This window comes from Giraffa tippelskirchi, chromosome 13 (genome assembly GCF_054371585.1).
Source record: "Giraffa tippelskirchi isolate mGirTip1 chromosome 13, T2T-mGirTip1v1.2.pri, whole genome shotgun sequence".
In the NCBI taxonomy this organism is placed as follows: Eukaryota; Metazoa; Chordata; class Mammalia; order Artiodactyla; family Giraffidae; genus Giraffa; species Giraffa tippelskirchi.
In genome coordinates, this window is record NC_137287.1 from 19,780,563 (window position 1) to 19,852,651 (window position 72,089).

The window sequence follows — 72,089 nt, forward strand, 5'->3', positions numbered from 1 at the left end:
ATGATGCAGTGGAGACCAGACAATTCATAATAAGCACTTTGGAGAGTTATTAATACTATAGCATATTCAGTGATGCAATTGTGTCCTGAGGGTGTTACTTTGAGGTAGGCAGGCAACCCTGAGAACTCAAAACAATTAATTTAACTCTCAAACAATGGGTAGAACTTGTGAGACAGGTAGAGGAGGAAGGAAATTCCAGCCAGAAGAGTCAATTAAGATAGAACATGACCTTTTTGGAAACCAGCAAAGATAGGTGGGTTTCACATGTCCAACTCCAAATGGCAGGGGTTAAAGGTGGACTAGTTAGTCCGTGTTGGGCTGAACCTCGAATACAGTGCAGTTTCCTGCTCAAAGAAGCACTAAACATGAGTCATTAGAATTCTCAAGGGTCCAGGAAGGACTGTACCTAGCACAGTGCCTGGCAGTTATTTCTTCAATTCTTTCAAACCTTTTGTTAAGCAGCAGTTACCAGCACCTCTATCTAGTCTTGGGATTGAGCTGTTTAGATAAGCAAGATGGGTAAGGGTGACCAGGTTTGGGGAGTGTTAGCATGTGGTTGAAATGATGTGATGTGGGCAGCTATAGAAGGAAAGACAGTAAGAGTGACTAAGGAATGAGTTGAAACCTCAGGTCTAAATAAGACCAAGAGGGAAAGGAGCTGAAAAAGTAGGTTGCAGATGACACACTGGAGTTGAAGTTTTAAGACGGGAATGGTGACAGGGGGTGATTAACTCAAGATAATTGTCATAGAAATGGACTGCAATTAAAGTGAAGGCCAGTTGAGCTCAAAGTGAATTATTAACAATGCATCCAGGTAATGAAACTGACCTCACATGATAGAATGTATGATAGAGTGAGTTCTAGATGCCAAAATCCTCAGTGAATGTGGGAGATATAGTCAAGCTGTGGGGCCGAGATTAGTAGAATTGAGTGTGGTCTTGCTGGAGTACCTGAAAGCACAAGTGGAGCGTGCTGTGAGGTTGGAAAGGGGTGAGGCTAGCAGTGGGTGGAACTCCCCCGTGATGGAAATGTCTGGAAATTAAAAAAAAAAAGTGACTTAAGAATCACAGCAAAAGAAGAGCTCCTTAAAGTCAAGTTGGCTTCATTTAAAGGCAACATTTCCCAAACTTAACTCAGTCCTGAACGGCTTTCCTGATGTGAGTAGCATTTTTGTTATTACCTTTACATTGTTTAAATCACTTAATTAAATATTATATTTATTAAATTATTAAATAATATATTTATATATTAAATCACATATTAAATATTGCATTAGAAAACATTCTCAAGCATGTTTGTATACCACCTAAAACCGAGTACCAACAAGGGCATACAGGACTGCAAATATGGTGCACTTTGGAAATATCAAGGAAATGAACTGAGTTGCTGCTAATGTAAACCCGTTCTTCTCTACTAGTCCAGTACCCTGGACCAAAGTATTTCAGGATCATTACCTCACACTAGAACTAGTCTCTTTTCCTCCCTTAAGCCACTGTCTTCTTAATCTCTATTTACACAGCTGTGTTTCTTAAGTACCATTCTTACCCTAGCTGCCAACATCCTTTCAATAGCTTTTTATTGCCTACAATAAACTTCCTCAACCAGAGCCATTAAGGAAACCCATATTGTAGTCTCTCTCTAGTACTTCTGGACCTACTACCGCTCGCTGCTGGACAGACTGGGTAGACCACGTATGGTAAGTGCGTTTTAGAACTTTAAGACCCTTCTTAATTTATTCAACCAGAAATCAAATTAACGATTCCTTATTTCTGGCCACCTATTATCAGCCCACAAATGAAGTACATTTTCCATGTTTACTTCAGAATTTTATATATTCAGTTCAGTTTATACTAAAGACTCAAAGGATATTTTAAATAGGGAAGTGGAAGGGGGAAGCCAACAGTCATGACACACTTTCCTTCAAATAAGGCAAACATTCAACATTTGAAAAGTTTACTGAAAACTTTTATTGTAATCAAAAAGTGACATAACAGGGTTGTAATGAATTCAGCAAATCATTCTGCTGATATTTTAGAACGGATATCAGCTTTTGCCAGGCAATTAAAAAAATTCAAATGTGAAAATTTCACAGTACAGTAAACTCCACCCCAACTAATTAATGGTGGTTAAAAATAATAGGCCCTAGCAAAACCTCTCATGTTACATGGTCACAACTCACAATTCTGTACAAAAGTTCGTGTTATAAAGCTCTGATGTAAAAATCAAATAATCAAGCAGCAATATTTTAAGTGCAGCACAGGGTCTTCCGTATCATTATTTACAAGGCTTGAATCTCTTTACATTATAACAAAATTTAATACAGATGACTTAGGAATTAAGTCAATTTTTTAAAATCTGCCCTCTACACAGTGACAGATTTCACTTTTTGGTCGTCCTTCTCCTTCTCCTTTTCTTTATCTTTGCTCTTCTTTGACTTCTTTTTCTTATGTTTGTGTTTTTGGCTTTTTTCCAATTCTGCTTCAGTGCCTGCATGCTTCTTATGCTTCTTATGTTTTTTATGTTTCTTGTGCTTTTTCTTTTCCTTCTTTTTCTTCTTCTTCTTGCTGTCCTGACTTTCTGCAGAGCTGGCACTGCTGCTGTGGCTCCGGGTTTGGCTTCCAGAAGGGCTGTGACTTCTGCTCGGACTGACACTTGGGCTGCTCTGACTCTGGCTCCTGGTGACGCCTGCCTGGCTGACTGCTGCCGCGTCCAGGCTCTCCTTTGCTTTCTCGACTACTTTATCTTTCAGTTCCTTAGAAACCTTTCCTGCAGTTTCCTCCTCTTTTACAGACACATTGCTTTCACTGTCACTTTCATTATAGTCTGGTTCAAAAGCAGCTTCATCAGTTTCTCTAGTTAAGTCAGAGGACAGTCGAGAGGAGTGACTTAACTGGGGCTTAGGCTTGATGGTGTTCTTATCAATTTGCCCAGTAACTTGCTCTTTCTCAATCTGTGGGTCAGGTGGGTTAAGTATATAAAGTGATTTATTGCCACTTGACTCTTTATTGTTCTTTGCCTCTAACACATGTTTCTCACGATCTTTACAGGGATTTTTATCTACAGATTTTGTCTCTTCACTTAAGCGTTTAGTATCGTAAGTGGCTTTATGATCATGAGGTTTTTTGTCTCTCGTGGGACTAGAGTTACTTTTTTTGGACTCTCCTGTTCCTTTTTTAGGCAAATCTCTCTCCTCCCTTGGCTTAGTTTTTTGTCCAGATGCAGAGTCTTTACTCCGAGAAGGAGAGTCTTTTCTTCTTGTTACTTCATTCCTTTCATCTCTACGTTTGGAACTTGAATACTCTCTGTTGTCATAATCTGTTTTTTTGTCTCTGTTGGGAGTGAAGTCTTTATTTGAGGAACCTCGAGTGGAATCATGCTTATCTTCTTTTCCAGAAGTTCTAGTCTCTTTGGAAGACTGAGACAGACTTTTAAAATTTCCTTGCTCATTCAGACGGTCCAGATTACTATCTTTCTCTGGCTGAGTGCTGTTCTTCCTCTTTTCTGGGTTTTCCTTTTCCAATACTGAGTGATCTCGATCTTTGGTTTTCCCTTTTTCACTAGATGCAGAGTTTTTTGAACTTTTGACCTCATGCTGTGCAATTTCATGGCCCACCTCCTTGGTGAGTTTCTGAATTTTTTCTGATGATTCACTTTCTTTTTCAGTATACTTGATTGCATTTGGTGGTTTAGTGCCAACATTTTTTATAACACTGGCAGGTTTTCCTACACCTGATATAGGCTGTGAGGTGGATTTAACATCTTCTTCTTCAGATTCAAAGTCATCTTTATCCCATTTGGATTGGGGAACCTGGATCATAATAATAACATCTTCAGCAGGAGCTGTGTTGTCATTATTATATTCTTCCATTGTTTTAATGACAGTTCGCTTTGTATCTGTTTTTTCTTCAGATTTCCACACAGGACTGCCTCCAGTTGAACTGGTACTAAAAAGAATTAAAATATTTTTTAATCAATGAAGAACTTATAACTGTTAAACACTGGTGAGTATAAAAAGACTTAACTTAAATATGATAAATGCCCTTTCAAGTTTCAAAGGCCCACTTACTCTGCTCTAAGATATGTGTGTATGATTACATAAAAATAAATGTGGCTCACTCTCAAAATCTACTTAACATCTGTTATCTTTTAACAATTGTTATCTTCAAAGACAAGAGTAACCAGCTAACCCCCAACATCAATACATTCTTAAGGAACATATTCTCCTTTTCTCACCCCGGCCACTATCAGATACCTGGTATAATCCACAATGCAACCCCCCCCAACAATTATCAGATACCTGGTATAATCCACAATGCACACCCCCCCCCGATTATCAGATACCTGGTATAATCCACAATGCACACCCCCCCCCATTTATCAGATACCTGGTATAATCCACAACGCAACCCCCCCCCTCCCCCCAATTATCAGATACCTGGTATAATCCACAAGTGTTGAGCTGGATCCCTCAGTTCCAGTCATTTTTCGCCTGACTTTTCCTTTGATTTTTTCTTGTTTCACTTTGCCGGATGTTGATTCCAATTTTTCAGAGGGTTCTTTTGTGTTAGATACATTTTCTGTACTTCCAATTTTTTTACCAGTTTCTCTGTTAAGCTTGATTTTTTTGGCTGGAGCAGCTGATGATGAAATTTTGTCTTTTTCAGGTGTCCTATCCATCTTTTCAATATCAAGCTCCATTTTGCGCTTGGGTGATGGTTTCACTATTTCAGTTACTTCTAATTTAGAGATTTTCATTGAAGACGACTCAAAATCTTTATCTACACTTTTTTCTTCAGTTTTTCTCTTCCTTTTTTCTCCCTTGCTATCAGGTGGTTTACTTTTCTCATTAGGCTTCCTGGCCTTTTCTTCCTTACTAGTTACCTTCTCTGACTTGATGTCTTTGGAGTAGTCCTTCTTCACTTTTTCCTCTTTGACTGGTTTTGTCTCCTGGTGCTCCTTTACTGACTTTGAGTGAGCTTTTCTGGGGGTTCCAACCGTCTTTTCATCTTTTTGAGAGGAAGATGATGATTTCACATTGTCAGTCTTCGGGGTCTCCTCTTTGGCTTTTTTAAGTGGAGGTTCAGATCGAGGAGATTTTTCACGCTCTCCATCTAGCTTTTCTTGGGGTCCTTTAGCAGGTTTTACAACAGTTTCTTTTTTGGATACAGTAGATCCATCATTTTTCCGTTTGGTCTTGTCACCTTTTGCTTTAGGTTTATCTTTTTCTCTCTTGTCTTTTTCAGATACTGATTTAAAAGTAATGGATTCAGCATCCATTGGTTCATCTCTAACAGGTGTAGCATCATCTCTACTTGGGAGAACAAACAACGAGTCTGTTTTATTTTCTTCACCACTTGTAGGCTCTCTTGATTTCCTAGAAGAGTCTAGTAACTCGGGGTTTAGAAAGCCTTCGCTTTCTTCCCCCTTTCTTCTTTTTCTGTGTTTCTTATGTTTATTTCCTTTACCATCTCCTGGAGCATTTTCACCTTCCTTGTCTTTTGACTTTGTATTATCCTTCTGATTGTGACTGTCTCTTGATGAAAGCTTTTCTGGGTAGTTGCCACCTACGTTTCGACTTCTATGACTCTGTCCACCAGAGTAATCCTCTCTGCGGCCTCTTGTGAAGGGAGAATTCCTAAGGTTAAGCGGTAAAAATCTCTCTGGAGAAAAGTTCTCTCTATTTGCTGATGGTCTGGGCTGCGCTCCAGTAGCAAAGCCTTTGTAATATTTTTCATACCACTCTCGATATTTTCTCTCCCATTCTCGATAACGTTCTTTCTCAAATGGGTCTCTAAAGTCAACACTCCTCCCGTAATAAGCTTTCATGTCATAAGGTGGTGGAACTTCTCTGAATCTGTTAAAATATTCACGCTCTGTTTCTCCTTGAGGTACATTACGTTTATTAGGAGACTGTCCCCTAAATGCTTGAGGAGATCTTGATCGTGAATGATACCGTCTATATGGAGGTGACCTTGACCTAGATCGATGATACCCGTGCGATCTAGACCGTGAACGGTAATTTCGACTCTTTCCTCTGCCTCTTCTGGGGTATGGAGGTGATCGTGAATAGGAACGAGAATGTGAGCGGCTAAACGATCGAGAATAAGAACGTGACCGTGTTGAACCAGATCTTGATTTAGAATAAGTATATGAACTTCTTGAATAGGATGAACCACTATAGGGAGACTTGGACCTAAAAAAAAGCAAAACAAAACAATAATTGATAGTTGAGAAATATATACTAAATAAAATATAGATTCTTGCATTCAAATATGTTCTCCTCATGGTTCCATATTTCTTTATATTAAGTTTCATCTTAGATGATTAAAGAGGCACAGTGACCTCTACTGGAATGGAATAAAGTACACAAAGATCAGAGCAATCACTTGTTGCAAAACAAAAGTGAAGTCTTAATAATTGAGAGTGAAGTGCATTAATGTACTGTGAATTATATGAGCTAATCAACACTAAACAAATGCCAATTAAATTTAAATTTTACTTCCTATCTGATTATTTTAAGTAGCAGTGATTTTTTCTTTTTGTCCTTTATTGGCCAACAGTCTAGCTTTAAAAGGAACCATATTTCAAGCATAAGCTTAAAAAAGAAGTCTTCTAAACAAGCTTCTAGGGAATTTTTATAATTCAGTTTTTCTATCAATAAAGCAATTTGTAGTCTACTGTTATTTCATAATTACACAGGTTAATGTTCCAGCAGAAAGCTGTAGCCTTAAGTAAGAGGGTCCTCAGAAATGTATTTTTTGGCTACTCCCCTATTTCTTTCCTCCTATAAACATTTCCCAATTTTTTCATACTATAAAATAACTTCAAGGGACAAGGGTAATTTAATCCCCATAACTGCTAGTTCTACACAATAGAATTTACAGTGAGATATTATTTTAATAAACAGATACTGGGAAATAAGCTACATTTCCATTTCTATAAACCTAGACCGAATTAGAAAAATTCCGTAACTGTGATGTTATTTATATCCATAGCTAATCCCTGGATATTCAAAGTCCCATTTGCAATTCTGTTGTGAAGGCTTGCAAAACACTAACCTGGAAAATGAGCGCCTACGCTCCTTTTGAATCTTTTTGTATTCCATCAATTCCTTAGCAAAATCATTTGTAAACTCATCTAGCTTGGACTTTTTCTTTTCCCTAGTAAAATAAAGTTAAAGAGTGAAAGTTAACAAAAACCATTTAAGAAAACTAACAAGACAAATGTAATTAGATTATGAATGAAATGAATGAAATTGCCATTAGTTTTCCACTTTAAAACTATAAATAACTAGGAATCCCTGAGGAAGTTGCTTGTATGACTTGGTTTAATTTTTAGGTGATTTTTCTTACACTAACTGGAAACACTGGAAAATGCTTCCAAAGTACCTGTTCAATGTTACATCAGAAAATGAAAGTGTAGGGTAATTTCAAATTAGAATACTCACTCTTCTTTTAGTCGTCGTTGCTCTCTATAGAATTCTTCCCTGGACAAAGGTGGTGCTTGTGTTGTTGGGATGGTATTCGAATGAGCAGTCTGTACTCCAGACGACACCCAAGGTGCTGATAAATTGGTTGGAGCTGGAGGAAACCCTGGAGGGGGAACACTATACCCAGCAGGTGGTGGCTGGCCAGGAGGAAACTGAGGAGAAAACTGTGGAGGAGGAACCCCTGGAGGGAGAGGAAGTGTATGGGGAGGAGGAGGATACAAGGGAGGGGGTGGGACAGGCACAAAAACGGGAGTTGCTGGTAGTGACGGGCCTTGAGTTCTCTGTGATCTTTCGCTGTGATGTCGTCCACGGTTTATACTTCTGGAAAAATAATTCCAAGATATTAAAGCATCTGAGACAAGTAAGCTTACCTTTTCTATCCCCAAACTATTTAAATAAGCATCAGGACACTGATATAAATTGTATGTAAAGGTAACATCGTTCATGTGTTAAAAACAACTTTTCAGGCCAGTCAGGGACCGAGGGGATATATAAGTTTACAAGGCCTTCTTTATATGGAGACACTGTATTTAAAAGTTCTCTTGTGAAGTTCCAATTATCACTCCACAACAATCTCTTGTTACTTCCTAATCCATCATTTAAAGGAGCTGATAAGTTCAAGTCTCTGTGATCTGGTTCTCCCCAAAATGCCTTCCAAGATCAAGTTTAAATGAAGAAAAACCACTTCTTATAATCTTTTTGAGTAAGTATGTAAAGACCCTTCAAACTAGAATAAATATTAGTTTAACATCTGTAATCAGTAACTGAAAATCTGTTCTTTTCTGACACAGTTAAAGTAAGTGCTAAAATTCTGCCTCATCAAAGAAATAGTGGCTTAGAGAAAAAAAAGTGGGCTTATTTCTGTTAAGCTTTTTAAAAGGATCTTTAAATTACACGTAACTGGTATATAACAGCAGCAGTAGGGGTTTAGATTTTAAGCCTCTTTTCAGAGAGTCTGATTTAGTAAATATTCTATTAAATATGTGATTTAGCAACAAAACAGTAGTTATCTTTCCTAAGCTTAGCAATTTTCTTTGGTGCACTAGAAGATATCCTTAAGAATGACCTAGAGAGCAAAACTTAAATGGGTTACTTCTCAGACTGACACTGCTTGTGTATCTCCAGAGCAAGGGTCCCTAACAATCTCCTGTCTCTTCTTTTGGAAGAAAAGATGGCAGAAGACTGGGACAACTGAGTCTAGGGGAGAAATATGTGCAATTCTTCTTCACACTTAGAGAAGCTGAACTGGTTAACATTCACTTTAAATTAATGACAACACCTTAAACATTGTATAGGCTTTACTGACTTCCCTCTACACTCAGCAGAGATAAGCCAATATTCTGCTATGTGCTGACAAGGAGAAAGTAGTCCTTAAGAAGGAGTAGCATAGATGTAGCCTTAAAAACCAACATTTAAAATACTAAATGTAACCTATTCTTTTATAGGCCTCTCAAGTGCAACTCAAGATTTAAGTGAGGTATTTGCAAACCAAATGAACTCATTCCCCTTGCCACTGCTATGCTTTAATCTGTGTTATATTTTCCAGTGCGTCATGAGATTACTGTTTTTCATGATTTTTAGCAAGCCTACCTGTAGCAGCTTCTCTCTCCTCTTCTAATTTGCTGTGGCGGAGAAACCAAGTATCCAAGTTTGTTGGAACTGTGTGGAAAGATAAAAATAGTCTTGAGTATAATACATGACCTTTTTTAAAAAAATTATTTATTTTAGTTGGGGGCTAATTATTTTACAATATTGTAGTGGTTTTTGCCATACATTGACATGAATCAGACATGGGTTTACATGTGTTCCCCATCCTGAACCCCCCCCCCACCTCCCTCCCCATCCCATCCTTCTGGGTCATCCCATTGCCCCAGCCCTGAGCATTTGTCTCATGCATCGAACATGGAATGGTGTTCTGTTTCACATACGATAATATACATGTTTCAATGCTATTCTCCCTGACCGTCCCACCCCCACCTTCTCCTACAGAGTCCATAAAACTGTTCTATGCATCTGTGTCTCTTTTTCTGAATACATGACCTTTTTGTGCATAGACTTTAAGATATCTATTTTTTAACTATTCCAGAAACTTTTCCTTACTCCCTGACCCTGATTCTTGCTTGTTCCAGAGAAGATATGAGCAAGCATTACATGTACCTGAATATTTTTTCTGATTAACATATTATAAACAATGAAGCCTCAATATAAACTTCATGTAGTATAGTTTAATTAACATTATATAAGTTACTCTGTGAACTTTCTGTGTATTTTTTTTTTTGTAAAGATCCCATGTACTTAAAAAAAATTATGTATTTATTTATTGGCTGTGCTGGATTGCTGCTTGGGCTTTTCTCTACTTGTGGTGAGCAGGGGCTACTCTTTGTTGCAGTGCACAGGCTTCTCATTGGGGTGGCTCCTCTTGTTGCAGAGCATGGACTCTAGGGCACACGAGCTTCAGTAGTTGCAGACCCTGGGCTCAACAGTTGCGGTTCCTGGGCTCTAGAGAGCACAGGCTCAACAGCTGTGGTGTATGGGCTTGGTGGTCCTAGGCATGTGGGATGTTCCCAGACCAGGCATCAAAACCCTGCGTTGGCAGGTGGGTTCTTCACCAGTAAGCCACCAGGGAAGCCTTGAACTTATTGTTACAGAAAAGGAAGAGAGTCCTTTTATCTGCTGGGAACTATGTGGAGGTGTCTGACATGTGAGGTAAGAAGCACCATTCTAATTCTACAGATGAGGCAATGCAGGCTGAGAAGTACAATCACACACCCACTGTCAAACAGCTAGTAAATGCAGGAGCTGGGATTCAAACCCAGATCCGTCTTCAAATCCCATATTCTTTCTACTGATATATTTGTATCTGTGTGTGTTAGTCACTCAGTCATGTCTGACTCTGTGACTTCATGGACTGTAGCCTGCCAGGATCTTTTGTCCATGTTATTCTTCAGGCAGGAATACTGGAGTGGGTAGCCATTCCCTTCTCCAGGGGAATCGTCCCAATCCAGGGATTAAACCTGGGTCTCCCACATTGCAGGCAGATTCTTCACCATCTGAGCCACCAGGGAAGCCTTTTCTACCGATATATTCTTAATATACTTTTTCTATAATGAGTCTGGTTTATCTTTCAAACAAAGATCAAAGTTTTAGAATATAAGTCAGTTTATATAAATTTATGAGCTATATAAACAGAAATATTATATAAAACAATAAATCAATCTGGTTTTTAATGCCATAAAAAATTATACCCTATAGAATTTTTTGCTTTTTCTTCTGAGAGGAAGGACTTATCACAGGGACCGTTCACAAAGCATGGCTCTCATACCTTATAGATTTTAATATGCAATAGAATTTAATTAACCTAGCTATTTAAAATGAGAAATTCTGTGATTGACAGACTTTAAAAAGAATTTGTTTGTATTTATTTTAGAAAACACATTCTTTTAGAAAACAATTCTTCATATAGTCTTGAGTTTGTGACATTTTACATAAAAACTGTAAACTGCAGCATATAAAAGGGTTTATAATAAAAGACACTCAGCAACACACTACTTATATTGTAATTTCTATCCTCTGGTTTGAAAGTAATCATCTGAAGATTATATGAAACATATACTTACTGTTCCCAACCTGGTCGACCACCACCTGGACGAGCAGCATTTATTCTTACTGGACCTTGGATAGAAAAATAAGAACAATAACTAAATATAAAGTTACATGTCAAATAAAGCTAAAATTATTTTTTAAGGGAAAAAGTTCAAACCAAAACGATTTTATACTCACCAGTTGTGGGGATCAATTGTCCATGCAATAATGACTGTCCAAGCAAAGAGGGGGTTCCAAGTACAGGCACCTGGTAACCCTTCAGGAAAAAACACAAATAGTTAAAAAACAAAACAAAAAACTCTACTGCAATAATATAAAAAGGTCTCCAAATTTAAAAGCCAATGAAACTTACCTTCTCTTCCATAAGAGCAGTAATTGCTATTGAAGAAGCTCCCTTTGAATGTTCTGATGCAAGTGCTGCAGCTGGCAGTATTTTATTATCAGAATCCCTATAAAATAAAATAATTTACAACAACATTAAAAGGTCGTTAGAAATGGAGAATTAAAGGTACAAACTTCCAGTTATAGATAAGTAAGTACTCAGGATGTAATGTACAACATGATGACTGTAGATAACATAGCTGTATGGTATACTGGAAAGCTGTTAAGAGAGATTAGATCTTAAGAGTTCTCATCATAAGGAGATGAGAGCTTTTTTTTTTCCCCTTCTTATTGTATTTAGGTGAGAAGATGGATGTTAGCTGAAACCACTGCAGTAATTATTTCACAATATATGTAAGTCAAATCAGCATGCTATATGCCTTAAACTTCAATGAGAATATTTTCCATATTTTTGAAGAAAAATTCCATATTACAAAGATTGAGTCATATTTAAGAGGCCTCAAACACTTGCAGAGTTTGAAAAATAATAGATCTGCAGAAAATGTCTGCAGTACACAAATATTCTTACTTCAGGAATGCATTATCTGTGATGATAGGATTATAAAGTTTCCCTCTGAAGATAACAAATAAAAATTATTAAAGGAAAAAAAATTAAAAATTACATCTTGTTGTTCCTAACACTGTTCTCCATCACACTTGCATTAAGATGAGTTAAATCAAAGATGATGAAAACTTCTGGGGAAAATGAGCCAGACTGGACTTTTGAAGAGTTCTTCATATGTAAGTGCAATGTATGATGAAGGAATCTCCTTAAAAAGTACAATCTATGAAATGATAGAAATTGGTGCAGTTGTAAGACTACTAAAGCTTAAAAAAAAAAAAAAAAAAGTTGTGAAACCAAAAGAGAAAAAAAGCATTGAGTAAATTCTACTTCCAGCTCTAGTAAATCAAAAAGGTACTCTAAGATAAGTCAATGAATAGTAGACCATTCCCACTATTAATCAAATAAAAGGCTGAACTAGATCAGTGGGATTTTATTATTTTTTATTACAATTTGTCACATGATACTAAATACAGTTTCCTGTGCTATACAGTAGGACCTTGTTGTTTATCCGTTCTATGTATACAGTAGTTTGCAGGGATCTCTTAAGTAAATACTTGTAAAGGTCCTACTCCTACAAATTTTGCTTCTGGGAACATACCCCTGGCATCTTAATTTTTAAAAGCTGGCTGATTTTTTTAAGACTTGAACTTCCACTGGACTATACAGTCACAGGTCCCTTTCATTTCAGAAGCAGTAAGATTTAAGTGAGGTTTTGCTACTCTCCTACATAATTATGCTCCAAAACAATTATTTCTGACCTTTCTATCAGTGTTTCATCCCCTCTCCTCTGTTCTTAGCTCTACGCAAATCTACTGTTTTTAATACCATCATTATGACCATAAGTGAACTCTCCCTCCTGTGAACTGCAAAGCTGTTATGGGATACTATTCAACATTTAAGAGAGGTTGCTGGCAATCTGTATAATTTTTGACTTTGGGATATTTAATCATTTACAAATGAATCTCCTTCATCTGTCTATTCCTCCAGTAAGACTAAGTAATTTCTTTTTTTTTTTTTCATTTGGTCATACTCTGTGGCTTGCGGGATCTCAATTCCCCATAAGGGATTGAACCCGGGCTCCAGCAATGCAAAAGCCAAGTCCTAATCACTGGACTGCCAGGGACTTTGAAAAGACTAAGTCATTTCTTACAAGTCACCCACCTTACTGAGGACAGACAGCAGGAGGCTAAAGACTGCCAGTCACTAAAACAACAATTTAAGCAACATACAATAAAAAAACTATGTCGCTGGTCTTAGTTGTTTTCTAACAGTGAGAAATACATAGACTTACCGAAAAGGTCCATCTGATTTTTCTGAGTGGACTGATATGGAGACTGTTGCAGTTATATCAGGTACAGGGGCTGGGGCAGAAGATGGATTTCCAGGGACAGGAGGGGCCAAAGAAGACTGATTAGAGGTTAATGAAGACATAGATGGAGCCGGGTGAGTTGATGAAGATGTCACTGGAATCATCAGAGGATCTTGTTGTCTTGATATTGGAGATCTCATCAGAGGTTGTAGGTTCCGCTGGATGAGTGGTCTTGGAGGTGGTATTGGGGGAGGGGGTGGGGGTAACTGTTTTCTTAGTCTTTTCGTATAACCAGTTTCATTTTTGAAGTTATTAACAGCCTATAGACACCAAACATAATGCAGAAAAAATGTAGCATTTACTCAAGTACAGTTAAATCAAAAGATTTTTAAAAATTTTTCATAAAAAGGGATATAACTATAACTACCTGTCGTAAGAACTTATTGGCAATTAAAGCGTCAGGAGAGACGTCATTCTGATGACATGTTGGACATGTATGTTCATCTGATTCCAACAGCGCTGTCCTTATACCTATGTATAAGATTTTAAATATTAACAAAAGCACAGTTAGGAACCCAGTTTTTGGCAATGAATTGAAAAGATGGTTTATATGTGTTCAGTTACACTACTATTTTCCAAGCACACATTACTAATCATTTCTATTCTTAGATTAAGAAATTTAAAAGTAAAATTTCTCTTCTGATACCACTCCTCTGCTCTAACCTCTACCTTAAACACAGAAGTAATGGATATAAGCTAAACAAATATTTAAATTGAGAGAAAGGACACTCTTTCTCAAATACCATTCTCTTTGGTTAGCTAACATCTAGAGTATTATAAAAAAAAATAGAAATACAGCCTAGAAAGAGACAAAAACATGTTGTAAATACAGGACTTTAAAAAAAGCAATCACTTGGTAATACCCCAGTAGTCCAGTGGTTAGGACTCCACACTGCTGAGGGCCAGGGTTAAATATCTAGTCAGGGAATTTAGATCTTATAAGCTGTGTGGCATCAACAAACAAAATATAAAAAGGCATCACTAGGAAAGGGCATTATATATAGCAGAAGCATTATTCAGGCAAGGAAATCAGAAACATCTATAGCACAGCAGGTAAGAAGGAATATCAAATTACAGATGCACTGATTATGCTTCTGCTGCTGCTGCGTCGCTTCAGTCGTGTCCGACTCAGTGCGACCCCATAGACGGCAGCCCACCAGGCTCTTCCGTCCCTGGGATTTTCCAGGCAAGAACACAGGAGTGGGTTGCCATTTCCTTCTCCAATGCATGAAAGTGAAAAGTGAAACTGAAGTCATTCAGTCGTGTCAGACTCCCAGCAACCCCCTGGACTGCAGCCCACCAGGCTCCCCCGTCCATGGGATTTTCCAGGCAAGAGTACTGGAGTGGGGGGCCATTGCCTTCTCCAGATTATGCTTCAGTGTAGTAAAAATATCCAGTTATATAGGTGGTTTGTAAAATTTAAGACACACTCTGAAACAAGCCTTAAGTAATCTCTTCTTGACTTTTGTCTTCACTGAAGAGGCTCCATAACAAAGATTTGTATTCCAAAACTCTCTTTTCTTCTTTTTCTTTTGATTGTGCCGCATGGCATACAGGATCTTAATGGATCTTAGTTCCCTGATCAGGGACTGAACACCCCCCCTCCCAGCGGAAACACATGGGTCTTAACCACTGGACCACAAAGGAAGTCCCCCAAAACAATCTTTAGAAATGAAAAGGACCAAAGCAGGACTGAACAATGAAACTTTTAGATGACATCATTTTCATCTGGGTAAGAAGGGAAAACCTTAAGTGGCAGAAGAGAATCAAGTGCTAACATAATATAAATGACTAGGAAAAAAAGTCACAAGCAACCCCCTGGCAAGTGTTTGGGTAATATGTTTACAGACAGTAGTTCTCAATTACACTTAGAAATTTTAGAGTAAGCTATTTTTCACATTCCTAGAAAGGGACTTATTTTTAAAAAATACTTTGGAAATATCTAAGGCTCCAAAAGCTTTTAAATTTCTCTATACCATTTAAAACATATTTGAAACAAAAATCCTACATTTTATAAAACCTCAGTAAAGACACCTTGATGAAGGTAAAGAAGGTGGTCAATTCTAAAGGACAAACAGACTTTTTTAAAAAAAGGAGCAACAAAAACAGTTATTAAATGTTCACTGATGAATATATCAATAATTCATATTTTACTACTAAAATATATAGTTACTAAGAGCCTTTCCAAGGAAATACACTCTAAAGTACGTATCTTCAAAGGTTCAACATTTCTTACATTCATCACAGTAACTGTTTCCACAGCAGGGAATGACAACAGCATCAGTCATAATATCTTTGCAGATGAGACACAACAACTCATCTGGGATAGGATCATCTTCTTCTGAAGATGATGATGGTTCCTCTGGTAAAAAAGGTGGTTTTTCTTTCTTCCCAATTGCATATGCTTCTCTGTAAAAGAAGGTCTTAGTGTTTCAACATTGTTATGGGAAAGTATTTTCAAGATATTTATATATTCTACTATACCATATTGGGAACTTATCATCTAGTATGACGCCAAATTAGTTTATACAAGTGTAGTACTTTCCAAAATAAGGAAACAATTATGAACATCCCCCCCTAAACAAAAAGATATAAAACAAAATCCTAAGGAAGTATAACAGAAAAAAAAAAAAGCCATAAAATTGGCTAAAAGGATCTTAGATTCTGTATTTCTAGGAACTGCAAGTCAGAGAGGTACAGTGACACACTCAAGTACCACAAAGTTATATTTAAATGGCAGAGACAGGATTTGAGCTTAAGTGATGACAACACCCTAATCACTATTCTCTAGCCTACCATGTTTCCTGGAAAACGTTTTTTTCCTCCTAACAGTCTCCAAACCTGTGAAAATACTAGTGTGAATGTCACAATATGGGAAACTAAAATTGGTACTGACATTACACAATTAAGGTGGATAATTCAAAGGAAATATGTCACTAATCACATTAATAATTAATAAACAGAATTAGACTTCAAAACAGCCATCTTATACTTAATACTATGAGAGATTAATCTATTTATACAGTTGGAGTAGGAAATGGCAACCCACTCCAACATTTCTGTCTAGAAAATTCCATGGACAGAGGAGCCTGGCGGGCTACAGTCCACGGAGTCGCAAAGAGTTGGACATGACTGAGCACAAGAAATATTAATGACTTAATTAGAAAAATGTGTAAAAAACTTAAAAGTAACACCTCAATAGACACTTGGGGGTTCATTTTTTGTAGAAATCTTGTGGAAATGTTGGATATTAAATATATTAAAAACAAACAAAAAAAATAAGCCATTCTCAGACTTATCACCACCGCTTCCAATACCCCCATCTTCTCTGTAATCAGGCACATTTGTAAAACATAGGAATTCCTAGAGAAATCTTCTCTTTCATTCAGGAACAGAGTGTGTTCAACTCAATGCTAAAAATGAAAGAATCTCATCTGGACAGAGCAGGGTACCTTAGGTGTGTTATTTGTGTTGCAGTTGCTCCATAGACATCACCACGATTCCAGAAATAAGTATCAATTTGCTTATGCCCCATTGTTCCCAATTTGTGAAAGAGGAGTCTCCCACTGCCCAAAAGAGAGAAAAGAAAACAAAAAAAAAACAAAAAAATAACAAAAGAGGAGAACAGAGGATAGAAAAAGAAACAGAAGAAGAGTCTGAGTCGCTTATCAGTGGTGTTAGTGGAGAGGGTGAAAGCTTCATTTAAAATATTTGGGTTCCCATTTTCCCCAGTATTGGCTGTGTGTTTGGCACAAATGCACTTTTGTATTCTAGTATTCAAATAGCAATGAAGTTAATTATTAGTTATGAGTTCACAGGTGATGTTAATTTTTCCAACACAAATTTCTATTTAAATACTTTTACATTTACATCTTATTGTATTAAGATGAAGCGGTCTGCTCTTAAACTTTATCTGTAAAAAGCCATCAATTTCAACCTAAAACTGTTTGGATGCATGTATGAAATGTCTGAATTAGAAACAGCATACAACAAACTGCTCTAAGATGAACCACAAAAACACACAATGGTAGACTGATAAAAAATAGATGGGAGTGAAGTTGACAAAGTGAGCAGGGTTGGGAGTTTAGGAAAACATTAATTCTTATCTAACTAAAACAATGTATTTACCTACTCAAAAATCTTTTTTCAGTATCGTTCTGTAAGCACAGCATTTTCATTGTCCTTACCTGCTCATCACATTTTGATAATACAGCACAAAACTGACGAAAACTGTTCTTAATAAGCATTCTGTCATTGGGAACATGGACATCTATACTTTAAATTGATGTTTCTCAAGGCACGCCTTGAGCATCCTCTAACCTCATATTCTTCTGGAGGACTTGCTAAAGATGCAGACTGAGAATATAATTCCTCGGGGGCAGGGGAGAGGAGTGAGACAGGGCACCTAGACTGGTTTAACAACTTTTGCAAGAGATTCTTATGTACAATAAAGCTAGAGAGCCATAGTCCAAAGGAACACTTAATATTGTGTTTTGTATTGTGTGAGTTTGCAACTGTTGAGGGTAATCAAAAGGTAATCAAATGTATTAATAAAAGCAGAAAAAATGGGAAGTTACCTAGCTGAACTACGCCACTAGGTTTACTGTCTATTCATTTCATTAAAAATTGGCTAAAATAAAACCTGAAAACATGTGAAAAATAAGCATTAAGGTATGGCTTACAGAGCTACTAACGGTTTATAACAGATAAACAGTTCTGAACTGTTATATAACAGATCTAAACTGTTTATAAAATAAACCATACTTTAGAATCTTAAGACTCACATAGTATATCCAAACTAGTCAAGATACTTCAGTATTACCTTTAATCTTCACACTTAAATCTGCCTTGATATCTTGCAGAACTTCTATTCTTAAGCCTTTTGTTTCTTAAAAAGTCTGACACACTTTTGTCTTGTTCATTTAAAAGATGCAAATAGCATACAAGATTATGTAGGAGTATGTATGTGAATGAGGAAGAAAGCAGGGAATGACAGAAAAAAGAAAAATTAGAAGACCACAAGGAAAGTGGCACTCACTGGCAACAAAAAAACCCAAATACATTTTTAATTTGCTTTAAATGGAGCAGACTGCAGCCTCTTACTCTTAACACAGAAATGCAACATACAGACTAAGACTTGGTATACAATGTTTGTAAGGAATCCAATTAGCCAAGTTACAAGCCCAAGATTAAATAAAACACTATTGCCTGGACTGACTGCAATCTCCACAGATCATACCTAATTTGAATACTTACGCATCTATAGTTGGTATGGCATATTTTCCAGTGTTGGTAAGCATTGCACCTTTCATGTTAGGATCTTTCACTTCCATCATAAAACTTCTGGGAATTCCAGTGCTCTTTTTAATCCTAGGACCAGATTCAAAGTTCTTATCCTACAGATAGAGGAAAGGAGAGAGGAGGAAGAGAAAAAGCAGTTACTATTATTTAATATTAGCTAACACACAGTGTTTACTATCTGCTTGTATTATGTGTAGAGCTTTACATATATGATCTCATTTAATCCTCACAATAGCCATGTGAGGTAAGTACTATCACTATCTTCATTTCACAGAGAAGAAACAAACAGCTTAGAGAAATCACGTAACTTCCTCACTCAGTGGCAGTGTTAAGATTTGACACTGGTAGTTTGGCTCCAAAAGCTGTGCTCATTTGCCACTATAACACAGTAGCCAATATTTACCAAGAAAAATAATATGGCTAAGGAAAAATTTTAAGAAAAATAAGGTCTATCACAGACAGTTTCTAGTTTGAACTTACCCCATTTGTTGGGCAATTCTTAATATAATGGCCAGGTTTACCACAACGGAAACAAGTATAAGATGGAGGTGGTGGACCTAGAGGTTTCTTCATGTAACTGAAAGGGGAAAAAAAAAATTACATGTACACAAAGACTTTGGGGGAAAAAAAAGCTTTTGACATGGGGGGCTCTAAGTACCACCCCAAAGTACATATTAGAATAAAGTACTTATAAACTTACTTGATTGGGTCGTATTCATGGCCAGATTGCGACATCATTGCTTTAATTTTATCTTCTTCAGAAGCATTGGCTTCAGCCAGATTGGCAGTCTGTTTAACAGGTAATTATTTGACACACACATTAGAAACACATTTAAGACCACACAGCCAAAGACAACACCACTCATCCTGTAAAGAGCAATATCTAATCTTGCATAAAAACAGTTCTTTACAAGTATTTACAAGAAGAGGCAAGGGGAGTTCCTTAGGTCATGACATGATGTTTGGGTGTCTATGGGGTTGAAGAAAGTCCTTCTGGGGGCACTCAAACCTTAGACCCTGTTTGTACCTTACATTAAGATTTACATACTACTCTTCTAAGTTAAAAACTGAGATTAAGTTAGAGAAACACTTGATGTTTTTAAATATTAAAAATAATTCAAGTGTCATAGCATTAAGCATCAAGTGTCAAGCACACAACTTAGAAGTAGGGCTGGGGATAGGACACTGAACATATTATGCAGCAGATACTAGAAATCAGAAGGCTCTTTTAAGTAGTGGTGCCAAATTTCAAATTAAGTGCAAAGCACATGCACTGAGCATTCAAATTATAAATCCAACTCTCTAAAGATTTATGAACTTCATCTCTGAGGTATTACATCCAGTAGTCTAGATAATAAGCAGGGTCTAAGGGAGTGAGTCTTAAAAACTTGAATCTTCAAGCATCTAGCACTCATTATCAGTCATTCATTAGGTTTTAGCTTTACATTCATCCACAAAACAAGCAACCAGTTTTAACACTTTATTGTAATTTTATATACAAAGAATGCTTAACATTAACAGAGCTTAGAACAACAGCAACATTTACAAAAAACTGGATTACAGATGTTGAACAACTAATTTGTTTGAACCCAAACATTAACTTACAAATAGTTAAAAAAAAAAAAAATCCCCCAAACCTCCAAAACTCCCCAACTGCTTCCCACAATGAAACAATGGAGGTATAGACCAGAACTCAAATATGGTCCTTACAGTACAGAAGACTTTAAACAGTGAACTATAAGTTGCTAAAGATATTAACTCTATGCTAAACCACTTTGCATTAAAAAATTATTGAGGTTGGTTTTAGCCCACTTTATGTTTTAGAATTATCAACTTTAATGTATACTTTTCCCACAAGAGGAGTTTAAAAAGCTGTATTAGTTACTAGGACATTTGGGGGATACATTCTAGGGAATAAGGACAAAACCTACAACAAAACCAAGGACGAGATAGGGACAGCACTAATGGAAAACTCGTCTACTCATTGACTTTGGTTGCTAAATTTAATTTTGTATTTCTGATAGCAGGGGAAAAAAGGATTTTTGGAAAACTTTCTTCTTGGCCCTCAAAACTCTACCTGTTCTCTGTTATTTGCCTTTTTTCCCCTAAAGGCATAATTTGCAAACTAAGTCTAATTGTTTTAAAAATTAATCCATCACTAGTGCTTTCCCAAACAAAAGGTACACACTGTTGAGCAGAAAACTGCAAGCAATCTTATCGCAAAACATGGCATATACAATGATTTCAGGAGGTAACAATTTGCCCCTCTGCCAAACATACACATTGGTATATTCCTGCAAACCACTTTATACATTTACACAATTCATGTAGTCTGTGTTCAAACAAATTAGGTTGTTTAAAACTTTTTCTAATGCAGACAGACTACAAGTCTATAGCATAGAGAAACAACTGCATCACATTTAAAACGTTAACCTTCAAGGGATCAATTCAAATATTCAAGAAATAACCACGCAATTGTCCATGTAAAGGAAAGCTTCTATTTTGGCTGCGTAAAGTCCACATAATTTACAGCCAAAATCAGGGAATTCCTCCAGAAATCTGTTAGTTTCCAAGGTATAATTAAACAAAATGTATGAGAAAAAAAGCAAGTAAGTGTAGCTTCATTTGTTTCTTCTGTCTTGAAGATGAATACTCCAACATTATGGTGAAGCAAAATACTCCCCCTATCTTCTCAAAACGGCAGCTACTCTTTACAGGATAGTAATAATATGTACAAATGTTTCTGCAACGTATTTCCTCCCCCAACCCCTCTTAAAACAATTGCTCCACATTAAAAAAAAATTACGATGTTAGAAAAAGATTTATATTTTCAAGAATATATATATATACCTTTGTAAGCTGGGCCAGAGAAATAGACGCAGAAGAGTCATCAATCTGTTCACAAAAAATTAAACACACATTCAAGTTCCACACTGAAAACATCTGAAAGTGATCATTTACTCCCTACTGCCACTTAATGTTCAAATATTGGGTATTTTTATTAGAAGTTTTCGAAAGAATGTTTTATCTTGTTTTAAGCTGAAATGTAGTTCACCCCACTTATCCTTCTCCACACATCTCACATACAGTAAATAAAGGCTAATGGTTGAAGGGGACTCTATTACAATGAGAAAACAGTCAAGAAAAGGATAGGAAAGCTGCTCAGTGTGGTGATTAAATACTAAGTGAGAGTTCCAGGTCTATGGGTGGTCTCTAAAACTAATGATGCTCAAGACAATGTACACTAGAAGAGAGAATGAGAAATCTAACTTTTCTTTAATGCCAGTATACAACCCTGTAAAAACAAGCAGCTCTTTAAAGGCTCAGATAATTGCTTTAATAAAACAGCTCCCAAATAATTGCTACTTTTTCCCTCTTTTGAGTATGTACTGCTCAGTCTGAGTAAGTTTATTCTCCCATACAAAGTATCAATAGCTAATCTTGCCAAAGAACCCACAGCTTTAACAGGGCAAAAATTTTAAGCCAAATAAAGGGAAACAAAAGGCATCCTGGGGCAGGGCAAACAGAGCAGTTATAGGATGTACTTCAATAGCAGGGAAAATAGTTACTTTAATCACAGGGAGCAAGTATAAAACATGGATATGAGAGAGCTTTAAAAAATGTATGTTCAAATGTATTTAAAAGTGCTTCATTATTTGTTCTCCTGAAATATATTATCAGTTTTAAAAAGTGTTTATGCATGGGTGTGTATATTATACACACACACAATCTTCAGCATGTAACACTAAAGACATGATTTCCCTACAAGTGTACCAAAATGAAAACATTATCAGCTTCCTATGTAGTAAGTGGGTTGCTTATTCAACATGTTACAAATTTCTCATGCATTTCTGGTCAGAACTCTTCTTTAAAATGGAGAGAATGTTAACAAGATGTCTGGATCAAAGAAAAAAAAAAGTGAGTCTTCATCATGCATTTTTCAAGGATTCCAAAGAACTGAGAGTATTTGGAAAAAAAAAAAAAAAAAAGCAGCATGACTTGGAGCCCCAAATAGAAATGTAACCAGTTTCAATATGTAGTTCTTAGCTTAATGCCACCACAGCAGGAATGCAATAAATGGAAATAAAACTAATGTTGGCTAAATTTAAAATACATCTTATACATGTCTTAAAGAGTTTTAAAAGCTAGTTTGATGGATATTATTGCTGGGATGTTTATCTAAACAAAAGGTTCTCAGCTCCACATTGAGGGACTGCAGAGTCCATAATGCACTAACCCCATATACATTCCTAGGTTGAAGTGTTCTTTCCTTAAAGAATAAATATCTCAAGAGGTAAATTTAGAAAAGAAAAATTGAAAGAACACAGCCTATTTTTATCCAGAAAAATTCTGACCTATTCAATCTATTTTGAAGAGCATTAACATTTTATATCAACCAGGAATTACCTGAATTTTAAGAAATAAGGACTGAACAAACTGCTGTCAACCATCATCTATACCATGTTTCTAATCAAAGAAACATATTAACAGCCTTTTAAAATAGCTTATTAATATATAGAATATGCATGCTGATCACTTCCTTAGAAAGAAAGCAGCATTTATATTACACTCTTTTACTGCTGAAACCAAAAAAACTTAACATTTTTTGTTGTTCTTCTTCTCATTCCTAAAACACAGCTGTCTTTTTGTTATTATGCCAGGCTTTCCTATCTTTCCTTTGGGCCAACTTATTATTAGGAGCATGTATTTATTCAGTTATGAGTGGTTTTAGATATCCAATAGCATCAAAATCACTTTTTTCCCACCAAATAATCTGTGGATTCTTTACCAATCGAGCTATCAGGGAAGCCCCTATAGCACTTTAATACCCTATAAAAATACAAGGAGGTGTAATTTACCACAAATTCAGAAAGGCATCCAATTGTTTTCTACATATAGCAAGATATTAAGAAATAAGTGTAAAATGCTGACAAGAAATGATTTAAAAATGAGTAGGAATTTATATGTATTAAACATCAATTAAAAAACCCTACTTTAAAAAAGTAGTCTCTAGAAACACTAATATGCACACTGTAGACATGATTAAAATTAACCTACCTCTCTCACATCTAATTTGTGGTCTTGCTTCTGGGAGCAAGAATCTGAGATCTTTTATGTCAACTATACTTGCCTGAAATTTAAGGATCTTACAAAATGTAATTCTGATGTTAGCAGGAAGGACCCACAGCTTTGGAATAGCAACACAGAAGGATAACTACAAACAACAAAGCTGTAGAATATAGAAATGGCCATCCTTGATTAGAGCTGGCTTAAGTTACCAAAAATGTACATACACTTACTTTTAATAATCAGAATTAAAAAATCTGGCTTTAGTGATTTTGTCTTAATTGGCTTTTGTGAATGTGCATAACACACCTAAGTTTCCTAAGATGGGCACTAATTATGCTTTATGAATATATTTTCTTGTATTTTAAATGTCAGCAAATGTACCCCAAGCAAATAATGGGGATATTATGTTATCTAATTTCTCCACTTCAAATAATTCTACCTAAAAATTAAAGCCACTTTTAGTTATTTTTTTAAAAAAAGAAGAAAGAAAAGAGAAACCTAAATAAGCATAAAATAAACTGCTTCTTATAAGTGTAATACAGACATGCCAGGGAACACACAAGGCTAAAAGAATGTTAACTTTATTTATGAACATGTGATCTGTGTTTATACACATGCTAATAAACAAAAAGGAAATAACTGTTTTCAAGAAATAAAACTTCATCTGAATTAGTTTAAATACTGTATAAAATGTACTTTATACAAAATGTGTTACATTAACTACTACAGTCACCAGTATAGTCAATCTAATTTGTGCTAGCATTTGGATACATAAAAATCAGTTTTAAACCAATCACCAGCAAAACAGAAACTTGTGGACAGTTTTTACAGCATTATGCTTAAAAAAAAAAACAAAAAAACCCAAAACCCCCAAAAAACCATATACCCCAAAGAGGGAAAAAAAACTCCCAAAACACTAAATTTTGATTTTTGAATCACTATATTTAGTTCCATGAGAACTAAAGGCCATATACTTTAGAAAACAAGTCCAAAGTTCAGATATTCTGTGTTATCGTGTTTAAGATTCAATGATCCAAGGTTAGTGAAAATACCTGATACACAAATAAAAAATCGCTAGTATTTTAAAGGATAAAGTTGAAAGAGCAAGCAATACCCTTAAATTCTAAGTGAGGATTTCAGCCATCTTGTATTGTGTACAAATCAAGCCTGAGCACTCAAATGTTTAGAGAACCATCAAGTTTTACAGAACTCAGTTACTACAGATCTCTGTGCTGAACCGGGTGTTTCACCCTACAACTTAGGAATGCTGCTACCTTTTACTTAAATGCTCAAAGTCAAAATGGTGTCATACTTAAGGTTATTAAGATGTTAACCTGGTTAAAGGGAGTTATCTTTGATAAGCTACAGCTTTCAGTTAGCTTACAATTAATGCAGCATTTTAATATCTTACAAGAAAGAGGGAAATATTTTAATTTGGACAACTGAGCAGACTACAAGTAAAAGATCTCTATTAAAACTTGAGTACTCAATTGTATAAAATCATCAAAATCGACGAGACATTGATATACTTGTAGGGGGCCCAATTCCAGGTTTCACTTTACAGTACAGATGTAAACAAAGAATAGGAGCTCAAAACTGCCAAATAAAGCAAAACTAAATAATAAAAGCTGCGTCAATGGTCTCTGGAAAGCTCTATGACGTGTCTGAACTTGGAGAAAGCACCAAACTTTAAATATAAGCTTTGGATGTTGCTAATGCATTTTTCAAAGCCATTAATCAGGCAGAAAAAAAGAAAAAAAAACCCAAAAACCAAAAAAAACTAAGTGATACAACGTGAAAATGGCAAAATATACATTCCAAACATTTTTTTTATTGCAGGAAACAAAAAGCACACAACAGCCTGTACATACATACAAAATACTAACTATAGACAGACAGATGTAGAACATGTTACCATGTTCATTAGTGTAAAACCTACATGATCTAAAAAGGATCATACATTAACTGTACAACACAGTGTCATACAGGGAGAATGCTATCAGATTTAATATGAAACAGTGTTTTCTGGGCACAAATTACCCATTTCTACAAAATAAAGTGTGCAAATTATGCCACATATATCCATATTCAACTGAGCTGTCATCAAAATACATTTTATTTACAATATGTACTATGATCAATTCGTTCTAAAATGATTTACTTCACTGCTACATTTTAAAGGAAAAAGCAACGTGTAGAAAAAGTGTGAGATTGTGTTTTTACATACTGCTTTTGAAGTTCCCATCACTGGTTCAGTTCGACTTCTAAAAAGACAAAAAGAAAAACAGCATTAACTCTCTGAGTAGCTATTAATGAATTTTTGTGCTAAAAACATCTCTCCAATCACACATTTTTTAAGAACACCACTTTTCCTTGGCACAAAGATTTAAAAACAACCAATTTCAGACGTAATAAATTACCTTATTTAATTTTTACTATCTTTGAACAGTTTAAGATGCAATTTTGGTTAAAAAAAAAATCCATACTTAGTAATTATAGAATAGGTGTATATCTTTCCACCTATAATAAATGTTTTCTGAAAGGTATTACGAGGATTTTGTTATTTAAGAAACTTTGTGGCTATTTCTTTATACACTGAACAACTATTATTAATCCTCACTTTTTTAATAGGTACAGATGAGAATTTTCATACACTGAATTACCTTACAGCAAGACTACTACTGTAAATATTTTATAATTTGGAGCCCTGAGAAATTGTTGTGCTCCAGAAACAAAATTTCAAATCCAGAAAGACAGGTTGGCAGTTTCATTTTTTTAAAAGTCTCAACACAGTGACCAAGATAAAATAGGAACTCTTATCTTCCAGAAAAATCAACGGTTTGACAGTGTATTTTCGTTAAAAAAATAAGTTTAATAAGTTGGTTATGGAGAATTGAACTGATTTTTAAAAATATATACACTAATAAGCTCAAGAAGAAATTCCTCTAAAAGTCCACACAGGAAAGGATACGAGGGTCAAGTTGCTAAAATACAGCCTTCAAAGGCTCAGTTTTAGTTTTAAGTTTATGCTATCCTGACAGAAAAATGTTATATAGCGTATGAAAGGAATTTCTAGTTTGTACATGACTGGGACGTCCTGAGATAAAAATGAAATTTTCATTTACTAGTATTTGCTCAACAAATTCAAAACACTTCATGAGGCAAGTATATTATAAAGGAAATCAAATACATAGTGAATTACACATGCAATTCTGTAAGAGGCAACTATTTTCCCATGTACTCGAAACAATTCTCTGCCTAAAGTTTCTGAATATCAAAACAATCTCCTGAAACTGAATGTTTGCGATTTTTGCAAAGCACTTAGTAAATTAAGGGATAACTTCACACTAAATTCTAGGAATTGATTGTTTCCTTATAATGTCTCAAAATTACATAAAGTTAAAGGTACATAGCTCAGTTGGTATTTACAGAAGGAAAAAAAGTCTTCAGCTTTTCAAGTTACTATACAGAAGATGTAAGAACCTCCAAATGTTAAAATATGGAATAGAACTTTACACTAAACTAAATGAGAACAGTCTTAGAAAGAAAACTTGCCCACACGAAGCAAAGCTCCAGGAAATGACTTTATTTTACCTCAATTCCAAGAACACATTCCATTTCCTAGGACTGGCAAATTCCAGAATGTTTCATTGACCAAAAGCAGAATTTGCCAGAATTTCAAGTAAGTCTATCTTACCTCTGAGTATTCTTTAAATAGCCCAAGCTGCTATCCTTTTCACAGATTATACTGAGTTAGCCAAAAAGTTCGTTTTGGTTGTTCCATTGTATGGAAAAACCTGAAGAGACTTTTTGGCCAACCCAATAACTGTTATCAGCATTAAAATTGCAAGAAAGCAGAGAAAGTTATATATAAAGTTATAATCCTGCCCTTTTAGTGAACTCCTTAAGCTCTAGACCACTCCTAAGTATTATCACTATAATTCTTACTTGAATAAAGGGCATTTGTCATGTGCCAGGCACTAATGAATTCCTCCAATTCCCCGGAGTTACATATGTTTCATTTTTGAGGAAGCTGAGGTACAGACTTTAGGTAGTTTACCCAAATACAAGTTCATACAACTGGTGTGAAGCAGTAAATGGAGTCAAATCTAAGCCTGATTCCAGTGTCTGTGGTCATGAATCCTATAAACATTATCGCTTCCCAACAAAGCCCCTTACTAATGAGAAGCAAATACTAGTATTTCTGAATACTCCTGATGCTGACAAAATATGTAGGACAGATCTCAAGACACTTACATTCTTGTAGTGAAAAAATGGTATGGGGGGAAAAGTGCCCAGGTAATAAAAACCAACTGAGGGGAAAGATTTACTTATTTGAAGATCATTTTCTTTTTGTTAATATTACCTACATAGAGCAAAAAGTCTACTAGCTCTTACTTCTGACTACAGTTTAAGTTAACTGGGGAAAGAAATCAGGAAAAAAACCCAAACATCCTTATAATTTTAAGGATTAAGAAGACATACTAGCATAAAGTAATGAGTTCAGTTCTAAAGTATACCTGTTCCTTTTCACAAAGTAAAAAGTATTTTGAGAACTTGCAAACATGGGATTTAATAAATACTTACATAACATATGTCTTGCTTGTAGACTTAACACCTCCAATAGGAATTCTTCTAACAATTACAGATGAATTTTTAGGGATTAGAGCATTATCATCAGTATATTCTGTAAACAAAAGGATAAAGAGTTCAATTTCTATTTAGAGATTTGGGTAAGTCATACTCCTCAAGAATTAGAAAACTTCAACCAGACATAAATTTTATGGGAAATCATCTTAAATATAAAGGAGTATTAATAACCACATGTTCCTTGCATCAAGATTACTAATACTGTCAGAACAAATATCCAAAGCCATAAGGAGTTAACATCAAATATGTCAATATGTCTTGGCTCTGGCACCTCTATCAGAGGTGGAGGTGGAACCCCAAGTCTCAGTAAGACTAAGTTGTTCTCTATTTAGCCAGTAATGCTGAACATCTGAACTATATGAGGAAAAAGTTGTTATTTAGAATGAAAATATTTTCTCTCTCCTGGTGGCTCAGATGGTAAAGCATCTGCCTACAATGCAGGAGACCTGGGTTCAATCCCTGGGTAGGGAAGATCTCCTGGAGAAGGAAATGGCAGCCCGCTCCAGTACTCTTGCCTGGAAAATCCCATGGATGGAGGAGCCTGGTAGGCTACAGTCTATGGTGTCTCAAAGAGTCAGACATGACTGAGCGACTTCACTTTCACTTTTCCTGGGCTCTACACATGAGTATTACTGGGGAAGAGAGACTAAAAAGTATGACACATTTTGAATATGTTGTATTCAAAGAAAAAAGGGCTTTGTAATAAAGAATTCAAAGTGTGATGCAACTTTGGACAGAATGTTGGTTCAAGCAAAGCCCCTCTGAGGAACTGACATCTGAGACTTAGAGAAGACTGAGAAGACAAGATGTGCAAAAAACACTGGCAAAGAATGTTTCAGACAGAGAGAGAAGCATGTGGAAAAAAATGACACAAGAAGGCCGGAAGAGCTGATGAAAAGGAAAGAATGACTAGAAACACAGGCACAGGTTACACATATTTATATTTTGTTTCTAAGTACAACAGAAGTCATTGAAGGATTTTAAGTAAAAATGATGACAATTTGATTCATATTAAAAACAAAGATAACTCTGGTGTCTAAGTGAAGAATCAATCTGTACAGGAACAAGAACAGAAACAGGGTGACTAAGAAGGAGATTGCTGCGTAGTTCAGGTAAGAGAGAATAACGATCTGCTCTGGAAGTGACAGAGAAATAAAGAGAATGTTTTAAGATAGAATGTTTTAAGGCTTTCTGACAGATGTGGGTGGGGTCAGAGATGGAGGAGAAAGAGAAATCAGGCATGAATTCCTGGGTTAAGCAACTGGACAAACAGGGATGCTACTTTCTGAGCAGACAGACAAGGAAGAATCCTCCTACTCTTGGGGCTATTACTTGCAACAGTTCTCTAAGAATGAAATTCAAACAAAAAAATGAACCAACGAATTCAAAGATGGTTTAAAAAATAATTTGCTATGAAAGGAATTTGCAAAATTACCAAAAAAAAAAATCCACTACAGGGGGATATATGTAAAAATGTACCCATCTCCCTTAATCACACAATCAACTGTTAGGGTTCACTCTTTTTAAATTACTGAGTTTACCTGACTCATTTAAGTTACTCAGCACCAAGTGCTCTAATTATTAAGCTTATCAACCCCTGTTCTAAATATTTTAAGTGTATCAAATATGTAAGCATTTTAAGCTTTTATAGATGTACTGGCTCTATCCTTTCTAATCACATTATCATAAATTGGGTTTCCCAGGTGGCACAGTGGTAAGAGACACACGAGTTCGAGACCTGGATTGGGGAGATCCCCTGGAGGACAAAATGGCAACCTACCCGGTATTCTTGCCTAGAAAATTCCACAGAGGGGTGGAGGGCTACAGTCTATAGGGTCATAAAGAGTTGGACACGACTGAGTGCACACACAAATTGTTCAGGAAAGGGTTCTTTTCAGTATATATAGTTCAAGTAGTAAGCTTTCTCTTCATAAGTATCCAATTAGAGTGATGCAATTTTCTAATGTAAGACTACCATCATTATCTTTTGCATAGTTCAGGATAGCTCTAAGTTCCAAGCAAGCTCTAAGAAAGAAAAACCCAGGAGCATGGGAGATGAGGGATCTTTAAAAAAAACTCTAAAACTTGATGTCAAATACCAGACAATTAAGTTGCTGACTATGTAACAATTGTCAAAAGAGTTCACTGTAGGAATAAATAGCAAATGTGTTCACAAGCTTTCCAAGACAACTTTATTCACCTCATCAACACAGTGTTGTCAAGCTTAAAGTCTGGCTCTGATGCCACATGCTCTCTAATTGACCTTTTAAAGTATCTGAATTACACTGATGATTTCCTACCTTTAAAATACTTCAATAAGTAACCTGTTAGCTTCAAAAGATCCTCTCTATTTGACACTGCCATTTTTGATCCAAAAACATGAAGAATACGGATGAAATGAAAAACAAAACGAATTTAAGAAATGGAAAAATAGTCTTTTGAAAATCCTTTTTCCTCAGCTTCCAAATCTTTTTTACCCTAAGTTCAGAATAAAGGCTGTGTTGTTGTGTGTGTGTGTGTTTTTTTTTTGGGGGGGGGGGTAATTGCAAATAAGCAGAAAAATTAGAAAAACAAGTTTATATAGGAAAAACACAAAAAGATAATTTGAGATTCATTTTGAAATGTAGTCTAGAAATAAAGAAGCAGAATTCTTAAATCTGAAACATGAAATTCTGATTCAAGCATTTCAGTCTAAGATTTAAGAGTCCTAAACATGGACAGACTTCCAAAACTGTCCAGAATCTTTTATAGAAACATGATAGAAACACTAATTCAAACGAACTAAAGTGATCCAGTCTGGCATTCTTTCCTAGGCAATCTCCTAACTATGAAGCTATAAATATTTATTCTGTCTTCTTTAATTCACTGGATGGTGCTAAAAGCAAGTGGCATTCTTACTCAGCTGCCTTGTGACACTGATACTACTTGCCATTAAATTCATTAAGTGCCTAAATATCTTTTTCTCTCCTAATTTGAGGACAGCATAAGATGCAAACTTTCTCTTCTCTTAACCAATCTAATAGCAAAGCTTACTACAGAGCAAAGCTTTCTCCAATAATGACAGTTGACAAATATACAAAAAACACGGGGCTGGGCAAAGCACTTTCCTGCTTTCAGCATTTGTAAAAAAAAAAAGGTATTAAATAATTTCCTAGCTTAGAAAAAATATAACACATCACAAACTCTTAAATTCATGGACAAGAATTCCATCAACAATAATTTATTCCAGTCTAACAAAGCTGTAATCAGTTATTAAATGAAAAAGACTGGCGGAGTCTAAAAGAATAAATTGTTATTCTCCAGCAAAATATGAAACGTGTATATGACTAAAACTGCCTTAATATTTTGTAATTTCACTTAATAGTTTATTTTCTCTCATTCATTAAGTATCATTAACATATCCAGATGTCCTAAAATTATTATAAATCCATCTGTTCTGTTTAGTGTGGCTGTAATGCTTAAGGAAGGCTTGTGTGGCCTTAAAAAATATTTCCTTAAAGGTATTTTCTTGAGTACTATTTTTAAAAGCTGTTTCTCATCTATTCATGATCACCAGCAATTTTTCCTCATAATCATTAATTACCAAAGCCTCACATGAAGCGTCTCTTAGGTCTGATACACTGAAGAACCGGAAAGGGGGGAAGTGGAGAATATTCCTGCACATGTTATCAAGTGAATATACAAGTTCTTTCTTACTATTTTTGAGTGCTGTTCCTTAATACAATTATACTTATGTCTGGATGTAAATGTAAAAAACAGCTCTTGTAATTGACAAGTAGGGGAACTTCCAATTTCAACTAAAACAACCCATGTCCCACTAAGCCAAATTTAATGATCAATACCCTAACTAAAACTTAAACTTACTTCTCATCTTATCAAAAAAAAAACTCAGAAGACACAAAACGACACATCAGCATTGCAGTCCTGAGAAAAAGAAACCGAAGTTAAGTTCAAAGCCAGAGTCTGAAAATAGAAACTCCGAGAGGCCATTCTGTCTCATTCTCATATCTATGTTAAATTCTCAGTATCATATAAAAAGCTTTTATAAAAGAGAAAAATTTAAAGATTCCAATTAGTGGCTTATGTATATTCATATGGTAGCTCAGCAGACTATTTTTCAGTATCCTAGTATCAATATATTCATATAAAATCAAGCAACCACTATTTTAAAAAATCTGTACTTTTGATCTTTATGAAACTGCTAAAATTTAAGAGTAATGTGATGAACTAAGAGTTCAACTATTTAATTCTGGAACTTACACACCAGACAAAAGTGGTCACACCAGAACATACCAAGTTCCAAAAGCAATTCCAACTTTAAAAACCGGCTGGATTAAATCCTCAAAAACATCAAAGGGAGCATCTTTCTCCAAACACAGGCAACTTCACAATTAAAACTAACTTAAATAAGTCGGGGAAGGGAGAAGAGGAGAACAAAAATTTGCCATCACACCCCCTACGGTGATTAAGTTAGAAAGTTAGAGAAGCTTCTCCAGCGCTGCTTTACAAAGAAGCCTTCCTTATGCTCTCCTCTCCTCCTTCTGATGGAAAACAGATTAGGAAATGCCCCAGGGTAAGCACTCAAGACAACCTGGATGACATCCCCATCCCGTACCACCAAACCCCTCGTTTAAAAAAAATCATTTGGGAGGAATCCTCAGACAGTTGGGGATAAGCCGGTTGCAGATGATCCAAGTATACAGAAAACAAATCAAAGTCAGTTAAACTCGGGGGCTGACTGCTGCAACCTCTGACTATCAATGAAAGTCGTCCCCAATGTGTTAGAACGAACAGTCAGTCCCACAAGAGACATAATGGCGGTTAGTCTCCTGCCAGGCACCTCGCCACCAGCATCTCTCTTCCACCAGCCAGTATCCGGAGCCCGGGCGGCTCTTACCTTCTTTCGTCTGTGCGTTGGTGATCTGCAGGTCGCAGTCGGCAGCTTTCAGCTTCTCTCTCCCCATAATCTGCTTCTTTAAGTCGCAGAGGGAGATGTGGAGCCCATCAAAGGTGACGGTATCATAGTTGAGTTTAGAAGAAAATTTATAATGCACACAGGACATGGTGCCAAAGGATTCCTAAGGTTCAGCGAGGAGACGTGGACACGCTCAATATATGTATATTTATAAACTTAAGAGCAAATATGTACACACACAAAACACTCAGAGACACCGAAGGACCCTAAAAGGCCTCAGATTAAATACCCCCCCAACCACAAGCAGGGGTTCGTAAAAACAATAATTCAGAACCCGCCCTCCCCCCGGATATTCAGAATCGCTTCATGTGGGAGGAGGCGGACGAGGACGGGGCAAGGGGGCAAGCGAGAATCCGCCAACCGGCACAATGTCACCCGGCTGGGTCCCCCTCGCTCATGCTAAGGGCCGGCAGGAGACGGGGGCAGCGGTGCAGTCAGTAGCGGTCAGTCCACACGTTAAGAGTCCGAGTGACCCCGCGGGGTCAGGGGTCCATAGCGCGGCCGCACCTCCCGGATGGTCTCTTTCTCCGTGGATGGGGGTGACCCAGGCCCCGGGAGAAGGCAGAGGGGAGAGGGCCTAGGCCCGGAGTCCACGAGCGGCCTCTCGCCTCCTCCTGGCTTCCGGACGACCGGCGTCGGCTGCCCCAGGCCCAGGCCCCCGCCACGCAACAGACCCCTTTCGCCTGCTCCCTGCAGGGCCACGGGCGGCCCCGCGGCCTAGGCCGAAACGCGCGGTCGGCGGAGGAGAGGCCTTCCCGCAGGCCGCCCCCGGCTCCGCCTCCCCCCCGCCGCCGCCGCCGCCAACGCCGCTCCGACACAAAGCCGGTACTAGGCCTCGGCTAGGCCTCGCAGCACTTCCTCACCACCCCGGGCCCCAGCCAGCGGCCGGGGGGCTTCGGCGGACCCTCGCGACGCCGCCGAAGGCTCCCTGACGCTTCCTCTCGCCGAGTGCTCCGAGCTTCTCTCGCCTTTCGCTTCCGTCGCCTCTCAGCCCAGTACTGCGAGATTAGGCCCGGAAACCGACGGGCAACGGCGAGGGCTCCGCCGGCTCCCTGTTTTGTTTCGCCCCTCTGCCGCTCTCGGGCCCTCACCAGGCGCCGGCGACACCTCTGAGCCAGGCACTATGGCGGACGCGGCCTGGCTTCGGGCGAGCGCCCCACTCCGGGGTCTCTTAAGCAGGGATTGCACGGGCGGCGCGCGCGGGGCGGGGCTGGCGTGCGCCGATAGGCGGGCCGAGGGGCGAGGCCTGGGCGTCACAAAGCGCACCGGCCCGCCCACGTGACCCCGCGCTTTGTGACTCCCGAGCGCGGAACCTGAGCCAGCCGGGTGAACGGAAGAAACCATCTGCCTCAAAGGGCGGGGTGGCGGCCCGCGGAGAGGACCGGCTCACAGCGCGGTTCCGGAGGGGAGCTCAGGTTTCCGCTGCTGCCTGACTAGTTCCCACTGAAAAGCGGCGTGTGGGAGGGGCACCCAGCTGACTCCTCCTTCCACACAACCCCCATCGATTCTCCCGAGCGCCCCAATTTAAGTAAACATTATGGTTGCTATGCAGTTAACTATGGTTGCCATGCAAGCATCCCCTAGCTTCCCTCCGCTTACCACAGACTGGCTATCTAAAGCTCTTCCTAAGGAGAAATTCTGGAGCAGCCCCGGGCTAGAACAGATAACAGCCCCTACTGTGAGGATTAACTGAGCTCTTACTACGTGCTAAGCATGGGGCTAAGCGCTTTACAATACTTCCAGGTTCTGAGCAGTCGTCTGCTTTGAAACCCTACCTGTGGGACCCTAGATTTTACTCCTCTGTGCCTCCCGTTTCCTCCATTATGAAGTGCTCTTAAAAAAAAAATCGTACTTGGCTTACAGGATTGTCATGGGTTAAATGAATACGTTTTCATTGTTGAGGACCGGGCCTGGCACATGGTTGAATGTGGCTCAATAAATGTTAGTTTAACGACGTCAACAAAAAACCCGAGGTGGTCAGCACTACCACTCTTTCCAATTTATAGATGAGAAAATTGAAGCTAGGGGTCATGCACTTTCTGAATTCGCAGAATCAGAGGTCCGAAATGCCTTCGCCAATTGCCAATAACTGTACTAAGAACCCGCTCAGTAGATTGGCATCTTTTCCCCTAGGTGCTTGGGGAGTTACCATTACATCCATACAATTCATAATGTCATCTTATTGGAAAAGTCTCCGGAGGCCACCTTATCTAAATAGGACCGTCATCACTTTCCATTCCTATAGACTTAAATTTCTTCCAAGCACTCATCATTACTCACAGAGTTTATGTCTACTTTTTAAATCGTCTGTGCTGAGAAAAGGGACTTTTGTCTCTTTTGCTTATGCTATATCTCCACCTCAGAACACTGCTTGGACATAGGCACTCAATGTGTTGAATAACAAATACATTTTTTATGTGGTCTATAGTAATAGCATGGTTTTAAGATTTTGGAAAATTAAGGACAGTCCAAGAGATACAAATACAATTTAATTCAACCACATCATCATCAGTGCTTTTCACATGGAACACATTTCTCTTACTTTTATCTTCTTCAGTAACCCACTATAATTTTCTTGCTCTTGGGTCCACTTAAGAAGGGCTGCTTTTCTTGAAAAAAAAAAAAAAAAATCTCTGTGTGAATGAATGAGGGAAAAATCACATCTAATGAAGGAAAATGACAAATCACCCTAGTATCTCTGCCTCCAAAGTGGTGAATCTGTATCCTTTCACTAGTCTTTAGCTAATCCCACCGACCCTAATTTAATCAGTCAACTTGATGAGATTCAAAGGATGCCACACCCTTAGGGTAGAGTAGATCAGAATCCTGTCAGAAGAGCAGTAAGAGTTCTTTGAAAGAATACACAATCTGTGGTATGACTGGGTCCAACAGCCAAGAGCCCTTTATAAAACTGTTTACTCTGGGCACTTATTTTTGGAGACCTCATTCCGGATCACACCAAACAGATCAAATGTATCCACATTAAATACACTTTGGCTGAGATTTAATTAAGTAGCTTGATTAATGACAAAATTTCATTAAATTCCTTTATTAATATCAATTTTGTAAATTTCTTTTGGTTGCACAGAATTATGTTCCCTGCCACTGCTGTACCCATCTCCCCAATTTTTTCAAATAATTTATTTATTTGGCTCCGTTGGGTCTTCATCGCTGGAGGACTTTCCCTAGTGTCAGCAGTTGTGACTCCTGAGCTCTAGAGTACAAGCTCAACAGTTGGCAGTGCACGGGCTTAGTTGCTCTACAGCATGTGGGATCTTCCCAGATCAGGGATGGAATCTGCGTCTCCTACATGCAGGTGGATTCTTTACCACTGAGCCACCAGGGAAGCCCTCTCCAATATTTTTGTAAGCCCTTGAGAAGCCTTTTGTGCTATACCAATGGTGAACGAAGCCTCCCTTTCCAAGAGCCTGTTAGTGGCTCAGCCATGTCCAACTCTTTGTGACCCTGTGGACTGTAGCCTGCCAGGCTCCTCTGTCCATGGGATTCTCCAGGCAAGAATACTGGAGTGGGTAGCCATTCCTTCTCCAAGGGCTCTTCCCCACCCTGTAATCAAACCCAGGTCTCCTGCACTGCAGGCAGATACTTTACCATCTGAGCCACCAGGGAAGCCCTTCCAAGTGCCTCCTCTGTAGTAATTTTGGGACTCTCATAGCTAGGATTTTATAACTTTGTCCTTCTCAAGCCCACTGTAGCCTCATCCCTCCACCAAACACATGCTTTTAGTAGATGCCTTACCTTATTTCCTTTGGCTAAAATTTCTGAATTGGGAGACCCACAAAGCTCTGCCTGTCCACTGCAGGGAACATGGACCCAGGCTCCAGAAGTTAGAGTGAAGACTGCCCTCATGGAGACTGCAGTTTACTTACAGTTATAATCTAATCTCCCAAATGCCCCAGATCATCAGATTCTTAGTCTGGTTTGCATGCTCTCAGACCAAATTCATCAAAGGTAGATACATATGTCCCCACACCACCGATCTACCAATATATCTTCCCTAGATGGTTGATTGCCCTTATATTACTTTTGTATTTATTTATTTAGCATTAAGGCTACAAAAATTTTTGCATTTTTAATAAAATACATCAGTCTTCTCCCCTTCACGTGTTTTGTGTTTCTGTGTGGTGTGCGTGCATTGTTATTGCTGTTGTTTTGGGCTGCGTCACACAGTTTGTAGGATCTCAGTTCCCTAATGGACTAGGGACTAAACTCGGGCCCTTGACAATGAAAATGTCAAGTCCTAACCCCTGGACTGCCAGGGAATTCCCTTTTTCATCGTGTTTACCTTTACTTCTGTACATAAAAAAGCAGTTCCTGGCCACTCAGCATCCACCTTAGATATTTATTTGCTTATGTTTCCTTCTAGTTTATGTATGAGTTTCCTGAGTTTAAATTCTGTAATCTGTTTGAAGGGTTCTACACAGAGCAAAGATCATTTTATCCCTTTTAAAACAGTGCAAGGGACTTTCTGTCTTTTGTTTTTTAACTATTTTATTTAATCTTATGTCTATAATACAGAGATGATTTTAGTTTTTAGAAGATTTTTGACTCCCTTCTATTTTGGCTTCTTAACAGCATTTTAAGACATTTAATTTGTTGAAAGCTAAAGGTCATTGATTATTTAAGTCCTCACATGAACTGAGTTTTTGAAAACTGATATGAACAACCTATTTCCTCCTCACTATTAATTCATGTATTCACTCAACACTCATTCAATTGGGAATTCCCTGACAGTCCAGTGGTTAGGACTCAGCGCTTTCACTGCAGGTTCAATCCCTGGTCAGGCAACTAAGATCCCCACAAGCCATGCGGTGTGATCCAAAAAAGAAAAAAAAAAATGACAATACCATGCATAGGAGACACGTGTAGGGAACAGTGAGATCCCTTGTAATCATTGCGGGATATATGCTGGAACAGTCATTTGGAGAAAAAGTTTGGGATTCTCTTGCAAAACTGAGCATTCCTTTACCCCATGAATCAGTAATTCCCCTCCTTGATTTGTGAAACAGTTAAAATAGTACTTTCCTAGAAACAGAGTAAGGGGTTGTGGGAGAAGAAATGAGAAGATGTTAAATGAGTGTAGAGCTAGTATACATGTATATATATATGTCACTTTTATATATGTAGTATCTTTATATATAGTATCTCTCTATATATAGTATCTTTATGTACACATAGTATCTTTATATATATATATATAGTATCTTTCTCATATTGGTTATAAACACAAGGCAAAATTTAGCTCATGAATTTGGACAAGAATTTTACGGAAGCTCTCTTTTTAATAACAAAAAGCTGAAACAACCCAAAGGCCCATGCTGTGAGAATAGATAAATACATTAAAATCTATCCAGACACTGAAATGTTGTACAGCAGTGAAAATAAATAAAATATAGCAACGTGCAATAATATGGTGATAGGAATCTTTTTAGCTGTTCTTAAATCAAAAAAGCAAGTCTCAGAAGATAGTATATTATGTAATACCCTTTCTGTGAATTTCAAAAACAAGTAAAACTAAACAATGCATTATTTAGTTAGCATTTGGATATGACACATCTATATAAGACAACTGGAGAGTGATTCCCTCTGAGAAGGAAAGATAAAATACAGAGGAGGAACTCAGAGTTATTGGTAATGATCTTGTTCTTGGATAGGTTCACTCTTTGTGATCACATGGATTGTAGCCCGCTAGGCTCCTCTGTCTATGGACTTCTCCAGGCCAGAATACTGGAGTGGGTAGCCGTTCCCTTCTCTAGGGGGTCTTCCCAACCCAGGGATCAAACCAAGGTCTCCCACATTGCAGGCTTCTTTGCCATCTGAGCCACCAGGTAAGCGGATAGGTTCACAGGTATTCATTATTTTACTGAAAATAAAGAACAATTAAACTAAGAGGGAGTCATGCATAGAACAATGATAACAAGTGGTCAGGAGATCAGGGTTATGATTAATTCATTGATGTGCCCCTGAGGTTTCAGCCCTCCCTTCTTTCTGCTGCCGGCAAAGAATCTCACAGACAGGAAAATGAAGCCTCTTTCAAAGAAACCAAAGTTAGTCTAGCTCCCTAAACTTTTGTAGCACTTAAAACCATAACTGTAAAAACAAGTAAACAAATCTCATGTTTTGCTTATACTTGTATATTTTGGTTCTAGTTTTCTTGTGTTCAGATCAGAGAGCCTACTTGACCATCAGACTCGGGTTGACCTGGGCGACCTGGAGCCAGAACATGGCACCAGTGACCTCACGTTGTCCTCTGTCTTCTAAGTTCACTCCTCCCCATAAAAGTGGGACTCAAAACCAGGAATGTTTTGAAGAGATGAGGCCTCATAAAAGCGTCAGGGAACATTATGTATAGACAGACACACACACGTTTGCTTCTTCTAGGAATTCAAGGGTTCTGTGTAAACACAGAAGAGGAATAAGAATGCAAATGTTATTGTGCCAGAGCCCAGGCAAAGCTCAGAACCTCCAAGAAGCCTCTTCCGTCTAGGGTGAATTCGACCTATTCATTCATTCCCTCAGATGTGAAGTTTGTAATGAGCGTCAGTATGTGCCAGGCATTGTGCTGGCTGCTGGGCAATCTGCAGTAAACCTATCAAAGCCCCTGCCTGCAGGAAATTTACAATAAGGAAGGAAAGTCATGTAATTTTAGAGGCTCCCAAACTTGCTGTGTGACCTTAGGAAAGTACCTTAACTTCTCTGGCCCTTGGTTTCCTCCAGAGATGTTTTATGGGCTCACGTGACTGCACTCAGAAGGATCCTGTGCTTGGCTTAATGCTCCGCTATTGCTGTCTAGACATTCCTGGTAAGTTTCATTTTCATTTTGCCCTGAATCCCACAAAGTGTGGAGCCGGTCTTGGTTTCTTCTCTTTTGGGGAGGGGGTTGGGGGTGGGGCTGGGTGCTGTGCCCTGCAGCATGCGGGATCCTAGTTCTCCAACCAGAAATAGATCAGAGCCTCTTGCATCGGAAGCAGGGACTCTTAATCACCAGACCATCAAAGAAGTCCTTGGTCTTAGTTTTTTGATTTGTAAGACAGAGTTAAAACTGTGCTTTTCTAGAAACAGAAAGAGGGCTTCCCTGGTGGCTCAGCAATAAAATAATCTGCCTGCCAATGCCTGCCAGTGCCTGCAAACGCAGGAGACACGGGTTTGATCCCTGGGTCGGGGAGATCCCCTGGAGTAAGAAATGGCAACCTACTCCAGTATTCTTGCCTGGAAAATCCACGGAGAGAGGAGCCTGGCAGGCTACAGTTCCTGGGGCCGAAAAGGGTTGGAGATGACTGAGCGACTATACACACACAGACGCAGAAAGTAGGGATTGGCAGAGGGGGAAATGGGAAGAGTTTCGGTTTCATTAGACTAAAAAGCTCTAGAGATCTGTTGCACAACAAAGTAAATACACTTAAGACTACTAAGCAGTACATTTAAAAATGATTTTTACATTTTATGTTATGTGTAAAAAAAAAGACAAAAATCTGGTATCTTCCTCATAAGGTTGTTAATATAATTCCCTGACAGTGTTTGGCATAGAAGCAGCACATAAATTCATATGGCAAATGCTAGAGAGATTTCTTTGAAGCGGTTCCAATTCAGGTAAACAGAACAACAACACAACAGCTCTGGCTGGCATTTGCCACCCATTTCCTATTCACCATGCCCTGTGCCAAGTATTTTCAATGCAACCCTCCTTAAATTCTAAGAACCCTGCGAATAAGTCCTGATATTATCCCCATTTTATAAACGAGGCAATGAGGTTCAGAGAGGTGAAGTTGTGTGCTTAATGTCATATAGGATCCATCATTTAAAACAGGGTGTGCCTGGCTGGGCAGGGCGGTTTCCTAACCATGCCTCTATGTGACAGCAGGGGTGTCCTATGGAAGGGCCCACAAGGAGAGATTCCCCCTCTTTGGGTACCAGGATCACAGCTGATCCACTGCCAACAGACTGTCTCCCACCTTCTTTCGTCTCACACTTCTTCTCTGTTATCTTCAGTCCTGTGTTTTATCTTATCTTGGCTCCTGGATTAAGTTTTCAGAGGGCACAGACCGCATCTGCTTCAGCTATGTCTCCCCGCAGGCACCTGGAATGTGCTGGATAATTATTTGTAGAGTCCCAAAATGACTCTTGGGAGATGGTGAAGGACAGGGAAGTCTGGCATGCTGCGGTCCATGGAGTTGCAAAGAGCTGGACACAACTGAGCAACTGAACAACAACAACAACAACAACAAAATGACTCTTGATAAGTGGTTCTGTCTGGCTTCTCTAGCAGTAACAAGCTTGGCAGATTAAAGCAGGGCTGTGGCTTTGAATTTACCCATTAAGGAAGTACAAATGGGGTGCCTTTAGGTACACAGACCATCTCTCAGGCTTCGTGTGTGCCCCTCCCTCTGACTCTGCATCCAGGATTGCTGATCTGATGGGCTGGGCTCTGTCTTGCCTGCTAAAGGCCTAGTATCTCACTTACCTTTACCATGACCCTGTGAGGGAGGTCTGATTCTTCTTCCTATTTCACGCAGGAGGAAAATCGAGGCTCAGAGAAGGAAGCCCCAGGTCGCATCCCTCAGAAGTGAGGCCCAGGTCACAGTTAGCAGTGATAGAGCCAGGTTTAAACCCAGTGGGTGCACTGGGTCTCTGTTGGGGGTTCCTCGCTGTGTCTATCTCCTGTGCCTGTCTTGGAGTCTACCCAGCCTTCAATTTGCTGCTGATGACAAAGGCATCATTCATCTCATGGATACTTACTGAGTGACAGCTTGTTCCTAGCATTGTTCTAGGCATGTGGGATAAGGCTGTGAACACGACAGGCAAGGCTTTTGCTACCCTGGAGTTTCTGTACTAGTTGAGGAATGTCACAATAAGCAACTAGACAAGTAGAGATAAGATAACTGTAGAATGTGATAAGTGCTATGAAGAAAATTAAACCAGATTAGGGAGATGGAGAGTGATGGGGGTGGTGGCTGAGGATGACTTAACACTGGATGGTCAGGCGAGGCCTCTGTGAGGAGGTGACATTTGAGTGTGAGGTTCTAAGAAGATTCCAGGTGGGATGAATGCCCTGTGCAAGAGCCCAAAGGTGGAATCAAGGGACAGTCAAAAGGCTGGGATGGCTGAGGCATGGATAATGATAGGGAGTGTCTGAGCTTGGACCACAGGCGTTTGCAGGTGTCTGATCACATAGGACCATAAAAACCATTTAAACAAATTTTGATTGAGAGAGGAATGTCCTAGAGGAGTAGGAGAACTCAGGCAGGACCCTCTCATGTTAACATTCAGAGCAATTTGAGTATGACTGATACCACAGCTGAACTATAATTATCCTCAGAAGCATCTGGGAGGTTCCGGGAACTTGAAGGGGCCTGGGACAGCATGGAGCTGTCAGGTGTGGCTATTTAAAGGTGGAGTTTGGGTGGCACATACACCGTGGCTCATAGCATCATTCCCAGTGGTCATGCGACCAGGGTTACACAGTGGATAGGTGGGGAAGGATGATCCAAAGGATAGTTGTTTCTTCCGGTAGCTCCTGGAGCCTGTTCCACCTGTTGTGCAAGCTGGTGACACAGATCTGGCAGGAATGAGTCAAAGGTAACCCTAACCATCTAGGTCTGTGATTTGGTAGAGGAAGGGGCTGGTGGTAGAGATCCTCCCCAGTGAGGCTGGGAGAGGGAAACTGGGAGGAGAAAGGGATGCCCATCTTTGAGCCCTGACTCTGTGACTGGGCACAGAGCTGGTTTCCAAAGCAGAGCCTGAAGGGTCTGATTCAGCAGGACTTGGCAGGATGTACAGGTGTTTCTGATGAACACCTACGATAAAGAGCCTCCACATTCCTGGTTGCACGTGGTTAAGTGCACAGATGCAGGCAGCGCATAGTCTTGGTGTGAATCCCAGCTCTGCCACATACTACATGAGAGGCACTGGACAAGACAGGTAAACTCTCTGTGCCCCAGTTTTCCTCACTATCCAATGCAGCTGATAATAATAGTACCTCACTCACGGGTTATTGGAAGAACTAAAGCACCCAAGAGCAGTACCTGCATAGACTAAGTGCCATGTGAACACTGGCCGTTGTTGCATTATTGCATTGACCATCAGGTTCACCCTGTAAGGAAAACATCATAATCAGATTTATAAATGAGATCTGAAGTTAAGTGACCTTTTGAAGGTCACATTGAAAGTATTTCATTTGCCAAAATAAAAAGACCAAAAAAAAAAAAATTCCCCCAAACCAAAAATACTACACCCACACTCACAATCGCTATCAAATCACCTATGACATCTTTCACAGAACTAGAACATTTTTATTTTTTTATTAAAAATTTTTTTATTGGAGTATAATAGCTTTACAATGTGTTAATTTCTACTGTGCAGCAGAGTGAATTAGCTTTACATACACTATATCCCTTCTTTTTTTTTAATTTTCTTCCCGTTTTATTTTCTTCTCCATTTAAGAGCATGGAGTAGAGTTTCCTATGCTATATAGTAAATTCTCACTAGTTATCTATTTTATACATAGTATCCATAGTGTCCTGGAGAAGGAAATGGCAACACACTCCAGTATTCCTGTTTGTAGAATCCCATGAACAGAGGAGCCTGATGGGCTATTGTCCGTGGAGTTGCAAACAGTCAGCCCGACTGAGTGATCAAGTGTGCGCGCACACACACACATACACACACACACACCCATAGTGTATATATGTCAAATGTCAATCCCAATCTCCCAATTCATCCCACTCCTCTCTTTCCCCCTTGGTGTCCTATGTTTTTTCTCTACATCTGTCCTATGTTTTTTCTCTACATCTGTGCCTCTATGTCTTATTATATAGTATCTGTCTTTCTCTGCCTGACTTATCTCAATTAGTGTAATGTCCTGAAGGTCCATCCAAGTTGTCACATGTGGCAGGGTTTCCTTTATTCTCATAGATGAATATCGTGTGTGTGTGTGTGTGTGCGTGTGTGTGTGTGTATACCACATCTTCTTTAATCATGGACATTTAGGTTGTTTCCATATCTTGGCTATTGTGGATAATGCTGCAGTAGCCATGGTAGAGCATGTATCTCTTTAATAATCTGGAACAAAACATTTTTAAAATTGTATAGAAATACAAAAGACCCCAAAGTAATAGCCAAAGCAATCTTGAGAGAGGAGAATGGAGTGGGAGGAATTGACTTCAGACTCCTCTGTTGACTCCTTGACTTCAGACTATATGACAAAGCTATAGTAATCAAAACAGTATGGTACTGGCACAAAATCAGATACCTAGATCAATGGAACAGGATAGAAAGCTCAGAAATAAGCACATGCACTTATGGCCAATTAATCTATGATAAAGGAGACGAGATTATACAATGGAGAAAAGACAGTCTCTTCAATAAGTGGTGCTGGGAAAACTGGACAGCCACATGTAAAAGAATCAGTTTAGAACATTCTCTAACACCATATACAAAAATCAACTCAAAATGGGTTGAAGACCTAAATGTTACACCAGATACAATAAAACTTCTAGAGGAAAGCATAGGCAGAACATTGTTTGACATAAATAGCAGCAATATCCTTTTTGATCCACCTCTTACCACATGTAAACAGGGCAACTCCAGCTGTGGCGGTTAAACAAAGTGAATTGCTACACTTCAGCGGCTGCTTACCTTCCAGGGGAGGTGGTTTGCAGCTTGAGTTCAGCCAAGGTGTCTGCCTGCCTCAAAAAAAGAAAAAAGGAATGCGACAACCTGCTATGTATTGATATGGGAGGATGTTCAAGATATATAAAGTGCAAAGCACAGTAAAACCCAGTGTATAATAGGCTTCTAAAATTGTATGTATACATATTGTGTATGCATACATGCATATGTACATATGCACTTGTATATATCTAGAATATTTCTGAGAAGCTGAAAGGATACACAGACTGGTAACAGTGATTGCCTTCTGGGAAGGAAAGATGGAGTTAGATGGTTGGTCTAGCCATATGAGTGGAAAGATTACTTTCTTTCCCCCTTTGCTTTTGTATTTTTTCTTTTGAAGCCAGATTCATTGAAGTATAATTTTCACACAGAACAAGTCATTCATCTTAGCTTACAGTTTTCTGATTTTTGGCAGAATACAGTTATATACCAAGCACCATCGCCTCCAAAATTCCCATGTGCTCCTCTGTGTAGTCAGCCTATCGCTCTACTTCCAGTCCCTGACAACCATTGACCTGTCTTCTCTTCCTGCTATTTTACCATTCATCCTACAAATGGATTCATACTGTTTTGACTCCATTGTACCACCTTGTGGGATCCTAGTTCCCTGATCAGGGACGGAACTCATGCCTCCTGCCTTGGATGCACAGAGTCCTATCCACTGGACTGCCAAGGAAGTCCCCATACTGTATGTATGTTGCCTTTGGAGGCTGGCTTTTTTCACTTAACCTATTTAATTTGACATTCATCCACATTGTTGTAGCTATAGTCCATTCCTTTCTGTCACTGACTCATCTTCCATTGTATGGGTGCATTGTGGTTGGTTACTCATCAGCTGAAATATTTGGGTTGCTTTTTATTTTGGCTGTATGCAGCTTATTATATACTATTGAACATGCAAGCATGTTTAGTTGCACCTGACTCTGTGCAACCCCATGGACTGTACCTGCCAAGCTCCCCAGTTCGTGGGATTGTGCTTGCAAGAATACTGGAGTGGGTTGTCATTTCCTCCTCCAGGAGATCTTCCTGACCCAGGGATTGGCTTATGGGATCTTAATTCTCTTACCAGGGATTGAAGCCATGCTCTCTGCAATGGAATCTCAGAGTCTTATCCGATGGAATGCAGGGAAGTTTTTAAGTTGTTTCTTGTTTGGGCGATTAAGCATGACACTGCTATAACATTCAAGTTTAGGCTTTTGTATGAACATGTGTTCGTCTATCTTTGGTAAATACCTAAGAATAAGTTATTGAGCCATTGTACATGTAACTTTACAAAAAAACCTGCTGACCTGTTTTCCAAAGTAGCTCCATCTTGCATTCACACCAGCAATGTATGACTCCCAATGGGTCCACAACCTTATCAATTCTTGATATTTTCACTCTTTTTCCTTTTTTTTTTTAAAATCATTCTAATAGATATGTGGGACTATCTCATGTATATGTCCCAATAGTTAATGAGAAACATCTTTTCAAGTGCTTATTTGTCACCATATGGGGTCGCAAAATGTCAGACACAACTTAGCGACTGCACAACAAACTTTATAACAGAATTCTTGAGATATAATTCACATACCATAAAATTTACCTTTTAAACATATACAGTTCAGTGACTTTAAGTATATTCACAGAGTCATGCAGCCATCATCACTAATTTTAGAACATTTTAATCACCTCACAAGAAACCCTATACCCATTAGCAGTCACTCCCCATTCATGCCTGCCTAACACAACATCCTTCAGTCCTGCCCCGAACCATAATATGTCTTCATGGATTTGCCTATTTTGGACATTTCATATAGATGAAATGATGTACTATGTAGTCTTTGCTGTCTGCTATCTTTCACCTAGCAACACGTTTTGAAGATTCATCCATATTTTCAAGGTTTATCATGTTGTAGCATGTATTGGAGAAGGCAATGGCACCCCACTCCAGTACTCTTGCCTAGAAAATCCCATGAACGGAGGAGCCTGGCGGGCTGCAGTCCATGGGGTCACTGAGTCGGACACGACTGAGCGACTCCACTTTCACTTTTCACTTTCATGCCCTGGAGAAGGAAATGGCAACCCACTCCAGTACTCTTGCCTGGAGAATCCCAGGGACGGGGGAGCCTGGTGGGCTGCCGTCTATGGGGTCGCACAGAGTCGGACACGACTGACGCGACTTAGCAGCAGCAGCAGCAGCAGCAGCATGTATTGGTACTCTTTGCTAATTGTCCACCTTTTATAAGGCTGAAAGATATACTATTGCATAGTTTTGTTTATCCGTTCCTTCACTGGTGAATATATGGGCTTTTCTCTAGCTGTGGTGAACGGGGGCTAGCCTCAAGTTGCAGTGTGCAGGCTTCTCTTGTCTGGAGCACTGGCTTCAGGGTGCTCCGGCTTCAGTAGCTGTGCCTCCTGTGCTCTGGAGCACAGACTCAATAGTTGTGGTGTATGGGCTTAGTTCAGAGAAGGCAATGGCACCCCACGCCGGTACTCTTGCCTGGAAAATCCCATGGACGGAGGAGCCTGGTAGGCTGCAGTCCATGGGGTTGCTAAGGGTCAGACACGACTGAGCGACTTCACTTTCACTTTTCACTTTCATGCAATGGAGAAGGAAATGGCAACCCACTCCAGTGTTCTTGCCTGGAGAATCTCAGGGACGGGGGAGCCTGGTGGGCTGCCATCTATGGGGTCGCACAGAGTCGGACAGGACTGAAGCGACTTAGCAGCAGTAGCATGGGCTTAGTTGCTCCACTGCACGTGGGATCTTTCTGGGTCAAGGATAGAACCCATGTCTCCTGCATTGGCAGGCAGATTCTTTACCACTGAGCCACCAGGGAAGCCCCTATGTTTAACTTCTTGAGGAACCAACAAACTATTTTCCATAGCAGCTATTCTGTTTTGCTGTGTGAATTCAGAGACCTCAGGTCATTCCCAGGTAGGCCTGCCCCAGCTCAGACCTGAAGCTAATTAGCCCCTTAGTCACACTGCCCCAAACCCTACCCAGCAAATTAGCGTTGGTCTATTAAGTGCCTCCTCTCCCTACAGAGACACTGTTCATGCACCTCCCTCCTACCCATCCACTTGAAAAAGGAAAAAAGAAAGAAAACTATCAGGCATCTCTGTCTGCCAGGACCCCATTTGCTTAGTTGCAAAGTCGGGTCTGACTCTTTTGCAATCCCATGGACTGTAGCCCACCAGTCTCCTCTGTCTGTGGGATTTCCCAGGCAAGGGTACTGGAGTGGGTTGCCATGTCCTCCTCCAGGGGATCTTCCCGACCCAGGCATCAAACCCACATCTCCTGCATTGGCAGGTGGATTTTTTTACCACTGAGCCACCTATAGCCTCAAAGCAGCCTCTGTCTAAGTCTGTTTTCAGATCCCTTGAGTGTCACATTCAGATGAACTTCATGGAACCACACAAAAAAATCTAAGCTTCCGGGGTGACATTTAAAGGCTTCTTGCTCCTTTATTTAAAATAACTTCCCCTCTTTTTGGCCCTGGCACTTGCAGGGACCTTATTTCCCCCACCAGGGATCACACCTGGTCCCCTGGCAGTGGAAGTGTGGAGTCCTAACCACTGGGCCTCAGGAAAGTCCCAAAATACCCGCTTTAGATCATGTATATTGTCCTAGTGAAGGTACACAGCCTACATCTAGAAACATTTGTCAGCCTGCCAGAGACATCTTACATATCTTACAAGGTGCTCCTGAAAGACAAGCGTGGGAAAATTTCACAGGGCATGATTCCACTCCTGTGGGACAAGATTCTTTCAAGACAGGGGTAGCTTGCTTTTTAAAAATTTAATTATTTTTTAAATTGAGGTATAGCTGATGCACAATGGTAGCTTCTTTTCGAAAAAGTTAATTAACTAATTTTTTGGTTGTGCTGCGTCTTCGTTGCTGCGCAGGCTTCTCCCTAGTTGTGGCGAGCGGGGTCTACTCTCTAGGTGCAGTGCAGGGGGCTTCTCATCGTGGTGGCTTCTCTTGTTGCAGAGTACAGGCTCTAGGTGTGCAGGCTTCAGCAGCTGAGAACATGGACTCAGTAGTTTTGGCTCCCGGGCTCTAGAGCGCAGGCTTAGTATGTGGGGCACAGGGTTAGTTGCTCTATGGCATGTGGGATCTTCCCAGATCAGGGATCAAACCCAAGTCTCCTGCAATGGCAGGCTGATTCTTACCACTGAGCCACCAGGGAAGCCCCACAATGGTAGCTTCTTATATGACAAAATTGTCTAGGGGACATTGGCAGCTGTTGGAAATGTGCTGGGGCCAGTGGAATTCTGAGAATCTCAAAGAGTTGTCCCTCTTACTTGAAAATGCCTAGTGTCCTCAGAGATTCTCACTTGCCTCCTCCCAGGGCCATAAAGTAATTCAGGAGAAACAATCTATTGCCCTGCTCCCCACCTCTGCATCAGTTTAGTGTGTTGAAAGGATAAAATGTAAATTTGAATTTGAATGTACTGATGGCCACTGGGGAAACCCTGCCTGGAACTGAGTTCCTCTAGAAGCAGATCCTGAGACAAGGATGTAAATGCACAGTTTATTTGGCAGTTGATTCCAAGAAGCCTCGGTAGGGAATTAGAGTCACGAGACAGGGAAAGGAAGGAAGCCAATTAAAAGTGTTTCATGGAACAGGTTACTGCTGTGGATAACTGGGGTACAAACCCCACTGGGGAACTTTTTTTTAATTCGACTGCACTGTACAGCTTTCGGGATCATAGTTCCCTGACCATGGATTGAACCCACGCCCTTGGCTGTGAAAGTGGGGGTGGGTCCTAACTACTAGATTGCCAGGGGATTCCTCATAAGCTTGTTTTCTATGTCTGTGAGTCTATCTCTGCTTTGTAAATAAGTTCATTTGTGCTATAATTTAGATTACACATATAAGCGATAACATATTTGACTTACTTCCCTTACTATGATAATCTCTAGGTCCATCCATGTTGCTGCAAATGGTATCATTTCATTTTTTTTTTTAATGTCTCTTATATAAAATGGAATCATTTCTTTTTTATCCATTCATCTGTCGATGGACATTTAGGTTTCTTCTGTGTCTTGGCTATTGTAAATAGTACTGCTATGAACACTGGGGTACATGTATCTTTTCAAATTAGAATTTTCATCTTTTCTGGATATATGTCCAGGAGTCAGATTGCTGGATTATATGATAACTCTATTTTTAGTCTTTTTTTTTTTTTCCAATGTTTTTTAATACTTAAAATTATTTTTACCTGAAGGATAATTGCCTTACAATATTGTGTTGGTTTCTGCCATGCATCAGCATGAATAAACCGTAGGTATACATATGTCCCCCTCCTTTTTGATCCTCCCTCCCACATCCCTCCCCATCCCACCCTTCTAGGTTGCTACAGAGCCCCAGTTTGAGTTCCCTGACTTATGTGGCAAATTTTCATTGGCTATCTTTTTTATATACGGTAATGTATATGTTTCCATGCTATCTATTTTTAGTTTTTTAAGGAACTTCTATGCTGGTCTCCACAGAGCACCATATTTTCAAGGCTGGTCCACGCTGTATTATGTATCAGTACTTCACTCCTATGACTGAATAATATTCTACTGTATGAATATGCTGTTTTGTTTATCCATTCAATGGACATTTGGGTTGCTTCTGCTTATTGACTGTGATGAACAGTGCTGCTATGAACATCTGTGTACAAGTATTTGTGTGGACATATGTTTTTATTTCTCTTGGGTATATACCTCGGCATGGAATTACTTGGTCAGATGGTAACTCAAAGCTTAACATTTTGAGAAATCACCACACTGTTTCCAAAGCAACTGTACTATTTTACATCCCCAATTTTTTCACATCCTCGCTTGTTCTTCTTTTTGAGTGTGGACTTCCAAGTGGGTAGGAAGTGATATTTCATTGTGGTTTGTATTTGCATTTCCCTAATGACTGATAATGCTGAGCATCTTTTCCTGGGCTTATTTTGGCCACCAATTTTGCTTGTGTGGTGGTTTAGCCTAGATCTTCATCCCTGAAGGCTCTGGGTCCTAGGTTTCCATGCTGGAAGGAGGCTGGGGTTGCTGTAATTGCCTCTTTAAAATTGGCCACGGGAGCACCAAGGGGCACCCCAGGAAATCCTCTGAGTTTCAGAATCCTCTTCTCTGTCCTCATTACATATGATAGCAGCAATCCTATGTCCTTGTAACAATGAGAGTCAATTAGCCCTGCTAATACAGTAACTGGGTTTCCCAGGTGGCGCAGTGGTAAAGAATCCACCTATCAAAGCAGGAGACGCAAGTGACTGGGGTTTGATCCCTGGGTTGGAAAGATCCCCTGGAGTAGGAAATGGCAACCCACTGCAGTATTCTTGCCTGGAAAATTCCAAGGACAGAGGAGGCTGGTGGGCTACAGTCCATGGGGTCTGTACTGCCTGACATCCAAAGCATGGGACACAACTGAGAGACTGAACACACAACACAATATAGTAATTGCTTTTTTTTTTTTTTTTGCTTGCATAAGGAGTTTAAAGTGACCAGGTAGCAAATTAGCTTCAAGTTAGTGGAATGATCCCTAAACCATCCCTTAGGAACAGAGACTTCAGTTCAGCAGAGATTCAGGTTGCAGGGAGAGGCAGTATAGATTCCCTAAATGCGTTGCTGGGAGTGATGGTGGAGAGGCAGTGATGTCGTTGGTTCTCATATGCATGCATTACAACTTTTAGGGACACACCATCATACAATGGCCATTGGTTCAAAGTATATATTGTATCTTGAGGGACAGCATCCTAACCCTCCAAGGTATCATCTTTGAGCTGGTGTCTTAGCCATGCTTTTAAGAGGCCATTGGAGCATTCTATCAGACAGGAAGCTTCTGAGTGATGTGGCATATTATGCCCATGTCCTTCATCATTAAGGGAGTCCCTTGGACTAAGACTTTGTCACCCAGCTTCCCACGATGGAAAATCAGACACTTTGTGAGTCTTCAGATAGTGGTGCTGGCCAAGGTACTGTGGACAGGAAAGGTAAACAAACCCATACTTGAAACCCAGAAGAATCCCAGTAGGGACAAACCACTGCCTCATCCAGGGGAGAAATGGTCCAATGCAATCTCCTTGCCACCAGTGGGTTGGTTGGGTTCTTCCAGGGATGGCATCATACACAGGATTCAGTGTTCATGGATGCCGCTGACAGGCTAAGTGTCCAGCAGCAGCAGTGGCTGGACCAGTCTTGGTGGGAGGGAGTCCACATTGTTGGGTCCTTTCTGAGTCTCCAACTCTGCCAGGGGGTTATTCCATTTAAGGGCTCACAGCTATGGCACAGTTACAGCTGATTGAAGAGGCTGGACAAGTCACCCTGTACACTCAGCTTTTAGTTGCTCTCTTTTGCCCTCTAATGGTTATTAACAAAAGGCACAAGGATCCAAATACTTTGTGCTTCTCCCATAGATCCACCCACGTACTTCTGCTCTACGATCTCTGATCCTCTAATCTTGCTTATTCAAGGTTCCTGACCAATCACCAAAGCCACTCACCACTGCCAAGAAGCTAGCATATATCCTTAACTCAGGCCACTTCTCTCTTCTCACAAAGTTGATGACCAGATATACCGCTCAAAGCTCTGTCCAGTTTTCCAAAGCTGCCCCTGAGTGGAGAAGTCATGTAGCAGTGCATTTTCTTTTATGTATGTATGTATGTATTTTCAGCTGTGCTGAATCTTCATTGCTGTGTGGGCTTTTCTCTTGTTGAGGCAAGTGGGGGTTACTCTGTAGTTGCCATGCATGGGCTTCTCATTGCAGTGGCTTCGCTTGTTGTGGAGCACAGGCTCTAGGGTGCTTGGGCTTCTGTAGTCGCAGTTCCCAGGCTCTAGAGCACAGGCTCAATAGTTGTGGTGCATGGGATTGTGGAATTTTCCTGGATCGGGGATCGAACCTGTGTCTCTTGCATTGACAGGTGGATTCTTTACCGCTGAGCCACCAGAGAAGCCAAGAGCAGTGTATTTTTAAGTCACACCAATATATTGAGCCAAACCATCCAGGAATTTGGCTTGGATTTTCTCCTTCAGCAGGCCTACAGGAAACTCTTATGAGCTAAGGATGAAGGTTAGAGCAATAGAGGTAGGTAACAGGGAGGTCTGGGCCACACGTTTGTATTACTTAATTAAGACCTCTGGATCTGCTCAGGACTGGTCCCAAACGTGCCATTTCCACTGTAGTATGGGTTTCTAAGGCACTCGCTCAATCTTATGACTTGGTGGGTCTAACAATAGTCAGCTCGTGATGGGTGTCCCATGGTTAGGTAGTCAGTCTCTACTAGAGCCCAGTAGCATGGCAGGAGCTGGTTTTTCAAACTCCCAGGAGTTCCCTGATGCAGATGGCATGGCCTTTGTCCAGAACCCGAGGGATCTGTGTTGCAGTTCTATCGGGGCTTACCAGAGATTTTACCCAGTATCATTTTCCACCATGGATACCTCTCTGCTGTGGAATCTATATGGCTCAAGTGGCAGGACCCTCTGTAAGGTGAAAACCCTACTACACAGCCCTGTTTTTCTCTGGGCCTCATTCAAAACCAAGAGCTCCCCGAGGTACCAAGAAGCAGCATCCCCAAGTATGTATAATTTGTCTCAAAACCCCCGAGAGCCCATCTTCTGCTGTATCTTCTTGGTAATATGCAATGAGAGGTGCAGTATCCTTCCCTTTGTCTCAGAGGGGATGACTTGCTATGCCCTAGACCACCAGGCTGGAAGGAAAACCTCACCAGTGTGGCACACTCCGGAGTCTCTGTAGAGTTTTTCTCCTCTCCCGTGGTACACCAGAATGTTCAGACATCTTCCACTTCCTGTTCATCAGCTCTGATGGGCACGGTGTCATCAGTATAGTGGATCAGAGGGATTATGAATGGTGGACCAGTGGATATCCAGGAGATCGAGATCCCTTGGGACGACATTACAACAAAGAGCAGGGGAGTTGGTGTCACTCTGGACAAGACCACGAATGTGCACAAATGAATGGAACTCCTCTCAGTCCTCCTTTCTTTTTCTATTATTTATTTATTTTTGGCTGCAATGGGTCTTCGTTGCTGTGCATGGGCTGTTTTTCTAGTTGCAGCAAGTGGGGGCTGCTCTTGCTCTGGCTTTTCACTGTGGTGCCTTCTCTTGTGGAGTACTGGCTCTAGGTGCTCGGGCTTCAGTTGTTGCGGTACACGGGTTTAATTGCCCCATGGCATATGGAGTCTTCCCGCCCCAGGGATCGAACCCGTGTCTCCTCCATTGGTAGGTGGATTCTTATCCACTCTACCACCAGAGAAGCCCCCAGGTCCTCCTTTCTGGGTTGAAAAGAACTCACCTGCCAGGTCAACAGATACACTCAGTGCAGAGGTTGTGTTCATATCTGCAGCGAAGATTTCCAAAGAGCAAGAGGCAGCCACTGAAGGGTGTTGATTGGGGGAATCATATAGTTATATTTGCACTGTAAAGGGTCACTTGGGATTCTTTGTAGGGAATAGATTGGAGGAGAAGGTGGGAATAGATCCAGTCCGAGCTCATATTTTGGGCTTTTTGCATATTTGGAGTCATCGTCTGGTGCATTTGGCAGTATTTTCTGAATGCTGCTGCTGCTGCTGCTGCTAAGTCGCTTCAGTCGTGTCCAACCCTGAATTTCATTGGAAGGACTGATGCTGAAGCTGAAGCTCCAATACTTTGGCCACCTGATACGAAGAGCCAACTCATTAGAAAAGATCTTGATGCTGGAAAAGATTGAAGGCAGGAGGAGAAGAGGAGAACAGAGGATGAGATGGTTGGATGGCATCACTGACTCAGTGGACAGGACTTTGAGCAAGCTCCAGGAGATGGTGAAGGACAGGGAAGCCTGTCATGCTGCAGTCCATGGGGTCGCAAAGAGTCAGACACGACTGAGCAACTTAACAACAAAATGTGAGATAGTGAATGACCAGCCCTCTCTGGACCCTGGGTACTGTCTTTATTGTCAAGCCAGTTTTTCTGTTACTAGTAACCAAAAGCATCCTAACAGATAAAGGACTGGTAGAATGTAGCTCTGGAGCTGCTCGTGACATAGAGAGAACCTTCCTTCAAATGAAACCAGCACAGAAAAAGGAGTCAAGAGGTTCAGAAAGATAAGTTCCCAGTTCTATTTTTTGAACACCAGATTCAGCAGTGCTGGCATGTTCAATTACATGAGACATGGAAGCCACCTAGATATTCATCAACAGATGAATGAAGAAGATGTGGTATATATTTATAATGGAATATTACTCAGCCACAAAAAGAATGAAATCAGGCCATTTGCAGTAACACGGAAGGACCTCGGGTTTCCCAGGTGGTCTAGCGGTAAAGAACCCACCTGCCAATGCAGGAGACATAAGAGACGCAGGTTCGATCCCTGGGTCAGGAAGATCCCCTGGAGGAGGGCATGGCAACCCACTCCAGTGCTCTTTCCTGGAGAATCCCATGGACAGAGGAGCCTGGTGGGCTATAGTCCATAGAGTCGCATAGAATCAGACACGACTAAAATGACTTACCACACGTGCACAGATGGACCTAGAGATTATCATATTAAGTGAAGCAAGTCAGACAAAGACAAGTATCATGATATCTCTTATATGTGGAATCTAAAAGAATGATACAAGTGAATTTATTTGCGAAACAAATAGACTCATAGACATTGAAGACAAACTTATGGTTACCAAAGGGGAGGGTGGGGGGAGGGATAAATCAGGGATTTGGGATTAACAGATACACACCACTATACATAAAATAGAGAAACAACAATAACCTACTGTATAGCACATGGAACTATATTCAATACCTTATAATAACCTATAATGAAAAAGAATCAGAAAAAGAGTACATACATATACATAAAACTGAATCTCTTTGCGGTACACCTGAAACTAACACAGCATGGTAAACAACTATATTTCAACTATAAAACAGAATGAGAACGGGACTTCCCTGGTGGCCCAGTGGTTAAGAATCCACCTTGCAGGAGATGTGGGCTTGATCCCTGGTTGGGGAACTAAAATCCCACCTGCCTTCGGGCAACTAAGCCCCTTGTGCTGCAACTACAGAGCCCGTGTGCTCTGGAGCCCATGTAGAGAGGCCCACGCACCACAGCGAAGACCCAGAGCAGCAAAAAAGAATAATAATAATAATAATAATAAATAAGGCCATTAGGGTGGGCCCTAATTCAACCTGACTGGATTTAGGCCACAGAGAGACATGAGGGGATCACACAGGGCGACAATCATGTGGAGATGAAACAAGAAAGTGGCCATCTGCAAGCCAGGGAGGAAGCCCTCAGAGGAATCCAGCCCTGCTGGCACCTTTTTTAAAAAGTAATTTTATCTTTATCATTTATTTATTTTAATTCATTTTATTTGACTGCACCGGGTCTTACTTGCAGCATGTGGCATCTAGTTCCCTGACCAGGGATTGAACCCAGGCTCCCTGCATTGATTTTCTTATAGTTTTCTATATATAAGTCTTTTGTTTCTTTAGATAGATATATTCCTAAGTATTTTATTCTTTTTGTTGCAATGGTGAATGGTGTTGTTTCCTTAATTTCTCTTTCTGTTTTCTCATTATTAGTGTATAGGAATGCAAGGGATTTCTGTGTGTTAATTTTATACCCTGCAACTTTACTATATTCATTGATTAGCTCTAGTAATTTTCTAGTAGAATCTTTAGGGTTTTCTATGTAGAGGATCATGTCATCTGCAAACAGTGAGAGTTTTACTTCTTCTTTTCCTATCTGGATTCCTTTTATTTATTTTTCCACTCTGATGGCTGTGGCCAAAACTTCCAAAACTATGTTGACTAGTGGTGGTGAAGTCTCCCTGCATTGGGAGTGGAGAGTTTTAGCCACTGGACCACCAGGGAAGTCCCCCTGCTGGCGCCTGGATCTTGGACTTCCAGCCTCCAGAACTGTGAGAAGGTAAGCCTCTGTTGTTTAAGTCCCCCAGCGTGTGGAATGTGGTGATGCCAGCCCTAACAGATGCTTCCCCAATCCTCTCCCAGGGCCTCCTGGGATCACTTCCCAAATAAACAATTTGCACTCAAATCCTTGTCCCAGGAACCCAACCCCCAGACCAGTGATGAGAAGGTCTTGGGGTGCACGGAGCTTTATAGATCATTCTGTAATGCTCAGAAGTCAGGGATGCAGCAATAGAGTGCAGGGTAAAAGAGGGGGCATTCCTTGGTGGTCCAGTGGTTAGGACTCTGCCCGTTTATGGCACGAGGCGCGGCTTCCACCCCTGGTCCAGGAACTAAGATCCTGTATGCCACTTGGTTAGGCCTAAATAACTTTTTGCTTTTTTTTTTTTTTTTAAAAGAAAGGAATATGGAATCTAAAATATCCATAAATGAACCTATCTGCAAAACAGACACAGACTCAGAAACATAGAATGAACAGACTTGTGGCTGTCAATGGCACCCCACTCCAGCACTCTTGCCTGGAAAATCCCATGGACGGAGGAGCCTGGTAGGCTGCAGTCCACGGGGTCGCTAAGAGTCAGACATGGCTGAACGACTTCACTTTCACTTTTCACTTTCATGCACTGGAGGAGGAAATGGCAACCCATTCCAGTATTCTTGTCTGGAGAATCCCAGGGACGGCGGAGCCTGGTGGGCTGCCGTCTGTGGGGTCGCACAGAGTCGGACACGACTGAAGCAACTTAGCAGAAGCAGTGGTTGTCAAAGGGGAGGGGCTGAGGAAGAGGGATGGACTGAGAGTTTGGGGTTGGTAGATGCAAACAATTACATTTAGAATGGATAAACAGCAAGGTCTTACTATAGAATACTATATTCTATATTCCCTATATATATAGGGGACTATATTCAATATCCTATGATAAACTGTAATGGAAAAGAATATTAAATAAAAAGATGTGTATAACCGAGTCACTACTGTACAGCAGAGATTGGCACAACATTGGAAATCGACTATACTTCAATAAAAAAAAGGGGGGAAACTTCTTAGGACTTCCCTGACAGTCCAGTGATTAAGACCCTGCTCTTTCACTGTGGGGGTCATAGTTTCAATTCCTGGTTGGGGGAAATAAGATCCTGCATGCTGTATGGTGCTCCCAGTCCATTCCTCCTCCAGCTCCCTCTCTCTAGTTCCCCTTCTCCCCAAAGTGTGGGATTTGGGATCAGAACTGGGCTCTGATCCTGGCTCTCCCATCTCCTGGACCAGTGTCTTAACCTCTCTAAGCCTCCATTTCCTCTTCGGTAAAAATGATGATACCATAGTACCTGCCTCACTGGGGTGCTGGGAGAATGAACTGAGAGGAGGCAAGTCACGATGGCTTAGCACCTGCCATGAGGGTCTACACTTAACCAGCAGTAGCTGGTCCTAGTAGTGATGGCGTTCATGACACCCGAGTCGCCCCCAGCCCAATAACTGGAGGGCAGCTGGAGCTCTGGGCTGACTGCAGGCCAGGTCCCACTCGGAGCTTCATGGATGGAGCAAACGGAAATAAAACTGAGGCATCCCTGGCTCTGCTGAGTTTCTAGTCTGGGTGCCCTGAAATGAGATGGCTCTTCACGACACTCTTTATGTCCCCGAGAAAAGGACATTCAGGTGGTGAGCGGGGGACCTCCGTCTGGTACCTACTTGGTGGCCTTTAAGTTCTGAAGGCAGGGCTCCTGTGTCTTTTGCTTTCATTTATTGTAAATGTCTTGCATAACGCCCCATATGGGTGGATACCTATGCACATAACTTTAGGGCAAGCCCTTTAGGACGGCAGCTTCTGGGTGTGAACAATAACTGTAAAAGTCTTCGACCCAGGATGTCTGTATTGTTACGGTGATGTTCGGGAAGGGCTTTATAAGCAGGACGATCTCTCTGAATACAAGATGATGGCCCTCTCCAGTCAGGTGCTGAGCCTCCTTGATAAATAAGAGGGTTCCCAAGTCAGATGGAGTTGGGTTAAACTCCTCTCCACTTCCACTTATAAACTCTGCGGACGTCACCACCGGGAGTAACTTCTGTGAATTAGTACAACTCAGCGTTTAGTAAGCTCTCAGTAAAAGCTGCCTCCAAAAGCACCTTGTGTGTGTTAAGTTGCTCAGTTGTGTCAACTCTGACATAGGAATTCTCCAGCAAGAACACAGGAGTGGGTTGCCATTTCCTTCTCTATAGGATCTCCCCGACGCAGGGATCAAACCCTTTTCTCCTTCGTTGCAAGCAGACTCTTTACGGTCTGAACCACCAGGGAAGGCCTGAAATGGCCTATTTAGGGTTGGAACATCTGAACCTCTCCTAGGAGCTTTCGGCTCAGTTCTCTGTCTGACCACTAGAGGTCAGGCTAACCCCAAAGTTCAAAGCACCTTAACCGCGTGTAGACGCAAACGCGGACTTAGCCGGTGTAGTGTGTACTTGCGCTTCCCAGGCGTGCCTCTGTCCTTCCCGAACAGCACTCAGATTTCATCACCAGGCTAACAGGATGGAGACACCCAAACAGGGCAAATATGTGGAGTGACTTTCGAGAAATCATCAGCGTCAAAAGGAGGCAAAAGAGGGAGAAAGCCGGAAATCATAATAATTTCTTGAGTCTTAAAAAAAAGACTTCCCTGGTGATGGAGTGGTTAAGACTCCACGCTTCCACTGCAGGGGGCGCGGGTTCCATCCCTGCCGGGGGGACTTTTCATAAGATCCCACAGGCTGCAATGTGCAGCCAAAAGAAAGAAATATTCTGAGTCAACTATGTGTGCGTACTAAGTTGCTTCAGTCGGGTCCAACGCTATGGACTGTAGCCCACCAGGCTCCTCTGTCGATGAGATTCTCCAGGCATGAATTCTGGAGTGGGTTGCCATTTCCTCCTCCAGGGGATCTTCCCCAACCAGGGAGGGAACCTGCCATCTCTTATGTCTACCTGCACTGGCAGGTGGGTTCTTTACCACTGGCGTCACCTGGGGAGCCCCTGAATGCCAGGCGGAGCCAGTTAATTTATTTCAGGCGTGGAACTAAGAACCACTAAAGGCTCTGAGCACTTCCCAGACATGGATCCTTCCCATCTTTGGGCCACATCTTTCAGGCATGTTGAACTAGATGGGGCTCTTGATTGCTCCCATCTTTTTCACAGTCTGTGGCTTTTCTGAGGTCACACAGACATAGGTTCAAATCCTGTCCTGTCAATTGCCAGCTCTGTGGCCTGGGCAAGTAGAACCTCGCTGGGGGCCTCAGTTTCCCCCTCTCTCAAGTGATTCAACTTTCCTCCTGCAGCTCATCCTCCAACCTCTCTGACCGCTCTTTTGTGTCCACTGGCATGTGAGCTCCTGGAGGGAAGACTCCTTGCTTGGTATATCCTTTCTAATGCTTGGAACAATGGCTGCCACATAGTAGGTGCTCAAGAAATATTTGATGGGTGTCTGACTCTTTCCACTGGATGTCCCTTGAAGTGGAATCACCTCCCCCCACCATTTTCTATATTCCCACTGAAAGTACATGACATCAGTCATTCCCTAATGACTGTTAAGCCATTCATTCACTCATTCGCAAACACGTGGGTTTCTCTCCTGCCAACTTCTGAGATTACCAAGGGGCATAAGTTGCCTACTCTTGAGAGCTTCAAGTTCAAGATGAGACGAGCTGGTGATTGTGAGTCCGGTCTCCTTGGTCCTATCCCCTGTTGGATCGGCCATCCCCATATGTTTATCTGATTTTTGCCCGCTTGGAAGCAGAACTCACAGTGGTCTCTTCAGTTAAGGGAAGAGTAGCTCTAGGGCTGGACAGTCTCAACAGGTGCCTCCAAATGTCAAGAACTCAGAGCATCTCTCAATGTTATGTGGCAGCCTGGTTGGGAGGGGAGTCTGGGGGAGAGTGGATACATATATATGTATGGCTGAGTCCCTCCGCTGTGCACCTGAAACTATCACAACATTGTTAATCGGCTCTATTCCAATATAAAATAGAAAGTTAAAAAAAAAAATAGATAACCAACAAAGACCTACTGTATAGCACAGGGAACTATGTTCAATATCTCATAGTAACTTATGATGGAAAAGAATACATATCTATCTCTACTTATCTGTGTAACCGAATCACTCTTCTGTACACCTGAAACATTATCAATCAACTGTACTTCAATAAGGAAAAAAAAAAACTAGAGCGAGAGCCATGGGCAGGCTGGGTCCAGTCTGGGCTCGTCTCTAAATGGATAGGCAAGGAGCAGTCATGCTTCTGATCCAAAAGTGTTAACGTGTTAGCTGCTCAGTTGTGCGACCCCATGGGCTGTAGCCCACCAAGCTCCTCTGTCCATGGGATTCTCCAGGCTCCCCACTGGAGTGAGGAGCCATTTCCCTCTCCAGGGAATCTTCCTGACCCAGGGATCGAATCTGGGTCTCCTGCTTTGCAGGTGGATTCTTTACCATCTGAGCCACCAGGGAAGCCCACTTCAGTCCAAGCCACCTGCTAATGCTCCTAAGCAGCCAGTCACACTTGGACATGTCTCCTGTTGTGCACAGTCTTGGATCTTAAATGCAAACGGACACATTACAACCCAGCTACACCTGCTTGTCTTAAGGCCTAGGGCCTTCAGCTGATTGGGAGGATCCTGGCTCCTGGGCAGGTTTGGCATCTCGGGGTAGACCAGATGGACCCAAAACAATGACAGGGGTTCACATCACATGGATGTCATTCCTTGGGATAATCGATTAGCCACATGGCAGCTATTGCTGTCCTTACTTGACTCGTTATGTGGCTTGTCAGCCCTGCCGCTGTACAGAACTCACTCACGGGGCATAGTAAATATTTCGGCTGTATTTCCTAGGTATCAGTCATTATTCTCTAAGTCCTGATATAAATTAACCCCCACAGCAGACTTGTGAGCTGAGTACTTTTGTTGTTCAGTCGCACAGTCGTGTCCAACTCTTTGTGACCCCCTGGACTGCAAGAAGGCCAGGCTTCCCTGTCCTTCACCATCTCCCAGAGCTTGCTCAAACTCATGTCCACTGAGTCGGTGAGAGTACTGTTATCAGCTCCATTTTACAGAAGAGGAAACTGACAAACACAAATGGGAAGCACTGATTGGAGATCATGCAGCTGTAAGGGGCAGAGCTAGGATTTGAATCCAGGTGGTCCAATTCTCCTGCCTGGATGCTGTAAATAGATGAAGGCTGGGGTGGCTTTTCCCAGTAGGGAGACTGACTTTTTCTTTGGCTTTTGATGTTAGCGACTGAGAATCTGCTTCTATTGTTTACTGCTTTTACAGTAACAACTTTCTCCCTTAGGCAGTGGGTGAATGACTCTTGTTACGTTGCCTGGGGGGTTGGGGTGGGGAAGGACTGCAAGCAACAACAGATGAAACCGATCACTTGCGCCTCTAGCATCCTGTTCTGCAACTCCTCTGCCTTCACTTGATTCCACTTCCTGTCAGCCTCAAGCCTTGGGGATGGGTTCTAAGATTCTGGGGCCTGCCCAGGCCTGCCCTTCTGGAATGCCCTCTCCCCCAGGGTGACATATCATGGAAGCCACCACACAAGATTTTAAACATTCTGGTAGCCCTCTTGAAAGGGTAAAAAAGACACCAATTTTAACATTGTTTTAACCCAAACTATCACTGCTTTGGTGTGTTAACAGTACAAAGTCATTACATTCTTTTTGTCCTACTAAATCTTGGAAAATGCCAGGGTGTATTTTATACTTACAATCACATTTCAGTTCAGACTAGTTATTATGGGGATAGAGTAAAGGAACCAAGTAGATGATTAAACAGTTAATCCCACTACAGGATTGTAAGAATATGACAGACCCCTGTAAGTTAATGATCACTCAAGAAAACAGGTTTGCTTAACCACAAAAGCAGGCTCGCTTAGCAACAAAACCATGCACCAGGAGCACGAGACATGCCCCCAAACAATAAAACACTGGTGGCATGAGACCCACATCATGCCCAGTGAGCTCAGTAAGTTGCCACATGCTCTCTGCACACATGAAAAATGATAATTTATAGACCCAGCTTGACCATGGAGGGACAAGGAATCTCCCCGGCCCAACCTGGAGGAGGAGCCAATGATGGAAGCATGACATCTACTCAAGAAGGAAAAGAAGGTCTTCTTCCCCTCCCCACTTTTCCTTTGATTGTGAACATGTAGCCCAGTAAGTTCTTGGGGACATGGCATCCCTTCGCCCACCTGCTTGTAAACCTCACAAGCATCTTATTCTAACAAATCCCTTCTATCTATCACTTGGCCTCTCACTGAATTCTTAGACATAAAGGACTGGAGCTCTTCGGAGGTCCCCAAAATGCCACCAAATGGTTTCAGCTACATTTCTTTTTTAAAAATTAGTTTTAAAGATGGAAGTATATTGATTTACAGTGTTGTGTTAATTGCCACTGTACAACAAAGTGAGTCAGTTGTACATATATACATTCTCTTTTATATTCTTTCCCATTATGGTTTGTCAGAGGACATTGAATATAGTTTCCTGTGCTGTACAGTAGGACCTTATTGTCCACCTATACTATACATAATAGTTTCCATCTGCTAACCCCAAACTCCCAGTCCATTCCTTCTTCAGTTCCTTTTCCCCCTTGGCAACCACAAGTCTATTCTCTATGTCTGTGAGTCTGTTTCTGCAGACCATTCACATTTCAAGTGCTCAACAGTCACCCATGCCAACTGGCTCCTGTATTGGATGATGTAGCTCTAAATTCTAGATCTCTCTGTCCTGCAGCTTGGTCACTGATATCAACAGGTGGCTCTGAAGTCTCTCTCTCCTGGAATAATGAGCTTTGTTCTCTTTCAGTGGAGAATCTGTCCTTGGTTTGCAAACAAATTGCAGACCAATTGTGGGATGTTTTCTACAAGGCAAATGTTAAGCCCTGGCCCAAGTTTGCTTGACCCACAGAGAACATTTACTGAACACTTCTTAAGTTCGAAATCCTGTGTAAGGGCCTGGGGAATGGGAGCAAATTCTCTCTGCAGAGAGAGGACTGGAGACGTGCAGAGGGTCCCCCTCAGATCTGCAATTGGGAGCTGACTAGCACGCGTGCATCAGGCTCCCTGAGGCCAAGGAAAGGCCACCAAGAAGACTTGGGTGGAGCTGACATGTGTCAGTAACTATCTGTGTTCTCATTCTTGGGGGCCCAGGCAGGCTACCCCCAAAATATGCCTCAGTGGCATATTGATTTTTTGAATTAAATAGAAACAGCTGATGCAAGGGGAACATTTCTGGCCTTCCTCTGGGTCTGCCTGAAAGTGGGAAATAAACCTCTCAATGAAAGGTGCCTCCCCTGTACCCGGAGGCAGAAGGGCACCTGTACTTCCAGAGGCAGGAATTATCAGGCCCAGAAGCCTGTAGAGACAAACCTTGTTATTCCTTCAGTGTCCTACCCCAAGTCCAAACTCTGTTCAGATTCCTCACTAATTAAATACTAAGTTTCTTTGTTCTGTCAATTCCTTATAAATGTATTGTTTCTTTGTCTGAAAAGTATAAAAGTTACCTGCTTTGGCCACTTGTTAGGTCCCATTTCTACAGAGTTTCCCTGGGCGTCAATTAAAATTTGTTTTTGTTTGTTTCTGTGTTAATCTGTCTTGTGTCCACTTTACTAAGTCCAGGCACAAGAACTCCAGAGGGATAGAGGGGGAAATTTCTCCCTCCCTGACATCAGCAACCAGAAAGAAAAGAATGCCTCACCTGTGGAATACAGATCGAAATCCTGAGAAAGATACTGCCTCAGTCGTGCCCACATCAGTCCCAAACTAAGGCTGGATCTTGCCAAGCAATCTTAAAAGCAGGCCTCAAAAGGTTCAGATTATTTCCACTAACTTAACTACATCCTAAAGCAAAACCTCCAAGTACTTAAAAGAATTAAAAATCAAAACAAAACTTCAGGGGGAATTCCCTGATGGTCCAGTTAGGATCCCAAGATTTCACTGCCAGGGGTATAGGTTCAATCCCTGGTCGGGGAACTAATATCTCACAAGCTGCACGGCATGGCAAAAGTTCGGCACTCAACAGTGTAACATTCAAAATGTCTGACACCCATTAAAAAATTACTAGGCAGACAAAGAAGCAGGAAGCTATGAGCTATAATGAGGAGGAAAAATCAATCACTGGAAACAGATTCAGAAATGTCAGAGATGACAGAATTAGTAGACAAGGACATTAAAATTGCTATTAGAAATGCACGCCAAATGCTCCGGATGAGAGAGGAAAGCTTGAGCATGTTAACAAGAGACACGGGAGGTATTAAAAAGGACCCAAACCAAACTGTAAGATCTGAGAATCTCAAGGAAATCTAAGCAGATCTTGGCTCCAACACTTGCTCTGTTAACTGTGCATAACTTAATGTATCTGTCTCAGCCCAGGTTTCCTCATCTGTTGCATAATACTAATATACACTGATCATTTGTTCTGTGCCAGGTATTGTTCTAAGAGCTTTCCACAACAAAACTACACAGGTGCTGTTACCATTGTCTCCATTTTGTAAGTCGCTCAGTTGTGTCCTACTGTTTGCGACCCCATGGACTATACAGTCCATGAAATTCTCCAGGCCAGAATACTGGAGTGGGTAGTCTCTCCCTTCTCCAGGGGATCTTCCCAACCCAGGGATCAAACTCAGGTCTCCCACATTGCAGGCAGATTCTTTACCAGCTGAACCACAAGGGAAACCCAAGAATACTAGAGTAGGTAGCCTATCGCTTCTCCAGGGGATCTCCCTGACCGAGGAATTGAACCAGGATCTCCTGAATTGCAGGCGGATTCTTTACCAACTGAGCTATCATGGAAGACTTGTCTACATTTTACAGACAAGGAAATGGAAAGATGAGGCACCAAAGGCCTGGGTAACTTGCTCAGAAGCCTGGTAAATCCAGGATTCAAACCAGAGCCCAAGTTCTTATCCTCTACACTCTCATGCCATTCTTGGTTCTATAAGATGAGAAGAATAATCATGTTTGCCTTATAGGCTTACAGTGTTTACAAATTATTTTTACTTTATTTCAGCTTTATTCACGTATAATTGACAAATACAATTGTAAGATATTTAATTGTATGGCATGGTGGTTCGATACACATATTCTTTGGGAAAGGATTCCATCATCTAGCTAATTAACTCATCCATCACTTCACATATTTACCTTTTTTTTTTTAAAGTGAGAATGTTTACGTTTTAAGTTTTCTAAGTTCTACTCTCTTGGCAGTGTTTTTTGTTTTGTTGCTTTAAATATTTGTTTATTTATTTGGCTGCACTGGGTCTTAGTTGCAGCACGTGGGATATTCATTGCCAAGTTTGGAATCTTTGTGCAGCACGCGGGGATTTTCAGTTGTGGCATGCAGGCTCTTAGCTGCAGCATGTGGGATCTAGTTCCAGGGATTGAACCCAGGCCCAATATAGTGGGGCTCAGAATTTCAACTACTGGACCACCAGGGAAGTCCCACAATACAGAGTTATCAATGACGGTCACCATGATTTTTTCTGTTTTCATTTTTGTTTTTTTTAAATTGAGGCAGGCTACAGTCCATGAGGTCTCAAGAGTCCAACACAACTTATCGACTAAACCACCACCACCGTAACTGATTCACAATGTTGTGTTAATTTCTCCTGTACAGCAAAGTGATTCAGTTATACATATATATATACATCCTTTTAAATATTCTTTTCCATTATGGCTTATCACAGGATATTGAATCAAGTTTCCTGTGCTATACAGGGAACAAGCAGGAACTTGTTTATCCCTTCTATAGGCAATAGTTTGCATCTGCTAACCCCAAACTTCCACTCCATCCCTTCTTCCCCCTAGGCAACCACAAGGCTGTTCTCTGTGTTTGTGTATGGTCACCACATTTTACCTTACATCCTCAGACCTCACTCATTCCATAGCTGAAAGTTCACAGACTTTTTGTGATGGGTAAACTAGACAATCCATGGGAATATGTTCACTTAGCACAGAGTGTTTATTCAAAATGAAAAATAAATGAAAACTTAAAGAGGTTTCACAATGCCTAGTGTGTGGAGAGGTAAGGTCTCTAAAGTCTCAAATGAGCACTAATACCCACTATTTACCAACTGTAACAGAAGATTCAGGAGGCCACAGCATGCTCTGGGGTGTCACGTAGAACCATTGGTTCCCTGGGGTCCCTTGGAGAGGGACGTCCCCCTCTCCTCCCCCCCTCCCTCCCCCTCCTTCTCTCCCTCCTCCCGGTGTTGAAGAGTTGTAGCTTCCTCTTCCTTCCTGCTTTGCCTGGAGCAAGACAGCGCTGCTCAGAGCAACAGATCAGAGAAGGTGACTGAAGGCTCTTTAGTGTCTTTAGCTCTTTGTTTGAGTCACCAAAACAGCATACTTTTTCTGTTTAATGATATGGCCAAATCTCAAAAAGAAGCACACACAGGCACATGATCCAGTGTAATCTGGCTTCTAAAGTGTTCTTTGCAGGGGGAGGAGGGGGAGGGATAAATTGGGAGTTTAGGATTGACATATACACATTATTACATTTAAAATACAAAACCAACAAGGACCTATTGTATAGCACAGGAAACTACTCAATATTCTGTAATAGCCTAAATGAGAAAAGAATTTGAGAAAAAAATAGGTATATGTATTGATATATATATCTTTTAATATATTAGTTATATATATATATACATATATATATATATATACACATAACTGGATCACTTTGCTGTATACCTGAAGCTAACACAATATTGTAAATCAACTATACTTCAGTATAAAATCAAAATTTTAGAAAGTGTTCTTTGATGCATTCTGAAACACAATTTGATTTAATTGGTTCTGGATTAGGTCAATGGAATCTCAGTTTGAGCTCTGGTCAACTTTGCTCTTTTCTGTCCAGATCTACTCCTGGGACCAACTATTAGAGAAAAACATGTGCCTAGTTCACTGTAGACATCACTGAACAAGCTGAAATTATTTTTTTTTATGAAGCTATTTGTATAGACATTTTTGTAAATTTTTGTCAAAATTAGGTTAGTATCAATGATACATTTATTCCTTAAAATTTCCACTTATTATTTCTGATTATAAAAATAACACATGATGCCCAAAGAATATTTGGAAAATGTAGGTATATAAGTAAAAGCAGGAACCAAAAATTATCAGTGAAACTTCCAGCACATTCTAAATTTTGATGTATAGTTTCCCAGCACTTGAAAAGTGTCTATCTGATAAAAATGGGGTCACACTTCTAAAAATTGATGTATCATGGCTGTCTTGATCAGCCATTACTTATTCTTCTGTAACATAAATTTTTGTGTGGCTCCATAATAAATATACAGTAGGTTACATTTAATGCAAATTTGAATTACACAGTTAGAAATAGTAGGATATAAAATATTAATTAAGATTTGTTTTATGGGCAAAATTTGAAAGAATGTAAATCTTGCTTTGTCTTTATTTTGGGGAGGGAATTTAATCTTGCATAATGTGAGTTTTGCATTCTGTGCAATCTCCAGCTGTACAACCCCTTGCATAAAATGTGACTGTCCTCTGCTACTGTTTATTTAGCCAGCCCACTATTGATGGCCACTTATTATTGCAATGGGGCTTCCTTGGTGGCTCAGATGGTAAAGAATCTGCCTGCAATGTGGGAGACCTGGGTTCGATCTCTGGGTTGGGAAGATCCCCAACCCAGAAGGGAATGGCAACCCACTCGAGTATTCTTGCTGGGAGATTTCCCTGGCCAGAAGAGCATGGTGGGCTGCAGTCCATGTGGCCGCAAAGAGTTGGACATGACTGAGCGACTAACACTGTTATTGCAATGAGCTTTCTTGCAGATAAATCTTTGCACATGCCCATGATTACTCTTTAGGAAAAAAAAATTCTTAGACGTGGAATTTCTGGGTCGAGGCTTTTGATGCACATTTTCAAAATCCCATTCTTAAAGGTACCAACATTTTTTCAACAAATATCTACTTAGTGCTTACTATGTGCTGAGTACTATTCTAAGAACATCCTCACGATGATGATATGCAGTAAGTACTACTATTATCATCCCATTTTACAGAAGAGGAAGCTGAGTCAGCAGCAGTTGCTGGGTCATTGAGCTAGTAAGTGCTAGATCTGGCTTTGGACTCCTAGCTCTTAACCCCTGTACCCCCCATGCTGCTTCTCCAGCATTTTGAGCAGTAGAGTATGAGGTGGTCATTTTCCTGTACTCTTGCCCACAATGGGGTAACATCTATCCGCTCAAAGGGATCCGCTCAAAGGGATTGTGAATATTCAGAAATACTATTTATGCTGGGAAATCAATCCATCTGTTAGGGAACCCTTGAGTGAAATCACTCGCTTTGGTCCGGGGAAGATGATAACCGCTTGCCTGAGTTGTCTCACAACAGGAAGTCTCAATAAGGAACATGGTGCTGCCACTGAAACTAATTAGAAGAATTCGGAAAGAGCCAAAGGAGGGAGGAGATGCCAGTCCATAGGTCTTCTCAACCTCCCAGAATCCTTTGCTCTGGGGACCCCATCTTGGCTGAGAGATATGCATACCACCCGGAAGGAGACTGAGTCAGACTATGGGCCAAAGATGACTGGCCAGAGACAACCTGGAAACTAACCCCATTACCATAAAATCTGAGGCTGCAAGCCCCGTGGCAGAGCAGTTCTCCTGGGTTGCCTTACCCTGCTGCTTTCCACCTAGGTGCCCCTTCCCAGTAAAGTCTTTTGCTTTGTCAGCGCGTGTGCCTCCTGGGACCATTCGTTTCTGGAAGAGGGCCCCATTCCTGCGACACTGGTATTATAAGAGAGAGAAAGGAAGTTTTAGTTCTTGGCTACCAATGAATTACTAGCCTGTCTGATTTCTTTTTTAAGAAACCGCATCAAAGTACTTTCAGAAGCTTCCCCTAGGCAGAAGAGAGGTTTCATCTTTGGTCTTCACATAAGAGATGTTTCTGGGGTCCACTTGTTCTTCCCAAATCTCTGCTCACAGCACCAGAATTTTAGGAAGCTTTCTAAGTTACATGGCCCTCTTCTGCTGTCTGCTACAGATGCTGGCACCATACTTCAAGGACTCTGCAGCTGCCCTGGTCCCTGACCCAAGGTTCCCTGTAGTAAGCTTTCACACTTAAAGACTAACAAAGAGGCATGAAATTCTACTCTTCACCCGAGGTAAAGAGCTGAGTTTACTTACCCGCCCTGAACTCACCTACAGGATGACTAGACTCGACCCTCTTAGAATACACACGCTAAGTTGCTATAACAAAAATACCCAACAATACATGGCTTTAAAGACTACAGCAGTTTTTCCTCTCTCATTTAACAGTTCTTAGGTGAACACTTTCCATGCTGGGGTGGTTCTAATCTGCATGGTGCATCAGTGACCTGTGTGATCATGTCGCTTTCCTTTACCTGCTTAGCATTAAATTCATCAGCGTGGGCCAGGGAAAAGGGAAATAACATAGTGGAGCCACGCCCACTGCTTGAGGCCTATGCGCACATAGCTTCCACTTGCATTTCATTGGCAGAAACGGAATCACGTGAACACACCTAACTGCAAGGGAGGCTGGGGAATGTAGTTCAGCCACGTACCCACAAAGAAGGAGAAAATGGATTTGCGGGCAAGCTAGTGGCTTCCAATGGACCCTCCAAACAGGGAACAAACCCAGCAGGGCATCTGTTTGCGCATAGTGAGGTTATCATGATATTTCTCTTTCTTGTCCCTCTCCCTATATCCTATCAGAGGGAGAATTTAACAATAAGATACATAGGAATGTGAAATTTATTTAGAGTGTACCAGCCTCATGGATTCTGGAAACTTACTCTTAAGAGCATGAGTTCATCTTCTTATTTGCATGCATGTCATGTTAAGTCGCTTTCAGTCCTGTCCAGTTCTTAGCGACCCCATGGACTATAGCCCACCAGGCTTCTCTGTCCATGGGATTTTCCAAGCAAGAATACTAGAGTGGATTGCCATGCCCTCCTCCAGGGGATCTTCCCTATCCAGGGATCAACCCACATCTCTGATGTCTCCTGCATTGGCATGCGGGTTCTTTACCACTACAGCCACCAGGGAAGCCCCTTCTTTTTTGCTTTGATTCAAAAAATCAGCTCATAGTTTAAAATCAGGACAGAGTATACACACTTTGGAGACCAAAAATTGTGAATGGGAAGCCCAGTTCCATCTCTTACCTACAACTGTGTGACCCCTGGCATGTTCTGTAAACTCTCTGTGTTTTCATTTGCTGAGAAGGTTAGAGAGCATGTGAAGAGAACAAGGTACAAATCCTGGCTTCTGTAACAAAGGCAATTCTTTTAATCTATCTGAGACCAGAGTTTCCTGAAGAAAGAAGGTAATATCCTACCTCTCACTTGGTGGTGTAAATAATATATGTCCTGTGTGGGGAGGTCAGTATAGGCTCAGGGTACAGAGAAGTTCCGGAAGTTACCTACATTCGGGCTCATTCAGGGCTCCCATCATGACTGTCTTCCTCTCTAGGTCAGTCAGCTTCATCCTCAGGCTCTGCATCATGCCTCTGCATGATGATAAGATGGCTGTGACATACTCAGAGGTAGAGGGAAAGCTGCTTCTCTCCCAGACACATGCCTTCAAGTCTCCTTGTCTCTGAAGGGCTATGTGCCTGTGTTTGAACTGGGCTTTGGGGATGAGATTAGCTAATTGGTTTAAGTCATGAGGACCCACTCCTAGAGTTAGGGATGGGGTCACCCCCAAACCATTCTATGGCAGTCATATAGTTCCTCCAAAGTGAAACTGGGCTGTAATTACCAGAAAGGCAGCCAAAACAACAGATGTCCACTATGGAGAATGTGTTTGAAGGATGAGTTAATTGGGCCTCATTATGGCCCAATTTTTGTTTGTTTTTTGAAATTATGAGCTGATTTCTTCTGCTGATAGATGAACTATTCATGGTCTCTGGCAGTTTTCCTTCATAGTCCTCTTAATTGCCTTCTAGAGTTTCTTTTTATTGCTTTGCCCACACCCATGAATGCTTTTCTCCCATGACATCTTTTAACAGCTTTCTGATCCCATGTGTTCATCAGACACCCCCAAACCAATGGATTGAAGAGGAACCAAATAGGAATCCATATATTTCTGAACTTGTAGTGTTT

The 72,089-nt window shown here is 40.7% G+C and overlaps 1 protein-coding gene across 8 annotated transcripts; it reads right to left on the reverse strand.

The window, feature by feature from the left end:
• Positions 1-1,943: 1,943 nt before the first annotated feature.
• Positions 1,944-42,083, reverse strand: RBBP6 (RB binding protein 6, ubiquitin ligase). 8 transcript variants are annotated; one of them, XM_081554476.1, is made up of 20 exons: positions 41,883-42,083; positions 33,326-33,506; positions 28,366-28,465; positions 26,006-26,042; positions 21,559-21,603; positions 19,409-19,497; positions 19,189-19,285; positions 18,664-18,803; positions 16,860-16,973; positions 15,644-15,816; positions 13,775-13,878; positions 13,330-13,667; positions 11,445-11,541; positions 11,270-11,348; positions 11,107-11,161; positions 9,080-9,148; positions 7,448-7,810; positions 7,059-7,160; positions 4,436-6,193; positions 1,944-3,944 (listed from the first exon to the last, which is right to left on the reverse strand). In XM_081554476.1, exons 1-20 carry the CDS (start codon positions 41,889-41,891, stop codon positions 2,363-2,365), a joined length of 5,532 nt encoding a protein of 1,843 aa, XP_081410602.1. In that variant the 5' UTR covers positions 41,892-42,083; the 3' UTR covers positions 1,944-2,362. The 8 variants fall into 8 exon arrangements, with proteins under 8 accessions (XP_081410602.1, XP_081410603.1, XP_081410604.1 ...); XM_081554477.1 differs by lacking the exon at positions 41,883-42,083 and adding an exon at positions 34,495-34,548; XM_081554478.1 differs by lacking the exons at positions 16,860-16,973; positions 41,883-42,083 and adding an exon at positions 34,495-34,548.
• Between the last annotated feature and the right edge of the window lie 30,006 nt (positions 42,084-72,089).

Coding starts and splice junctions, on each gene's coding strand:
- RBBP6 (XM_081554476.1), bottom strand. Junction 19,286..19,408: donor CATGAATACGACCCAATCAA/GTAAGTTTATAA, acceptor TTCCCCTTTCAG/TTACATGAAGAAACCTCTAG. Junction 9,149..11,106: donor GGTCGACCAGGTTGGGAACA/GTAAGTATATGT, acceptor CTTTCCACACAG/TTCCAACAAACTTGGATACT.